The sequence below is a fragment of the Anas acuta genome, chromosome 8 (assembly GCF_963932015.1).
Source record: "Anas acuta chromosome 8, bAnaAcu1.1, whole genome shotgun sequence".
In the NCBI taxonomy this organism is placed as follows: Eukaryota; Metazoa; Chordata; class Aves; order Anseriformes; family Anatidae; genus Anas; species Anas acuta.
In genome coordinates, this window is record NC_088986.1 from 15,565,409 (window position 1) to 15,636,082 (window position 70,674).

Sequence of the window (70,674 nt, forward strand, 5' to 3'; positions counted from 1 at the left end):
CCAGGGCCCGAGTCCTCCAGGGCCCGAGTCCTCCAGGGCCCGAGTCCTCCAGGGCCCGAGTCCTCCAGGGCCCGAGTCCTCCAGGGCCCGAGTCCTCCAGGGCCCGAGTCCTCCAGGGCCCGAGTCCTCCAGGGCCCGAGTCCTCCAGGGCCCGAGTCCTCCAGGGCCCGAGTCCTCCAGGGCCCGAGTCCTCCAGGGCCCGAGTCCTCCAGGGCCCGAGTCCTCCAGGGCCCGAGTCCTCCAGGGCCCGAGTCCTCCAGGGCCCGAGTCCTCCAGGGCCCGAGTCCTCCAGGGCCCGAGTCCTCCAGGGCCCGAGTCCTCCAGGGCCCGAGTCCTCCAGGGCCCGAGTCCTCCAGGGCCCGAGTCCTCCAGGGCCCGAGTCCTCCAGGGCCCGAGTCCTCCAGGGCCCGAGTCCTCCAGGGCCCGAGTCCTCCAGGGCCCGAGTCCTCCAGGGCCCGAGTCCTCCAGGGCCCGAGTCCTCCAGGGCCCGAGTCCTCCAGGGCCCGAGTCCTCCAGGGCCCGAGTCCTCCAGGGCCCGAGTCCTCCAGGGCCCGAGTCCTCCAGGGCCCGAGTCCTCCAGGGCCCGAGTCCTCCAGGGCCCGAGTCCTCCAGGGCCCGAGTCCTCCAGGGCCCGAGTCCTCCAGGGCCCGAGTCCTCCAGGGCCCGAGTCCTCCAGGGCCCGAGTCCTCCAGGGCCCGAGTCCTGTTTTTTTTTAGAAGTAGTAGTTAATATGTTTATTAGCCGAGGAGCATAAAATTCAGCTGCTTGATGTAACTGGTGTGCGTCCTGGTGGAGCAGAGACTCCCGGCGCACCCATCACTGTTTGCTTACCTCTATGCCTTTAATAAATTGTAAACTTTGATTATAGTTCTATTTTGAAGACTGAGCCATTTATAAGAGTAGTGAGGACTTTGCCCAGCCCTTCTCTGTCACCTTTAGCTCCCCTCCCTTCCCCCATCAAACCTAGTTTAAAGCCCTGGTAATCAGCCCAGAGAGCTTGCTCCCCAGCACACTTGTGCCCACTTGCCCAGTCCTGGTCCCCAGATTTTTGCGCCAGGAACATGATTCCACAGAGCCTTCAAGCCTTTCTGTAGCTTTAAAGATGCTGAAATGGTCCCTGGCTTAAGAAGAACTAGTTCCCCGCCTGGCACTACAAATCATTGCTTAGGGCTAAAAGCTGAGTCCCTTGTCTGTTACGTGAACAGCCAGGGAGACTCGGACTCCCTTCTCTGTTGAGTTCGGTGCTGCCTACCCTTAACATTTTCAGTACTCAGTAGTGTCCCCCAGGCTCTTGTATTTTGAGAGGGATTGCACTCCCCTTACATCATATGGGAATCCCAGTTTTCTGTCTCAAGGGTGAATGGTGTAAGGCACTTCTGAATCACTGCAGGTTGTCGTTGTTGTCCGTTGCCATGTAAATTAAGGCCATGCAAGTACCTTCTACCGTTTCTTCTTCCCTTTCATTTGTTGTCTGGTTTCTACCAAATATTAACATATTTGGTGAAATGCCTTAAAACAACATTACTTTTTAATTAACAACCTTTTTTTTTTTTTCTCTCTAGGTCTGCCAGTAGCTGACAGAGTAGAAAGGTGTGCTTCTCTCTCTTTCTTGTATAGAGTTAGAGGCAATGCCTGACATCCAGCTAAGATGTACAAAAGAGAAGGAGAAGGACAAAGCCTGGGAGGAAGACTATGAGCCTTCAGCATGAGAGACCCCCAGAGGGACCACCGGGGACTGATATGCATGTGCCAGTGGGAGGGTTCGGAATCCGGGAACTAATTATAATAACACTGCCTTTTCTAGAAGTAGTAATGAACATGTATTAGCCTAGGAGCAGAAAAAGCTGCCGCCTGATGTAACGTGTGTGCGTGTTGGAGGAGCCTAGACTCCCCGTGCACCCAGCGCTCTTTACTGGCCTTTTTTATTAACCCCATAAATAAATCTCATAAAGCTAAGTTGACTCGGAATTTATAACAGTATGATGAAAAGTGTTGCACTCCAAGTTGGGAAGGGGAGAGGAAAATGCTCATGTATACGTGAGAATTGTACTCAAACACCTCATTACACCTTTGCATACACCTTTTAAGGGAAAACTTTAGACCCGAGAAGCAACAGGCAGTTTTCTACGTTTCCTGATAACATTATATATGATATAGATATGATATCAAAGGATGATATTATACCTGTAGTCTGCTGCAGGCTGAAAAGTAGCCTGTGCCTCAGGTACCGTTTTATGCCTTTGCTTTTGTTGTTGTATTCCTTTGTTTTTGCTGTAAGTCTTCAAAAGGGAAATGAAATTGTCCTACCCAGAAGAAACACCGTCCAGAAGACACTTGAGTTGTTAGGGCCTGAATTCTCACTGAAACCAAAGGCAGGGATCTTACTGACCTGAGGAAAGAGGCTTTAATCTCTCCTGGCTTGTTTACACGTGAAGGAGCGTGAAAGAGATGCGTGTCCTTGTATGTGAAGAGGAGGTGAAGGAAGAGCTAGTGCAAGGAACACACAAATCCGTTGCGCTAGACTAATAAGTGGCTGGCTCTGAGCTGGGAGACTGCAACAGAAACACAGAACTATCTAGGTTGGAAGAGACCTCCAAGATCACCAAGTCCAACCTCTGACCTAATACTAACAAGTCCTCCACTAAACCATATCACTAAGCTCTACATCTAAACATCTTTTAAAGACACCCAGGGATGGTGACTCCACCACTTCCCTGGGCAGCCCATTCCAATGTCTAACAACCCTTTCGGTAAAGAAGTTCTTTCTAATATCCAACCTAAACAACCTAAACCTGGCACAACTTTAGCCCATTTCTCCTCGTCCTGTCACCAGGAACATGGGAAAATAGACCCACCCCCACCTTACTACATCTTCGTTTAAGGTACCCGTAGAGTGCGATAAGGCCGCCCCTGAGCCTTGTCTTTTGCAAGCTGAACAATCCCAGCTCCTTCAGCAGCTCCTCGTAAGACTTGTTCTCCAAACCCCCTCACCAGTTTCATTGCCCTTCTCTGGACTCGCTTGAGCACCTCCATGTCCTTCTTGTAGCCAGGAGCCCAAAACCGAACACAGTACTTGAGGTGCGGCCTCACCAGAGCCAAGTACAGGGAGAAAATCACTTCCCTAGCCCTGCTGGCCACACTGCTTCTTAGACAAGCCAGGATGCCGTTGGCCTTCTTGGCCACCTGAGCACACTGCTGGCTCATATTCAGCTGACTATCCACCAATGCTCCCAGGTCTTTTCTGCCAGGCAGCTTTCTAACCACTCAGCAAATCTTCAGACTTCCAGATCTAGAGGAACACTTTGTCTGCAGCCTAAATCTACATGTACAGAAGCTCCCCCAAGCCAGCCAATCTTCTCCCCGCGACCTGCCAGAAAACAGCTGTCCTGGTTTCAGCTAGGATAGAGTTAATTTTCCTCCTAGGAGCTGGTAGGGTGCTATGTTGTGGATTAGGATGAACACAGAATCACAGAATTTCTGGACATCTTTCATACCCAAAGTGTGAAGCATCACCTCCAGACAGCAAACATTTTTCTGCTGCAATTGAGCATTCAAGCCCACAAATCTCAGCAGGAAGTACCACACAAATCTTTAAAATGTGGCAGTGCGTAGGAAGTACCTGCAGGATTTGATGCTCTTTTAACCTTTGCTGAGCTGCTGATCTTCAAACCGATCTTACAGCTGCTGAATTTCTCTCCCCAGAATTACAAGTGGCTGTTGTTTGTTGTTCTACTTTTATTTTACTTTATTTTACTTTATTTTACTTTATTTTATTTAACCGCTTCTTCTGCTCAGTGGGCACTGGTCCTGATGATTCCATGGCCATGTCACAGGGGACAGAATGTTGGCGGTGGCCATGTCACAGAGGGAGCCTGTGATGCAGCCAGCCCTGGCGGCTATAAAAGGGCTGCAGCAGGCCAGTCCAGCCAGTCCGGCCGAGGAGTAGCCAGATGAGTGTGGGCTGAGAAGGGAGAGGAGAGGCCCTCCATGGCAATGAAGGGCAGCCGCTCCCTTCCAGCTGTTTTTTTTTTTATTATTATTATTATAGATAGAATCCTGGAAAAGGACATAGCAAGACCATGGCTACAGCCTTCTTCCAGCACTCCGCTGGAGACGTGTCAACACTCTACAGGAGAGATCTCTGGACTCCATGGCCACATGATAAGGAAGGTCAACACCCAATCCCTTCCCATATTGTGCCGCTGGCACCAACCCCACTGATGTCAGGCCACATCACAGTGGGGCTGGTGACATGGTGGGCCCAGGAGACGCCTGGTATTAGACATGGCGGTTCTCTTGTTGCCCGTACTTGCTTGTCTGCTAGCCTCAGTGCTGGACACGGACGCAAGCCCATGACACGTCAACATTCTACAGGAGAGATCCCTGGACTCCATGGCCACTTGCTAAGGAAGGTCAACACCCAGTCCCTTCCCACATTGTGCTGCTGGCACCAGCCCCACTGATATCACGGCCACATCACAGTGGGGCTGGTGACAGGGTGGGCCCAGGAGGTGGGTGGCACAACACACAGAAAGAACGGCTGCGTGAACGGCTGTGTGGTGCTTAGCTGCTGGCTGGGGGAAACCACAACGACAGCAATTTAGTCATGTAACCAAATTAAAGCCAAAACTTTCAGCCCGGTCCTTGACGTGAATACGGAGTGAGGATCCGGATCCTGGCATTTATATGTGATAGTTTATATGTAGCCAAAGTAAATACTGCAGTCGGAGGTCATGGCGCTAGATTTTTAAAAGTCCAGCATAAAGAAGAGATCTCAGAAAAGCAAATTTAAGCAACATTAATGTCAAGCAAAGTCTTTCTGATTGCTATATTCTTTATCTGTCGTGACTAGACAGATGAAAACCTATGACGGCAATTTTGCCTTTTAGGTCATTTTTCTTTTATTTATTTATTTTATTTATGTTTATTTATCTTATTTTAACAGGCTCTGTACTAATTTTCCTCACAGAATGACTAGCAGAAATATGACCCTTACATGCCTTTTGTATTTAATTCATTAGGTCAACTCTTAACCACTAAGTCCCTTGTCAGGTTATTTCTATTAGCGATAAGGAGCAATGGAACCTTAAACATTGAAACCAGGTTGATGAGCCTATTCCACAAGGTCTCATGACTCCACACATATGAAGTGAAATCTGCCAGGTGGGGATCATTTGACCTTTGCTATATAGCAAGCATGAGGAGTTATGGGAAGAATTGCCACTCCAGGGGAGTTTGAGGTTCAGGTTACTTAGGGTACTTTTCTACTGTCCTTGTGAAATGGACTCAGTGTTCCCAAGTAGGCTGCTTTTTCTTTGTGTTTTCTACAATCTCTGTGAAATAGTTTTGGAGACTCTATGAGCTAGTAACATCAGTGGTGACTACTCAGAATGGGAAAACTCTGGTGGTGCTACTTCCCCGTGAAGCTGTTCGGCAGTAAGTCAACTTCAGAAGCTGGCAGGTAAGTGTTCCTGGGTTAAAAATTTGATTTGGGTTGGGGAGCTTGAGGACTTCTTTCACCTTGTCTGTTTCCAGTGAACTTAGATGGATTCTCAGCTGGTCTCCAGTCCTGGTCCCCGCTCCTGGTCCCCCCCAAGAATTTGCTCCAATACCTTCCCAGGGACAGAGGTGAGACTTACTTGCCTGTAGTTTCCCAGCTACTCCTTCTTGCCCTTCTTGAAGACCAGAGTGACATTGGCTATCCTCCAGTCTTCAGGCACATCTCCTGTTCTCCAGGACCTTTCAAAGATGATAGAGTGGTTTGGCGATCACCTCGGCCAGTTCCCTCAGCACACATGGATGCATCCCATTGGGGCCCATGGATTTGTGTGTGTTAAAATGTTCAAGTGTTCTTCAAGTATGTTAAAGTGTTCAAGTTCTTCAAGTCTTCAAGAGCAAAGACTGTTTAAATTAAAGTGGTTTGAGTTAAATGCTGCATACATGCTGTGCCATCTCAGGCATGGCCTGATGTTCCATTTCCCTGACTCTTGTGTGGGATTGTATTCTTTGGCAGGACAGACAGCTTACACTTTGGGGGCTAAGTCTTAAACTGCTGCAGTAAATTAACTAGACTTTGACCAGTATAATTATTATTTAATGAGTGTCCCCGACTCACTACGTCACGATTTTGTGTGTTGAATGCTGAGGTCTGAAGCCTGTAATGTCTGTTAAAATGAAAGCAGAATAGCAGGTGTTCCGCATCATATACAGTATCTGTATGAATCAGATGTTTGACAAACTACTCAATGCTGGTCATAAAGTTTGTAAGTCTGGCCCAACAGGTGCCTCACTGGTATAAGTAGATTTTCTGACTGAGATTACACCTGATAATTCATTATCTGATCAGTTTTCTTTCCTGAGTTACTTCACAATTTTGATAATTAAGAAATGGGAATTACCAGTTCTATGTGTCTGACGATATAACATTTGCTACAGATGTGTGTTTTCATCAAAACGTCTTGGAATCTGTCTTTGAATTGAGCACAGGGCATGGGCATGAATGCGTCTTTCCTGCTTTCAGCTGTAATTGCATATTATAGCTGTATCAGCATACATTTTTAAAATTGGACTTGAATAAGGACTTAGCTAATTTTTGAGGGATGGCTGCTGGTAAAGCAGACTTCTTCTAGCAATACTGTGAGATATGGTACACCACACTGCAGGTTTCAGATAATGAAGTTGCAGCCAATTATGTCTAAAATGGAAATTCTCATTTCCATAAAGTAATACCTATTTAAAAAGTAGCCTTCATTCCTGCTATTGGCCTTTTACTTGTCTTTTAACTACAGGGTGCAACTATATGAAAGTTGGCATGACTAAAACATTTTCCTATACTTGAATCAAAAGATAGCTGCTTCATATTTTTTATGTTTATGTATACTCAATGTGACCATAAATACCACGCATGAATGGTTCTTCCAAATTACATCATTTCAGAATATTTTTTGATGTGATATAATGTCCTAATATCAGTGGCAATCATCTGACATGACAGAACCTGGTAGTAGAATCAAGGCTTATCTAAAGTGAATCATAATTATGGTCACATTTGCTAGTTATATAACTAAACATATTATTTATTTTTAGAAAATATGCAAGACAATCATTAAAAATAAAATATGCAATTAAGGCTCCACTCAAAGTCATCATCCCAAGCCCATGCTGTTCACAAATTCACAACTATTTGGCCCCAGCTCTGCAAACTCACCAGCTCCACACCATACTTCAAGTAGGAGAACACCCTTGTTGGATGTAGAGCATGTTGCAGTCATGATTTTGCAAAGCAATCCTCAGGGCACAATGAGGAGGTTGTGTTCATCACTGGGATTTAAAAAGTATTTTTGTTTTTAGTACAAATAGCTTTGTCTCGAGAGAATTCTCAAAAAATAAATACTATATTTCCATATTAATGAGAATGTGCTTACATATTTAACACTTCACGTTTTATTCAATTTTTCATACTCTTATCCAGTGGTCTGTACGCATGTACTTAAGCAATGACAAATATAACAGAGCATGCACAAATTAAGAATGCTTTGTTATTAAGAGCAACAAACATCCCCATCTTTTCAGTAACTATCTTTTCTTAATCAATGTCCCATTCTTGAAAAGCGGATGCCTTGCACCATTCCCACAAGGAGCCAAGTACTGAATTACATGTGTTAACGGAAGAATAAGGCTGCCAAATAACAAAAGAAGCAAATGAATGTCATGAAAGGTCATTTAAAAAAAAAAGTTAGATATTCCAGCAATCAGACCTCTCATGAACATGAAAAAATTCTGGGATTCCTGAGGGTAAATTAGTTTTAGAAACTAGCAAAAAAATAAAGAGAAATACATATTCCAAAAAAAAAAAAAAAAAAGTAGGGAGCTTTGAATTTGCTACCTAAACTATAAATACTAGGATGTCAAACTATCTATTAAAGGGATTTTAATTAGAAATAAGCACCAAGTGGTACTTCTAAAAGTGTTTTTCTTTCAGTATTTTTTTTTAATTAAACTTCTATTTTTCTTTAGTTAACCATTTTGATTTCAGTGTTTATTTGGTACTTTGGAGCACTTTTAATTAGCTGGCTTTCTGCACCATTTCAGTAACATTTCCCAAATCTTTCAGGAAGTAATGCTTTCTTTCCCCATGCATGCTGTTTACCCATACTGTTGCTGTCTGGTGTGTAAGACTTCCCAGCATCATGTAACAAAGTGGAAATGAAGCACTGAGCTGCCCCTGAGTGTTTGGGACAGAACAAGGACCTTACAGTACAGGGGAGGACACAGTCTTCTTAACAACTACCCAGACACAAGAGAGTGATCCTTGTCCTGCAGCCTCAACCACCGTGTGTGACCGTGGGCACAATTCTAACAGGAGGAAAGGGGGAATGTGAATAAGGCATGTAAAATGACATGCTTTCCCAACGCATCACAGGGATATTGCATGCTAATATCTGCAGCTCTTGTAGACTGGTCTATGGATATTATGATCAAACAAATTTCAGCTGGAGCAATGCGCTAGCAGAGAGTACCATCACTATTCTTGGCTGTAACCGTGAGGCCAAAGTACACAAATGATCACCAGAATTACTCTGTTGTTATGTTTCTTCATTTTGTTTGAAGGAGGAAATCATGTGCTTTGCCAACATGACTCCCACCTCATTGCCACTGCCTCCACCTTACAAAATACTGCACCCCACCAGGTGTGCACACAGAGGGGCACACACACCAGAGCTGGCAGGCTGCACGTAGGCAGTGCTGCTGCAGAGCTCCTGCCCTGCTGGCTCCCGGCACGCTGCTCACTTCCAGATGTCCCTACAGAAACCATCTGGCTCTGCTGAATTAATGCCTTTCTGACCCTGATCTGCTGTGTCCTCTAAGAGTTTGTTTTCATTATCTCACATGAGCTGAAAATGAACTGTAAGCATTTTAAGACCTTACATAGCATTTTCCTATTTTTCACCCCTATACCTTTAATTACTTTTTACAGTCCAAACAAACTTGGGCCTATAATGAGCCAGACTCCCCTTTAGTGTCAATCAGTGGTGCTCTGCTACTTCAAACTTTCAGCGGCCAAAAAAACCCTCTAATCAACAGCACACAAAAGCACTCAAAATGGTATAATGTATTATGTAGTGCACGTCCTTGACGTATTTCAGGTAATGTTTCACCCACAGCTCCTACTGAAGTGACAGACATGCATGCTGCAGGTACAGGTTTTATTGGAAAGATGGATGTACCACACTGCCGCACATTTCACAGTGATGATGAAACATTTTGGAGCGATTCTCTTCCCCTTAGGGGAAGGTGTTTTTTTTTTTCGTTGTTGTTGTTGGTTGTTGTTTTTTTTGTTTGTTTTTGCTTGTTTCTTTTCTTTTTAATTTATTTTAATTTATTATTTTTTTTTACTTGTACTTTATTTGTACAGACAGGTATCCTGTAAATTTCTTTGACTCTTGTTCCCCAGCGGTCAGTATTGGGGCCTACCCTTTTTAGTATATGTATTGATGATTTGGATGAGGGAGTTGAGTGTACCCTCATGAAGTTTGCAGACAACACCAAGTTGGGGGGAAGTGGTGATCTGCCAGAGGGTAGGAAGGCCCTGCAGAGGGACCTGGACAGCTTGGATCGATGGGCAGAGGCCAATGCGATGAGGTTCAACATGGCGAAGGGCCGGGCCCTGCGCTTTGGCTGCAACAACCCCAGATAACGATACAGGCTTGGGGCAGAGTGACTGGAAGCTCTGCAGAGGAAAAGAATCTGCGGGTGTTGGTTGATGCTTGCCTGAACATGAGCCAGCAGGGTGCCTAGGTGGCCAAGATGGCCTACGGCATCCTGGCTTGTATCAGGAATAGTGTGGCCAGCAGGACCAGGGAGGTGATCATTCCCCTGTACTCTGCTGTGGTTAGGCCGCACTGTGGGCGGCTCGGGGGGGGGGGCTGGAGGGGAGCGGGGCGGCCCTGCCCCGCACACAGCCCCGGGAGCGGGGCAGCCCCCGCTGGGTCTCCCGGCCGCTGGGGTGCGGTGGTCGCGGCCTCCGCCGCGGGCCGTGGGCAGTGGCGCAGCGCTGAGGTGGTTCGGGGCCGTGTGGCCGGGCCCGGTCCGGCTGTGGCGGGGTGCTGGCCAAGTCCAGCTGCTGTTTGTGTGCCCCGCACGGCCTTGTGCCTGTATTGTGCAGCCCTAGGAGGGGGTTGGGTGCGTACCTGTGGTGGGGCTGTTTGTTTGGGTTTAACATTCGAGCGTATGAAAACAGCAAACTAGAAATTCGGGTTCCTCCATTTCACGTGGTAGAAAAAAACTGATTGTGTTTTATGTGTTATAGATGAAATGTTATTGATGCATTGATCTCCACTTTGCTGCGTGTTCAGAGCTTCATAAAATAGAAGTCGAGATGAAGAGCAGGGTGACGCAAATAAATGTAAGTATTCTTAAGCCTGAATTGTGGGGGTTGGTTATTCTGTTACTGGTGGTTAGAACCCCCCATGGGCTTCCTTGCTCTTAGGTTTGTCCTGACCTTTCTGATTGATGTGGCTTTTGATAGGGGTGCTTGAGGGATACGTTGATATCTTCTTGTATCTTTCCAGTCATGTGATTATAGTAGTGCTCCCTCATCTACCAAATAAGCCAGTTAGGAGAGGTGTGCTGTTTGGAAATTGATTAGGAAGGAGGCTGGTGGCTGTGGCTGTGGCAGGAAGCCTGGCCAAGAGCTGCAGGTGACTTCAACAAATATCGCTGGCTTTTGCATGGAGACATGGGAACTTGCAGTTTCAGCAGCATCCACAGTATTGTTTTACTCCTGCGAACGTTCGCTTATCTGTTAGGGTCTGCTTGTGCGAAGGCACATGCTGTGTGTGCCTAGAACTTGAGAATGGAGTCCTAAAAAGACCTGGCTCTACCCATGTGTTAAATACATATTGTATTTATGATATCTATATGATTTATGAAGTTGGAAATGATTTAGTAAGAAAGCAAATTATGATTAGGAAAAAAAAGAGGAAGGTGTAACAAAAAACATGTAATAAAGAGGATTCTTAGAAGAGGGAAAAGACACCAAAGTGGTAGAAATATGTTAATAGTATTGGATATGATGTGACAAAGTGTACAGTAACGTGTGGAGGAAGAAAGCAGTAAAGGATCAAAGGGAGACTGAAGATCAGCCTACCTTAGTCTCTGGTACTAATCAACAGTAGATGCCTCGGGAAGGTACTTTAATGGCTGCCCTGCTCTTCACAAGTGCGTTCCCAGTCTCCACCTACTTGCAGTTTCCTGAGCCAGATAGTTTCTTTGGTAACCTGTGTGATTTTTGGTTTTCTGTGTTCAGTCTGAGAGTCATGAACCCATGCCCAAACTTAAAATCTGGGTCATCCTGTAGCAGGGAATTCAGCTGCTTAAGCAGGCGTTATTTGGATCTAACTCTCCTTGTCATAAGTCTGACTGCTATAAGCTTTATTTGATGGCCTTTGCTTCTTGTAAGGGAGTAGGAGACTAAAGCCATGATATGCCTTGATGTCAAAATACGTATGTTCACACTGAGTATATTATAACATTGGGGCTTGATTTTTTTTTTCCCTGTTTTCTTTAAAGCATGGCTCCAGTCACGAAAGGAAAGAGGAATACAGTTCACGCCACAGAAGTTTGTCTCCAGAGGACAGGTAGAAATGACTGATTTATATAACCTATTATTTCATTTATGTACCTCCCATAGAGAGATGAGTCCAAAACAAAAAAAACTCTGTGCTTTTTATCTTTTTATTTATTACCATAACTGAGCAGTGAAAAATAACTGCAGGTTTAATAAAATACTTGCATGCCAAGAAAAGGGTAATTAAATAGACTTCTTGTTATAACTAATTATTTAAAAATTCCTTACTCATTTAGTTAAAATCTCAAGGGTCTCAAAAATGGAAATCAGATGCCAGCTTCTTTCTTTGACTCATTGCTGATACTACAACTGTTGCTTTAGAGCAAGCTTATGAAAGCCAGCAGAAATATCATTTGAAGGGCAGTCTACTGAGGCAGGAGATGAACTGCTAGCAATTTAATTTCATGTTTTAATTGGTATAAAACATCTTGTACCAAACAGAATGTCATTTTCAATAGTATGTTTTCTGTTTCACGCAACACCAGTAAAAGTAGGCGAAACGAATGCATACATCTTAAGAAATACCACATGCAGCATTTGCCTTTGGTATTTGATGCTATTACTGTTTGGCACATACTTCTAAGTTGTAGGAGGTGCTTCCTTTTACAGTGCTTTTCTTGATTAAGAAATATAAATATGTGAAACATATAAAATTATTCCCTGGCTGTCAACATGTTGTTATAAAGGGAGCATCTTCTATTTGAGTGAGGCATGTATTAAGACCCAGAGTGCACAGGTGGACTTGTTGGCATATATGTAAAAGATTGTTTTCAAGTAGATATTAATAGAATCACAGAATTTCTAGGTTGGAAGAGACCTCAAGATCATCAAGTCCAACCTCTAACCTAACACTAACAGTCCCCACTAAACCATATCCCTAAGCTCTACATCTAAACGTCTTTTGAAGACTTCCAGGGATGGTGATTCCACCACCTCCCTGGGCAGCCTGTTCCAGTACCTAACCACCCTTTCAGTAAAGAAGTTCTTCCTAACATCTAACCTAAAACTCCCCTGGTGCAACTTTAGCCCATTCCCCCTCGTCCTGTCACCAGGCACGTGGGAGAACAGGCCAACCCCCACCTCACTACAGCCTCCTTTAAGGTATCTGTAGAGAGCGATAAGGTCGCCCCTGAGCCTCCTCTTCTCCAGGCTGAACAAGCCCAGCTCCTTCAGCCACTCCTCGTAGGACTTGTTCTCCAGGCCCCTCACCAGCTTCGTCGCCCTTCTCTGGACAAAGAGAATAGCATAGCCTTTTACTGAGAACTTTGTTTTTTTGGGTTGTGAATAGGCATATAGAGCGGGACAGGTCTCCATCTCCCAGAAGAAGAAGATACTCTGATGACAGCAGGTATGATCAGGAATATTCAAGAAGGGACTACTACGATGACAGAACTTCAGAAGGAAGGTGAATACCAATCCATGTTTTTTAATCAGTATGGAAGTACTGATTTTTAAAGAATAAAAGACAAAAACTTCTCACAAACATTTTCATTGCCTTTTTTCTGTCTCCTTAGAAGGACGGAAAGAGGGAGAGACAGACATTATGAGAAGTGGGAGGAAAGAGAATCTGATCGAAGGAAGCAGAGAAGACTCTCTTCCCCTGATCGTAGAAGTCCAGAGAGATCAACAGTTCAGAGCTCGCTTGCTCATGATGAGGCCACATCAAAGAAAAAGAAAGAAGAAGTGGATCCAATCCTTACTCGCACAGGTGGCGCATATATTCCACCTGCCAAGCTCAGGATGATGCAAGAACAAATCACTGATAAAAATAGGTGAGTTGATGGTAAAGGATTTTAGGAAATGTTGGTGAAAATGGGATACCTTTTGTGGGCTGTAATGATTCTTCTGAAGGTACAGTTTTCTCAGAAAAACAGCTGTGAGCTGTCTCCTTGTAGTCTTCTTCCTTCTTGTCTCTTGGGAAAACAGTATAACACCAACCAGTCAAACAAGACAAAGAAAAAAAAAAAAAGCAAACAATAACAAAAAAAAAAAAACAACAACCAGATTATGACTATATGCACTTCTGCTGTTAATGGAGAAGTAGAATACAGAGCATAAACAGTTTTTTTTTTTTTTTTTTTTTTCGTAATACCGCAGAAAACCAAACATGCTGGGTTAATACCACATCTGTGGAGAACTACATTTTCATATATCATGTTGGTTTTGTAGGTTCCTGGTAGTTAAATGTATAACTGTGAACTGACCTTCACATTTATGCAGTGAATGTTTTCTTTGCTATGTTATTTAATACAGCTTGCCTTCATGCTTTTATATAACACTCTACAACAATACTGCCTTAAACTTACATATTAATCATTTGTGATACCTTTGTAATAGCTTGGCATATCAGAGAATGAGTTGGGAAGCCTTGAAGAAGTCGATCAATGGTCTTGTCAATAAAGTGAATGTTTCTAATATAGAAAATATCATTCATGAGCTCCTTCAGGAAAATATTGTTCGGGGAAGGTAAGCGATAAAATATTTTAAAGCATCTCTCTTGTCTTTGTGTTAATAGGTATATTGTTCACTTGTGCATCACTCTGTGTGCTTAGTATATGGATACTGGTCTGATTTTAAAATTCCTTAAATACCTTAGGCTGTATCGTCCAGTGTAGAGGAGCTCCCTACTTGGGAAAAGGGACTGGGAGTGGGGGAGGTAGAGGAAGTGCTGTATGCTTGGAAGAATAAGACAGTACAACAGATGATAGCTTTCCTTTTCACAGTAGTTTTACATGCTCATTTTTCTTGAATGTTTTGAAACTTACATGTCTGTGTCTATTTACTTCTGTATTACCAGATTTTATCTGGAGCTAAATATTGTCTGAAAATACACTTTTTACTACAGCTGTTCGACTAGATTGTTTTCCACCTTTATCTTTGCCATTGTAATGTGGAGAAATGATTACTGTGCTCCTGGAGATCACTACTAAGTCATGGCAACCGCATAAGTAAATGCGGTCTGAACTAGACTATTTTCACTTGTGTCTGAGAGCATCTAAGTTTCAAAACAAAATATTCTGTTCCTGTACACCAGTATAAAGTGATTATTTCCAACTGATGACTTCTGATTTAAGTACAAATAAGCTGATGCAGTTTGAATTTAGATCTGTGTAGGGTTTCTTTTGAAAGACAGTCGAATTTCAATTGACCATAGACAAGACAGTTGTTTTTCAAGTATGTACTTTAAAGATTTATGTTGCGAGGGTTTTTTTCTTGTCTCCCTTTTGTTATAGAATTTGCATGTTGTTGCATTAGCTTATCTACTACTGCACTAGAAAAAGTATATCTGAGAGGTCTCAGAAGATTCTTTTCAGACTTCATTATTGAAATATACATAGGATGATGTAATAACTTATAAGCCAAGCTCGCTGCTTTTATTTATTTCGGTTCTAAAAAGGTGATCTTGTGTTTCAAAACATAGTTACGATGCTGAAGAATGCAGGTTCATCTGAGAAAATCATTGAAAAGTATTATTTTGCCTATTCTGGTTTTGCTAAGCATTCAATTTTATTATTCCTAGGTAGATCTTTTAAGGATCTTTCATGAAAATATAATTTTGATTTCCCATCTAGTTTTGCTTGCTTACGTTATTCAGTATTTTGGATCATAATTCTTCATTGTAAATAGTTTCAGAGCAGATGTTTTTTCTGTCACAAAGCGATTTTTGCTATTTCCAATGAGGGGGCTGTGGAAGAAACAGCACAGTCATACAAATTTAAAAGCTTAAGAGCCTGCAGTGTGGTTAAAAATAGGATAATTGCAGGTTACAAGATAGAGACTTTTTAAGTGCTTACCACTTAAAAAGATACCTTTAATAGGCATAATATTTGAATGATATGGTGCTAGTTTAAGAGTTTCTGGGTTCAGTCATGTTTGGGAAACTTGATTTTTGCAGAACGCCATTTGTTGCACAATAAACAACTGATAGAAGGATACCAGACTGTCATTTTCAAACTGTTCTAACAATGCAATCCTATTTTATGATACGTACTGCATAAAAGTTTTTTCTTGTAATAAAACATTTATGTATTTTTACAGGGGGTTGCTGTCTAGATCCATTCTGCAAGCTCAAGGTGCCTCTCCAATTTTTACCCATGTTTATGCAGCTCTTGTGGCAATTATCAATTCCAAGTTTCCAAATATTGGTGAATTGATTCTCAAGAGGTTGATACTAAATTTTCGCAAAGGATATCGCAGAAATGATAAGGTATGTAAAATGTCAAGAAGCAGCATTCTGATATATAGTTCTTCTGTGCTGAACTTCTACCGTGTACATTCAAATGATGTACTTGGAAGGAACGCAGCTGAGACGTGTGGGTTGGGACCCATCATTATATTTGACTTAACATGTTGACTTAACATAAGTACATGAAGCACAGTAGTATTAGAGTATCACGAAAGCTTGACAACCTATTTCATGTTGGAACTGTGATGTTTTTTATTTGAAAATATGTAGTCCTAATTGTAGAACATACCAAAATATTTATTTTCATGACTTAATTTGACTGATACGCACAAATCTTTAGTAAGAGTGTCTGACTTGTAAGTTTTTCTTCTGTATAAGATGCATTGTAATTTCCTGATGCATTGTAATTTCCTGCTCTATTTTTTTGCAGCAACTCTGTCTAACATCTTCAAAGTTTGTTGCACATCTGATGAATCAGAATGTGGTATGTTACTATTTGATCCATACTTTGTATGGCTATTCTTGTATTTATTTTTTAGTTTCAAGACAATGGTAGCCCAAGTGAAGATGTTTTCTCTATTCTAAAGGTTACAGTATTTGCTGTAAGTGCTTAGGACCTTTTTTAGAAAAGACGTTCTATCTGGTAATTTGGCTATGATGTTTTCACTTGCCATTGCACTTATGCTTCAGAGTTTCCCAAAACTTCATGTATGTGTGTAGACTAGTATTCCAATAGTTTGCTTTTTTTCAAAGGCTGAGTCTGGGGCTCTGTCCCACAGATCTTAAACAGAGTTTTCTCACAATGCTGTAATCTCACGCAGTCTTAAGCATCTTTGTAGGCAGAATTAGATTCAGTTGTATTTAAATCAAATTTGAATCTATTTGTATGCCACTATCTTCTGTGTTATAAATACCAGGATTTCTACCTCAGTTAAATGGGATACCCCAGTTTAAAACATTAGTTTCTTCTTTAATAAAATTATGTATATTCCCAATGGTTTTCTAAAAGACTGAAAGAAACAATCTCATATATGCCATTTGCTTACATACATGAGCCTGGAAGATTGGCTTGATTATAGACACGATTCACTTCCAAAACTAGTATTTTACATCCAGGTAGTTTTAGTAATGTGTTATTTTATTTGCTTGTTGGAAATACATTCTGTTTTTCTTAGTGGCAAAATGTTTTTCATTGCTTGCTCACCAGAGTGTAGCCACATTTTGGTAGTATTGTCATTGACTATGGAGATGGTGTATGTACAGATAGCAAAATAGTATTTGAAATGTTGACTACATCTTAATTAGCTTTGTCCAGCGTGTTGTCTTGTGTATGCATGATTAAACAAGAGTCATGTGACATCCTCAAAGGCTAGACTTCTCAGTCAAGTAAATCACTACTAATTGTGGAACATTGTAATCTCATGTTATTTACTGATATTCTTTTTACAGGCTCATGAGGTTTTATGTTTGGAAATGCTCACCTTGCTTCTTGAAAGGCCTACTGATGACAGTATTGAAGTAGCAATTGGGTTTCTTAAGGAGAGTGGGCTCAAATTAACTGAAGTTTCTCCTAGAGGTATTAATGGTAAGTATAATTAGCAATAACATTAGGGTTTGTTTTTGTTTGTATTAGAAAGTCCTTTTTCATATTAACATTTCTGTCTATTTTGAAAGCAATCTTTGACCGTCTTCGACACATCCTGCATGAGTCTAAAATTGACATGCGTGTTCAGTACATGATAGAAGTCATGTTTGCTGTACGGAAAGATGGCTTCAAGGATCATCCAATCACTCCAGAGGGATTAGATCTAGTGGAAGAGGAGGATCAGTTTACTCATATGTTGCCATTAGAGGATGAATACAACCCAGAGGATATTCTTAGTAAGTTAGAAATGGGAGATACTTCTGTGATTGTATTCCCCAAGAATATAAACTGGAGATGTAATTTGCAGTATTTTTCTTCACTGATGTATTTTAAAGATTCTCTTTTTATTTTAAAGATGTTTTCAAGATGGATCCAAACTTTATAGAAAATGAAGAGAAATATAAAATGCTCAAGAAAGGTAGGTGTGTATACACATTTCATATATAACAGAGGTATTAAGTATTTTACATGTATAATGTGTGCATATTTATGTCTATAGATACTTATATACGTTTATAAATGTAAACTATTTATTTAATTATTCATTTAATAATTAATAATTAATAATTAATTTAATTATTCAACTGTTACCAATTTTATTATTTAACAGCAGGTGGTATCTGTATCCCAAATAACTGTCTTTTAGTTCATGGTACACCTTTACAGTGTATTCCTGCTGTCTTCTTCAGTGTTGTTTCTGCAACTATGTATCATTCAGTTATGACATACCTTGTCCACCTGAGACACTCCTTCGCTCTTAGGTGTTGGAACAGGTGTTCATTAATGGTGAAACTACTGTGATACTACATTTCTTTAATCTGGGATACTGCTCTTTCAGAAATCCTTGATGAAGGTGACAGTGAATCTGAACCAGATCAAGAAGCTGGAAGTAGTGAGGAAGATGAAGAGGAAGATGAAGAGGAGGATGAAGATGGTAAGTGTGTGACTGGCAGCTTGGAGACCTATTGTGCGTGTGTTTTTTTTGTAGGTGAAACAGGAAAGGAGACCTTAACTTCTGTTACACGCTTTCCAAAACTAAGAATGTTGCAATATTGAGGGAGGTTTTAATACAAACTTATTCCTAGATCTAAGTATTTAATACTAGCAAGTAGTATTCCATTCCATCCGGTATTCCTTCTGTTTAAAAGGAAGCATTCAGCATAGACAAAACGAGAGAGATCTTTGCTTGATTTTTCTTGACCTTATCAATTTAATTCAAGAAGATCCTTGCAGACCTAAAATGTTAAAAATAACTTACATGAAAATGCTAACTTAAACAAACAAACAAACAAAAACTTTATGGTCATGTCTAGTGTTATATCTTGTTATTAACTTGCTTTTGAAATCAGATTAGGTTTTCTTAAAAATGTATGTACATCTTTTGTTTATATCTCAGTTCTGTTCAGCCCCCTTGCTTGATCTGTGCCAGTCCTCTATTCATGTGTTTTCATATACTGTTGTATATACGTTGTTTCAGTTCGGTTGTATTATATACATTAGTGTAGAGTCTGTAACTGAAAAGCAAGCAAAGTGCTATTCTTGTAGAGTACTTAGAATGAAATTTCCTCACTACTTTAGCAGAGTATTTTACAGTAGAGCAGAACTTCCACAGAACCTCTGGCTGACTGGAGGGGTCAAGGAAGGGAAGAGCATGAGAATTCACAGGATGTTTATGCTATTGCTAAACTTTAAAGACTGAAGGAATAGTGAATAGAGGTGTTTCTGGAATGGTTGTGGTTTGGAATAATAGATTTTTCTGCTCTTGATTCAGGAGAAAAAAGGACTTTGCAGAATGTATTCTACATGTAGTGGAAATAAAAATTCTCTTGTAAAATACAGGAAGACCTATATAAAGCATTGTATAGTTACATTATTCAGAAAATACTTTGTTAATAACGTAAGCAAAGAATGTTAAACCCAGTGGTGCAATTGCTAAATCAGGTTTTAGGATTTCAAAGGAATCAAACTCTTAAAATTTTATCTAAATATTTACCTGTTGGTCAATAATAGGTAACAAACACTGCTTTTTTATTTTCCCCCCTGTAAAAGAAAAAAAAATATATATATATATCACACACAAAGTTGCTAATTACAAATATTTAAGACTATAAAAAGTATTGCATAGTGTGTTACAGACCTAATAAAAACAGATGTGTTATAAGAGATTACTTAGACCTGCCTTGATGTTTTGCTATTTCAAACTGCTTTTCTTTTCCCAGGCCAGAAAGTTACAGTCCATGACAAAACAGAAATTAACCTGGTCTCCTTCCGTCGTACAATTTATCTTGCTATTCAGTCAAGGTAAAGGTTTATATAATTTATATTCAAGTGCTTTTCTTTTGACGTGGTGGAAATTGAATGTTCTTTTTTCTTTAAATTGTATGCTAAATCAGGATTTAAGAAGTTCAATACAGAGCCCGATCTGATAGTGTAAAGCAGACTATTGTTTGACAAATGGGTAGATGAGTTATCATCCTAAGATAAATTCATTTTGTTTAAAGTGTTTATGAAATTAGCGTGCTGGGACTTTTCTATTAATATTGCTGTAATCAGAATTGTTTTAGTGAACAAAGGTCAGTGGTTTTTATTGTAGTTACATTGCACGGATAAGGAGAATTTTTTTTATCTTATTATAGCTTAGACTTTGAAGAATGTGCTCACAAATTGCTGAAGATGGACTTCCCCAAAAGTCAAACTGTAAGCCTTGCTTTTTATTCTTTTTTGTTATTAACATGATTATAAAGTAGTCCTTTGGTAGTATATAGAATACTTCCTTGTCCTGAGACCCAGTTGCTATAAAGAGCGGATGAACAGGCAGTCTCCTTACAGGTGTTTCTCATAATGTCTTTAAACTGTTAGAGCAAATAGGCTGATACCTGTTTCTTAAAATGCTTTTTTTTTTTTTTTTTCACACAGTTTCTACTTTCTATCAAGCAGCTTAAATGTTTAAGGCCTATTTGAAAATGCTGGTTGGTTGGACTGTTGGAAGAGTTAAGCTCTAACAAAAGTACTGTAGCATGGCAGACATTCTCAGCATTTTGTCCCTGAAAGAGGAGTTGGAGACAATACTTGAAGGCAGCTGTGAACATTGTCAGTGGAGCTAGGACTAAAAGAATGAATTGTGGTTTTGCTTCTACAGTGTTCTGAATAATAGTGTGTATTGATTTAAAACAACTTGGGTATGGATGATTTATTGCCATCTTCTCAGAAAGAAATTGTTTGCAGACACTGTTTAAGATCAATTGGTATGTTTTCAAGTAAAGGAAATTGTTCCTCAGTCAGTAAGTAATTTACATGAAAGCATATGAAGAATTCAGATGACTGCTGTGTATTTTCTTATTTAATTCTGTGCATGGAGTATTTCAAGTCTACCTAAATGAAATACTAAGCACACATAGGATTATGGCTTCCCATGAAACCATAACCTGAAGGATTCTAAGTAGAGGAAAGAAATCCTGTTTTGCAGCAAATCAGTTCAGCTATAGGGAGAACAATCTAGAATATATATGCTACATCATACAATGAAGGTATAAATTGAGTAATGCTGCTTATTGAGTAATTGCTTTGCAAAATACTTCTCAAATGTTGGTGTTTAATACCACTGCAGTCTATCAACTACCAGCTATTCTGTGATCAAGATCTACAAAGTAAATGTATTTAAAAAGAAAACAAAAACAAAACAAAAGCACCACAACATAAGTCAGAATCTTAGGTATGTAAATCAGACTCTTTTTTTACCACTTAATTTGGGAAGACTAGGTGTTTTTGAGATTTAATATTTGCTGCCAGGATACTTGCTTTTACTTTCTGTGAATGCCTTACTTGCTGAAAATAAAATATCCCAAGATGCACAAATGCAATGAAGGTGTTACTTTCCATGTAGGACTAATCTATAGGGTACTAATTTACTGAATGTGAATCTTTTTACGTTACATAATTGTATGAATTGTATGTGCTTTATAGAAATAAAAATGGAAGTTTGGGCTTTGAGAAACTTGGTATTTCCCCTACTAATCAAAATTTAAAATACAAGAACAACAGAATACTCCTTGGCACTGCAGTGTACTACAGGATAGTGATGAGAATGTCAACAACTTTTTTTTGTTTTTATTTAGTAAGCTGTTTTTCTCTGACTTGAGGTGGAGACACTTCTTATTTTTGCTATGAAATGCTGCTTTTTCAGAAATAAATGATGCTGTTAAACAGAAGCATCAGTCTTCTATTTCCTATCTGATTTGCATGCATTTAATTTGTAGTCTTCTTCAGCTGTATATTCTCCTTCCTGAGACTACTCACCTAAACCTCATCTTTTTTTTTTTTTTTTTAATGCTCCTTTCTTTTGGATGCAAAGTTTCTATGCCTCAGTGTCTATTATTCTTTATCTAACCCACCCTTTCTTTCTACAATTTTGTATTGCAAGTTTACAGGCAGTTTTTCCTTTTTTGATCTTTAACATAGGGTTTAAGTTTTTTTTTTTTTGTTGATTTGATGCATTTTGGTATGCTCTGCTCTGCACCGTTTAGCAGTAGCACTGAAGTACTTAGTATGTAAAATATTCAGATTTTTTTTTTTCTTTTTTGTTTGGCTTGTAAGGAAAAAAAAACATTACTGATATTCTTTACAGTAAATTTAATAAGAGACTTGCTTTTCTTAAGTGCTAAGGGACCAACTGCTGCCTGCAGATCAGAAGTTGAAGAGCTTTGTTGTAGTCTCTTCTAGAGCCTGTGACAAGCTGTTCTAAACAAGCCTTTCAGTTAGCTCTTAAGCATATGTTTGTTGGGCTATTTCTGTTTTTAAAAAGTACTGTTATTATCTGTGTTAAAACTGCATTAATGTAATGCATTGCCAAAGAAAAATAAATTAAAACTAGTAGAGGAATATGATATTACCAGTTTTCTGGCTTCTGAACTACAACGAAAGCAAAAAGGAAGCCTGTTTAAAATGTCAGAAATAGGCTTTTCAGTTTGCTTTCCCTTAACAGATTTTTGTTGCCTCTGCTCTTGGACGAGCATGTTTCAGTTTCTGGTGGTTTTAGTTAAAAGGATTTGAGAATCTTCATGGTAGTACAGATCTAGACAGAAAGAAAGAAGCGCTTAACTAGAGAATCATTCCTTCTTTAGTGCATGAGGAATGCAGAGCTTTTTCTGGAAGATCTTACTGCATACAGACTACTTAATTTCAAAAGGATTTAAGCATTGTTCAAGCTGAGAGCATAAAGTGTTCTTCCCTTGTTGCTCAGCCCACAGTGGTGGGGAAAAAATACACCTTGTTCTTGCTCTTTAGAAGTTTGGCTAAATTAGGTTTGGCTTCTATTTGTTCTTTTCAGTGGTTGTGATGTGATGTGAACATTGGTTTACAGCAAAGTTTGGAACTTCAGTAAATTAGCCTCATCTGTAAGAGTCCTGGTCCCCAGTCCTGGTCCCCGTGGCATCCCAAGCAAGCTGCTCCAATACCTTTCCAGGGACACAGGTGAGACTGAATGACCTGCAGTTTCCCAGATCCATCAGAAAATTGTCCTCAACGCATATTAGGAACAGTCCTGGTCCCCAGTCCTGGTCCCCAGTCCTTTTTACTCAAAAGCTCTCCACCTGTCCATCACCCTCCCCCAGCTGGAGCTGGGTACACTCTAATTGCTTCCTCGCATAAGGGCAACCCCACCCCCTCGCTTCCCCAGCCTGTCTCTCCTAAAGAGGATGTAGCTCTCCATGATTGTGTTCCAGTCATGTGAGCTGTCCCACCACATCTCAGTGATCGCAACGAGATCGTGGCCCTGTGTCCGAACGCAAGACCTAGAGCTCATCCTGTTTATTTCCCACGCTCCGTGCACAGGCCCTTTAGGGAAGCAGCAGGTACAGTTACCCCGGGGGGATGCAAGAAGAAGATACTGGACAGGGGATTGGGAACGCTACCTTCTCTGAGGAGCCCTCAGACAATCCTATGGGAGAGCTCAGAAGTTTTTCCCTGTCTTCAACAGTGACAGTGGTGTGAAATGTGTTCATCTGATCCGTGGCAGTATGGAACAATGCTAGGGCTGCATGGTATGAGGAATGTGACCTTCTGTCCTACAGATCCTTCTATAAGCACAAGTCTAAGAAAAACAGAGGGGTTAATGTACATGTATGTAGTTCTTGTACCTTGCAAAGGAATGTTTTAGCAATTCGTGTCAATAGAGAGCTTGAAGGGAAATGTATTTGTAGGCTTTTACTTGAAGTCTCTGATATCTGGAGGGGGTTCAGAATAGCTGCTAACTATTATGACTATTGCATGGGACACTATGCAAGTCTCTGGTATCTGGCCAGGAGACTAAGGAGACGGGGAAAGCTGAAGAACGACTAAATGACAAAGTTTGCAGGGGATGCTGCACAAGTCTCTTACAGCCAAGCTGGACAAAGGAGAAGGACCAGAGGAAGGAAGACTATGAGCCTTCCGCATGAGAGACCCCCAGAGGGACCACCGGAGACTGTTACGCGTGCTCCAGTAGGAGGGTTTGGATTCCGGAAACTAATTATAATAACCCTGTTTTTTTTAGAAGCAGTAATGAACATGTGTTAGCCTAGGAGCATAAAAATCAGCTGCTTGATGTAACTGGTGTGCGTCCTGGTGGAGCAGAGACTCCCAGTGCACCCAGCACTGTTTGCTTACCTCTATTCCTTTAATAAATTGTAAACTTTGATTATAGTCCTATTTTGAAGACTGAGCCATTTATAAGAGTAGTGAGGACTTTGCCCAGCCCTTCTCTGTCACCTTTAGCTCCCCTCCCTTCCCCCATCAAACCTAGTTTAAAGCCCTGGTAATCAGCCCAGAGAGCTTGCTCCCCAGCACACTTGTGCCCACTTGCCCAGTCCTGGTCCCCAGATTTTTGCGCCAGGAACATGATTCCACAGAGCCTTCAAGCCTTTCTGTAGCTTTAAAGATGCTGAAATGGTCCCTGGCTTAAGAAGAACTAGTTCCCCGCCTGGCACTACAAATCATTGCTTAGGGCTAAAAGCTGAGTCCCTTGTCTGTTACGTGAACAGCCAGGGAGACTCGGACTCCCTTCTCTGTTGAGTTTGGTGCTGCCTAGCCTTAACTTTTTCAGTACTTGGTAGTGTCCCCCAGGCTCTCGTATTTTGAGAGGGATTGCACTCCCCTTACATCATATGGGAATCCCAGTTTTCTGTCTCAAGGGTGAATGGTGTAAGGCACTTCTGAATCATTGCAGGTTGTTGTTGTTGTCCATTGCCGTGTAAATTAAGGTCATGCAAGTACCTTCTACCGTTTCTTCTTCCCTTTCATTTGTTGTCTGGTTTCTACCAAATATTAACATATTTGGTGAAATGCCTTAAAACAACATTACTTTCTAATTAACAACTTTTTTTTTTTCTCTCTAGGTCTGCCAGTAGCTGACAGAGTAGAAAGGTGTGCCTCTCTCTCTTTTTTGTATAGAGTTAGAGGCAAGCCTGATATCCAGCCAAGATGGACAAAGGAGAAGGACAAGGACAAAGCCTGGGAGGAAGACTATGAGCTTTCAGCATGAGAGACCCTCAGAGGGACCACCGGGGACTGATATGCATGTGCCAGTGGGAGGGTTCGGAATCCAGGAACTAATTATAATAACACTGCCTTTTCTAGAAGTAGTAATGAACATGTATTAGCCTAGGAGCAGAAAAAGCTGCCGCCTGATGTAACGTGTGTGCGTGTTGGAGGAGCCCAGACTCCCCGCGCACCCAGCGCTCTTTACTTGCCTTTTATTAACCCCATAAATAAATCTCATAAAGCTAAGTTGACTCGGAATTTATAACAGTATGATGAAAAGTGTTGCACTCCAAGTTGGGAAGGGGAGAGGAAAATGCTCATGTATACGTGAGAATTGTACTCAGCTGATTACACCTTTGCATACACCTTTTAAGGGAAAACTTTAGACCCGAGAAGCAACAGGCAGTTTTCTATGTTTCTTGATATGATAACATGATATATGATATAGGTATGATATCAAAGGATGATATCATACCTGTAGTCTGCTGCAGGCTGAAAACTAGCATGTGTCTTAGGTACCGTTTTATGCCTTTGCTTTTGCTACTACATCCCTGTAAGCCTTCAGAAGAGAAATGAAATCACCCTACCAGAAGAAACACCGTCCAGAAGACACTTGAGTTTTTAGGGCCTGAATTCTCACTGAAACCAAAGGCAGGGATCTTACTGACCTGAGGAAAGAGGCTTTAATCTCTCCTGGCTTATTTACTCCTGAAGGAGCGTGAAAGAGATGCGTGTCCTTGTATGTGAAGAGGAGGTGAAGGAACAGCTAGTGCAAGGAACACACAAATCCGTTGCGCCAGACTAATAGGTGGCTGGCTCTGAGCTGGGAGACTGCAACAGAAACACAGAACTATCTAGGTTGGAAGAGACCTCCAAGATCATCGAGTCCAGCCTCTGACCTAACACTAACCAGTCCTCCACTAAACCATATCACTGAGCTCTACATCTAAATGTCTTTTAAAGACACCCAGGGATGGTGACTCCACCACTTCCCTGAGCAGCCTGTTCCAATGTCTAACAACCCTTTCGGTAAAGAAGTTCTTCCTAAGATCCAACCTAAAACTCCCCTGGGGCAACTTTAGCCCATTCCCCCTCGTCCTGTCACCAGGCACGTGGGAGAACAGGCCAAACCCCACCTCGCTACAGCCTCCTTTAAGGTACCTGTAGAGAGCAATAAGGTTGCCCTGAGCCTCCTCTTCTCCAGGAGGAACAAGCGGCTCCCTCAGCCGCTCCTCGTGGGACTTGTTCTCCAGACCCCTCACCAGCTTCATTGCCCTTCTCTGGACTCGCTCAAGCACCTCGATGTCCTTCTTGTAGAGAGGGGCCCAAAACTGAACACAGTACTCGAGGTGCGGCCTCACCAGAGCTGAGTACAGGGGGACAATCACTTCCCTAGCCCTGCTGGCCACACTACTTCTTATACAAGCCAGGATGCCGTTGGCTTTCTCGGCCACCTGAGCACGCTGCTGGCTCATATTCAGCTGACTATCCACCAATACTGCCAGGTCCTTCTCTGCCAGGCAGATTTCCAACCCTTCCTCTCCCAGTCTGTAGCTCTGCTTGGGGTTATTGCACCCCAGGTGCAGGACCCGGCACTTGGCCTTGTTGAACTTCATGCAGTTGACCTCAGCCCATCGGTGCAGCCTATCCAGATCCTCCTGCAGAGCCTTCCTACCCTTGAGCAGATTGACACACGCACCTAACTTGGTGTCATCTGCGAACTTACTGAGGGTACACTCAATGCCTTCATCCAGATCATCAATGAAGATATTAAAGAGGACCGGCCCCAGCACCGAGCCCTGGGGAATGCCACTGGTGACCGGCCTCCAACTGGATTTGACTCCATTCACCACGACTCTTTGGGCCCGGCTATCCAGCCAGTTTCTAACTCAACGAAGCATACGCCAGTCCAAGCCATGAGCAGACAGTTTCTTGAAGAGAATGCTGTGGGAGACGGTGTCAAAAGCCTTGCTGAAGTCAAGGTAGACCACATCCACAGCCTTTCCCTCATCCACCAAGCGCATCACTTTGTCATAGAAGGAGATCAGGTTCGTCAAGCAGGACCTGCCTTTCATAAACCCATGCTGACTAGGCCTGATCGCCTGCTTGCCCTGCAAGTGCTGCATGATGACTCTCAAGATAATCTGCTCCATGAGCTTCCCTGGCACTGAGGTCAAACTGACAGGCCTATAGTTTCCCGGGTCTGCCCTCCAGCCCTTCATGTAGATGGGCGTCATGTTTGCTAGCCACCAGTCAACTGGGACATCCCCCGATAGCCAGGACTGCAGATAAATGATGGAAAGCGGCTTGGCCAGCTCCTCTGCCAGTTCTTTCAGTACCCTCGGGTGGATCCCATCCGGCCCCATCGACTTGCGCACATCCAAGTGCCATAGCAGGTCGCTAACCATTTATTCGTGGACAGTGAGGGCCACATCCTGCTCCCCATCCCCTTCCGCCAGCTCAGGGTACTGGGTATCCGGAGAACAACCAGTATTACCGCTAAAGACTGAGGCAAAGAAGGCATTAAGCACCTCTGCCTTTTCCTCATCTTTTGTAACAAGGTTTCCCCCCGCATCCAGTAAAGGATGGAGATTCTCCTTAATCCTCCGTTTTGCATTGATATATTTGTAAAAAGATTTTTTGTTGTCTTTAACGGCAGCAGCCAGGTTGAGCTCCAGATGAGCTTAGGCCTTTCTAATTTTGTCCCTGCACAGCCTCGTAACATCCTTATAGTCCTCCTCAGTGTCCTGCCCTTTTTTCCAAAGATTGTAAACCCTCTCTTTTCTCCTAAGCTCAGGCTGCAACTCTCTGTTGAGCCAGGCCGTTCTTCTTCCACACCGGCTCATCTTTGGGCACGTGGGGACAGACCGCTCCTGCGCCATTAAGATTTCCCTCTTGAAGAGCGCCCAGCCTTCCTGGACTCCTCTGCCCTTCAGAACCACCTCCCAAGGGACTCTACCAACCAGTGTCCTGAGCAGCTCAAAGTCAGCCCTCCAGAAGTCCAATACAGCGGTTTTACTGGTCCCCTTCCTGGCCTCGCCAAGAATAGAGAACTCCACCATTTCGTGGTCACTCTGCCCAAGACAGCTTCCGACCACCACATCTCCCACCAGTACTTCTCTGTTTGTGAAGAGAAGGTCTAGCGGGGCGCCACCCCTGGTAGGCTCACTAACCAGCTGTGTCAGGAAACTACCTTCCACAGAAACCTCCTAGACTGCTTTCTCTGGGCTGTGTTGTGCTTCCAGGTTATGTCAGGGAAGTTGAAGTCCCCCACGAGAACAAGCGCCGACGATTTTGCAACTTCTGTCAGTTGCCTGTAGAACTCCTCATCCGTCTCCTCATCCTGGTTCGGCGGTCTATAACAGACCCCGACCAGGACGCTAGCCTTGTTGGCCTTCCCGCTGATCCTAACCCAAAGGGACTCAACCTTGCCATTCCCAGCCTCGAGTTCCACAACATCGAAAGACTCTCTAATATAGAGAGCCACACCACCACCCCTTCTGTGCTGCCTCTCCCCTCTGAAGAGCCTATAGCCAGGCATTGCAGCACTCCAGTCATGAGACTGGTCCTACCACGTCTCCGTGACGGCAACCAAGTCGTAGCCTGCCTGCTGCACGATGGCTTCCAGCTCCTCCTGTTTGTTACCCATGCTGCGTGCATTGGTGTAGATGCACTTCAGCCAGGCCATTGCCTTCTCTCCCGGCCTTGCCATTGTTCCCCCTGGCACAGCTCCAACAAGCCTTGAGCGAATGAACGGCTGTGCGAACGGCTGTGTGGTGCTTAGCTGCCGGCTAGGGGAAACCGTGACAACAGCAATGTAGTCATGTAACCAAATTGAAGCCAAAACTTTCAGCCCGGTCCTTGACCTGAACAGGGAGTGAGGATCCGTATCCTGGCATTTATACGTGATAGTTTATGTGCAGCCAAAGTAAATACTGCAGTCGGAGGTCATGGCGCTAGATTTTGAAAAGTCCGGCATAAAGAAGAGATCTCAGAAAGGCAAATTTAAGCAACATTAATGTCAAGCAAAGTCTTTCTGATTGCTATATTCTTTATCAGTCGTGACTAGACAGATGAAAATCTATGAAAGCAATTTTGCCTTTTAGGTCATTTTCTTTTTTATTTTATTTAAGTTTATTAATCTTATTTTAACAGGCTCTGTACTAATTTTCCTCACAGAATGACTAGCAGAAATATGAGCCTTACGTGCCTTTTGTATTTAATTCATTAGGTCAACTCTAACCACTAAGCCAGGTTATTTCTATTATCGATAAGGAGCAATGGAACCTTAAACATTGAAACCTAGGTTGATGAGCCTATTCCACAAGGTCTCATGACTCCACACATGTGAAGTGAAATCTGCCAGGTGGGGATCATTTGACCTTTGCTATAAAGGAAGCATGAGGAGTATGGGAAGACTTTCCACTCTAGGGAAGTTTGAGATTCAGGTTGCTTAGGGTGCTTTTTCTATTTTCTACTGTCCTTGTGAAATGGAATCAGTGTTCCTAAGTAGGCTGCTTTTTCATAGTGTTTTCTACAATCTCTGTGAAATAGTTTGGGATGCTCTATGAGCTAGTAACATCGGTGGTGACTACTCAGAATGGGAAAACCCTGGTGGTGCTACTTCCCCATGAAGTTGTGTGGTAGTAAGTAAAATTCAGAAGCTGGCAGGTAAGTGCTCCTGGGTTAAAAATTTGATATGGGTTGGGGAGCTTGAGGATTTCTTTGACTGTGTCTGTAACATGGAACTTGGGGTTTTTTAAAGTTTCTGTCATGTGGTCCCGCTCCCCGAGTCCTCGCTCCCCGAGTCCTCGCTCCCCCTTCACAAATACTAGGAGGAGACATTAGAACGACAACAGCCCAGCTAGGAGATGTTCAGTTACGAAGGCATTATCACCAAAAGAGTCTCTATACCCCAGAATATTGAATGTATACCACAAACAACTATAATGGGGCAGTAGCTATGTAGTACAGATAGACAGGGTTTGTGTTTTGTTTGGAAAAGACTAACAATAAGTTTATTAAGTAATAATGACTATTATTACTTATATTCAGTCATCCTAAATTAAGAACTGTTACAATATTAGGATATTAAACTCTCCTGTAATTATTTTATAACAAGCAACAGTTACTGTAATTTCATATTAGCTTTCTTAGTAATTAACACTCTTGAAACTGTAAAGAAACAGATACTACACTAGAAATGACTGTACATAATTGAGGTTTATAGATTTTTCAGATTTAAAACAGTATAAATGAGGTGATGTTCAGGTCACCTGCAGAGTACAATAGTATGCAAGAAGTTAAGATTGATGAGCATTTTTTAATGCTGTAGGTAAACTCAAGATGAACCCATCAAGACCCCCAGCTATTAAAAGTGATATTCAAGTCAGAAGAGGAGGTTTCCATAGAACAGCTGTGGGAGAATCCTTCATAATATCTGCAGTTCCAATGGGACCTCATGCTGATGTGTTTCCACCATGTAAAATTATTGACCTTGTGGCCAGAATAGAAGATAAGGTCATTCTATCATGGACAGCACCAGGAAATGATTTTGACAAAGGCCGAGGTATGTTCGTAGCTTGCCAGCCTGCTTCCTAACCAAAGTGGAAGATCTGTAATGGAGTTTAGTCTCACTGACACTAGTGGGAATTTTCTTATAAAGTATGGTGGTTCTAGTTGCAAAGATTTTAAATGGAATTAGATGACAAGCTTTTTGAGAGTTTCAGAATCAGTGCTGGTGATTTTGATGGAAGGCTTACTTTTACTAAGTTGATGTTTTCTGCTGCTCATGGAAGGTAGACATATTACTCTGTACATGTAAAGAAAAAGTGTAAATAAACATCAGATTTGGTCAAGTAGGAATTTTACTTCACCGACTTTGACATAACAGTAAGTGAAGTCAGAATTACTGTCAGACTTCAGTGTGGGCTCATGATGACCACCATCACTTCTTCATTTCAATGCTGTGCTGTGAGAAATTGAATCGTTCAAGCACTTAGTTTAGGTAACAAGTTTTTGTAGATCTATCCGTCATGCTGCATTAATTTTTATGGTGCTCAACTGACTTATGAAGAAAATATTAAGTATTATTTTGGAAGTATTTTGAAAAGAGTATTTGGAGAGAGATCAGAAGTTTGAATGATAGCTAACACACAGATGACAATATCTTTTAATATTTGTATTTTCAGCTGCAAGTTATGAAATCAGAATAAGTGAGAGTCCTCTGGAACTAAGGGACAGCTTCTATAACACCGGTTTAGTGAATACTTCCACTCTCTCACCTCAGCATGCTGGCTGCAAAGAAATATTTGCATTTAAACCAGAAGCTTTTACAACAGGAAACATAACCATAATTTACGTTGCGATGCGTGCCATTGATGATGTTTTTCTTCACTCTGAGCTGTCTAATATTGCACAAGCTGTAAAGTTTGTTCCCCCAATGGTGTATCCCACTTCTAATACGGAGTTTAGTTTTTCAACAATATTGTTACTAGTCTTTGGATTACTAACAGTAGTGTGTATTACAGTAAGCACAACCCTTTGTTTAGTAAAGAAAACGAAGAAAAAGACACTTTCAGAAAATGCAGCTAAGTTTCTTTAACGTAAAGTGTCAGAGCTTGTTAGAACTCCAGATATTTAAAATTATTTAACTGCTTTGACTTGGAAAAGTAGATATCCTACAATAAACAGAATAAATAAGTAATCACATTCCAGATATTGAAGTGGTTTGTTAGCCATATCATGCTGTCTATGAATTTGAGAACAGAAGGCTTGGTTACAGTAAAACAAGTCGTATGCTGTACCATCTTGTACCACAGAGATGCAATATCTGTCTAGGAACTTACATGGGTGCTGTGCAATGTCATAGTCTATTCTTATTTTGTGGTGAAAAAGTTGTAATTAAATTGACAGAGATACTGAAGACAGTGTGCCTTATTTAAAAACAGAAAAGAAAAAAGGGAGGGGGCAAAACAAAGCAGTATGAGTTCCTGCAGTTCTCATTTACATTTATGTAAGCACATGTGCCATTCAGCTTCCAGGTTCGGTGGGGAATTCCACAGGAAGAAGATCAGAGGCTGAGGGCACTTAATTGAGAAACTTCTCTGTTGAGGCAGAAATAACCTTTGTCCTGACCCTACAGAAGGCAAAAGAGTGTTTACTGGAAACCAGAGCAGATGAAGGAAGGAGCAGAAGAGGTACACACAAAGCCAATCCTGCACACTCTCTGCTTTCACACCTAAAGTGTCACATTAAGGGTGTTTGGAGGGAAACTGTGCCAGTGTACAAGTGTTTCCAGTATGTTATTCTCTTCTAGTCATCACTTACATCCTTAAACCACAGAGCTGAATCTCTTGTTTGTTAGCTGCTTCTAAAGGAAACAGTTGCATTAGAATTGGATTAGCCCTATTGTTGTCGCTCTGCTGGGCTTTAGAAGGCTGAAAAGTGCTGATTATCAACACTTGGGATTGCTTTGAGTTCAGTATGTCCTTCAAGGATATCTTCTGATCCTATAAACACGTTAAAATTTTTCTTTTATTTTTAACTACATCTGTGCATATGAATATACATGAGTGTGTGTATTGTGCATGTGCGTGCATGCAATGTGTGGGGTTACATTTGTTTACCGTAATGTGAAATCGCAAACATAATGATTATCTTGCTGTAAAACCATGTATAAAGATAAGGAAGTGTGACATTTTATAGCTGGAGTCTGAGTCAATTTGTTCTTCACTACCTGGAAGAAAAAGAATTGAGGAAACTTGTAGAATGTCTCCTCTATGTAAAGTCAAATTTGCATTGTTTCCTTGAAATAAATTGGATACTGAATTAAATACAACAAAATCAGACGGATTCTGTATTGCTAAAAGGATCTTTTCCTCAGAGAATACAGAAGTGTACAGAGCATTTCAGAGCAGGTGCAAACTTTGGGAGATTGTCACATTGTTAAAATTTGACTTTTACATGTCATCACCACCATCTCCTTATTGCACCTCTGTGAGGTGACAGCTGCTGCTGCACCCCAGGAGCAGCCAATTTTGTAGCAGCTGCAGGTGGAAATAAATGGGCTCTGTTGAGAAGCAGCCTATGGCAGTAGTGAGATTGTTTGGTGCTTTAGCTCCTCAGCAGTAATGCAGATCGGAAAGAGCAAAGGAAAGGGCGGGGCAGGGAAAGGAGTTTGGGGACCTTTGTCACAATCTATCCAGAGTAAAAAACTGAGGGCTCTTCTGAGAACTCTGAGTTCTCTCTCAGTGACTTCTCCCAGTGAGGTCTCTCTCTTGGACCTCACTACAGGGAGTAGGCATGAAGCTAAAGGAGCTAGGTAGCCCTTTTGCCTGCTCCTGATCCTTATGGAGTGGCGAATTAGGGAAGTGGTGGATTTTTACTTTTAGCTGAGACCAGATACCCCATGTATCTGGAGGCTTAAAGAGTTCCTATACTAATGTAAGAGGTGAAAGAAATAAAATTCTGCATTATTCAATGAATTTAGGATCGGGAATAGGTGAGATGGAAAAAGGAGCAGGAAGAGAAGGGAAGACCCAGGCATTTCAGTGGGGACCTGGTCTGGAAGAAGTTGGTGCTGCAGCCAGGACAGGCCCTGCTCCCTTGCCTGTAACTGCTCAGCCACCACCCTCCTTCAGCTGCCACCAAGTAACTTTGGTAAACCAGATCACTTCCCTGAGTCAGCTGGAAACTCTTTCATGTTTCCAGCACAAGGCATGGCACACAGTCCAGTGTTACTTTGGCCTACATTCCTTTGTGAAACCCCACCCTCAGAAGAGGTTGAAATTTTACAGATCCAGGTGATTTTGTCTTCTGCCCTTCGAGACGATTTCACAATCTCACTGATTGAACCAGGGAAGAAGGTGAGAGGTGCATCACCAGGAAAAAAAAAAAAAAAAGGAAGAAAAGAAATTATCTTTTCCATTGCATCAAGTTAAGAGACAGGGATAAAATCAGCTTAAGGTTTGTAATGGTTAAAATCAAATGGGCAAACAGAAAGAAAGAAACAAACGAAAACATCACCACCACCAAAAATAAACAAAAAAAAACAACAAAAAAACACCCAAGCAGGAACAGAAAGCAAGGCATAAGGAAACAAGAATAACAGAAAGAAAGAATTCATAGAATATCCTGAGTTGGAAGGGACCCGCAAGGATCATCAAATCCAACTCCTGGCACCGCACAGGTCCCTTTGGCTTCATTTAGCCAGAAAATGGCTGGCTCCATTTACTATATTGCAATAGGACTGTTTTGACAACGGAACAATGGCGGTAAATGTTAACTGCTGACTCCATGATGAAAGAAAATTCTAAAGCTGAAATGCTTTTTTTTTTTTTTTTTTTTTTTTTTTCCCTCATGTCAGATATCAGTTCTATTCTTCTGCAGGTGATAGCAGAATAGAACTGCTAATGGAGTGGCAGGTCCAAGGTATGAAGGTAGTTGTAAGAAGCTACAGGACAGTATTTCTCCACCATGTCCTGCTTCTAAGCAAGTGCGTGGTTTCCTGTCAGAATCTTTCAGAAGATATTGCTTGATGATCAATAATCAAGACAATGCAAGACTATAGTCATGTCATCTTGCATTGATCGTTTTTGGTATTTGGCAGAATGTAGAGGAGTAAGCAAGTGAGAAAACATTTGAAGATTCTGTCTTCCTTTGAGGACTGTTCCTGCAGTGCAATGACGACTGCTGTTCTGAATAAATGAAAGGAAACAACAGCAAAACTGTATTTCCCTGTAAAGGCTTCAGGAAGCTATCTTTCTGCCCACTCATTTATGTCAGTGCTGCCAAATACTGTACAGGCTATAAGAAGGCACATGACTGAACATACTGATTCAAAGATCAAAACCAAAATTCCTTTAAGTGGTATATTCTTTATTGCAGCGCTGGATGCATGGGGGATCTCTCCACCTATTGTGCATACCCAAAGTGGAAAGCAGTCTTGAATTTATGCAATCTATCAATATTCTACAAGCGCCTGTACATATTCATTACCTATCCCCGCCTTTCCTCGCTTCTCATGCTAATTAGCCTTTTGGCACCTTGCGCCTGCGTAGAGCCTCCCAAGAATTGTGGACAGGGGTCTTCAGAACATCAGCAATGGTCTTTGGGAGGAAGACCCCTGGTCTTCCTCACAGTGTACTTTTCCCCTTTGGTCAGGAATCTGTTGAGTTGTCATGTTTCTTAATTGCAAGAGCTAGTTGTTGCTAATTCTTCCGTTTGTTGTATCTTTATCATGAATTCCAATGTCCAGTTTCGAGATTTATAGACCTTATATTTGTTTCTCTGTCCGTCTGCCACTTCCTTATCATGAGTTCCAGTGTCATGTTTCAAAATATACAGTCCTTGTCTGGGGATTGTCCTTGCCTCCCCAACGTCTCCTTAATCAATACCACGGCCATTTCCAACTGTGTGTTCAGTCTATACCTTTTCTACCATTTCTTTTTCTTACTTGCCTTGGACTCAATGAAAGAGCTGAAGGTGTTTACAACTGAATGTTACAGGAACCATTTTCTTCAGGAAGTAAACCAACTCAACTAGACAGTTAAGTTTAGGAAGCAATTTGGGGCAACCTGAAATTTCAAATCTCTAGAAATATCCTGAGTACAGTCAGTTAGACGGACCAGTAAAAAAAATATGGAAAGTTAGGAAGAGATGGGAAAATATGTTAGGGAGCAGGTAGAATAATTTGGCTGTTTTCCCAAGAGTCTGATCCAAGATTTCATAGGTACACCAAATCAGACTTCATCTTTGCAGTCTGGCAGTTAAAGGCTGGGGTGGGTGAAGGCCAGGGGGTAGCTGTGAGTCTGTTGGTGCATTTAGGATTTTGATAAAAGAAAGATGTAAAAAAGACAGCAATTAAGTAAATATATTTAAAAAAAATCATGAAAAATAATGAGAGTATAAAATGAAGTCTGCAAAAGAATGACTGCTGTATTATCCTACCTTACAAGGAAGTGTCATATCATTTCAGCCAAAAAAGAATTTACCTTTTGACTTCGCATTGTGTAATGATCCTGTTCCAAGGTGTGGCTTTTCATTTTTCTTCCTGTCCTCTAGCATGACAATACTCTTTCTATGTTTGTAGTAGGATGTTAAAGAAAAATTATACAATTTTTATCTCATCTGAACTAGAGAAATATAAATTTTCCATTGAAAAAATGACAGAAATCTTTCTTAAGAAAAGTTCAGATTAATACTGTTTGCTTCCTGCTGGACTAACTAAAATGGGCAACTGATCACAGGCCAATAGTGAAAGCTGGGTGGCTAATTAATTTATTCAGTAAAGTATGGCTCTCTTGAAGGTATAGAAAGTATTCTAGCTTGATTAGGCATAGCTGTAGACAACCACATCACTTCTCAAGTGGGAAATGAGACTTTCTGATTAAGTTTATTTTGTTTAGACCTGCATGGATGATCATAGTAGAAGGAGCTCTGCTGAAGGCCAAATGGGCAGGTGTACCAGGAGACCTGGGTCTTGCCAAATCTTCCTCATCTCACCAGCACTTTGCTTTCAAGCTTCTCTATGTTTTGCTATTGCTTTTAAACTTTTGCCATATCTACCAAAAGGAATTGTACCCATGTTTACAGATGTTGCAATAAACCAATATCCGTATTTCCACATAACTAACAATATTTCCTTCTCAACCTTTTCTCTTCAAAACTGCTGGAATTTTTCAGCTCCCTCCCAGTTTACCAGGAAAATGGAAAACCTTTCTTATACCTTTTCAGCCAAAATATTTTTAAACTGAAAAAAAAAAACAGCACAGGCAGGAGAAAGGGATGAGGAGACTGAAACTGTGGAGTCTACTCCTCGGGTGCTCCTCCTTATACAAACCTTCAACATCAGAGTAACTTTGTAATGCCATTGTACTGTCTTGTGTTTCATAGTAGACAATTCTATTGGCCTTTGGAGCTGCACATAGTCGAACTAAGCAGGTGTCCTGTAAAAGAGTTTTCATTTCCTCTGTTATTGCAGTAATATTAAAGGAAATGACTGGATTAAGAAAGAAAATATTGCAGCCCAGTATAGTAAATCCATGGATCAAACTGAACACAAAGATCACAGTAAATCTAAGACAAAAAGCTGTCAAAGACTGAGTCATGCACGATTTCCAGTTCTGACTGCATGACATGGCCAAACATACACACTTAAGCCCCTTGACATCTCAGCACATATTAACTGCTGACTTCCCTGTGTCATAACTCCTTAATACTGTAAAAGTCAGTAAGTTTTGCTTTTCTCCATTATTGTGGAGGGGGTGTGTAAAAAGGAGTTGGATGTTACTGTTCCTAAGGCTTCAGTGACCACTAAAAGCAAAGAGAATACAATTTTGGTTTTGCTTAAGTGCCTCCTCAGATCAGAGGTGAAGTGAAGGGTAGCAGTTAGAGAGTATGGCAGACTGAATAAGTGAATAGCAATCAATATAAGTTAGTAATTGGCAAAGTAGAAAGTTGATGAGCGATTAATTATCTAACATGGCTGGTGGCAAAAACAAAAATATCAGAAACAGCAACTAAAAGCTTATGCTAGAATAAGACAGTTAACATATACAATAAAAGCATTACTGGTTTAAAAACTATAAAGGAAATAAAATTTTAGCTAATTACTCTATCCAATGTTTGGGGAAAAAAGTGTTATGATGTCATTTCATACTGTGACGATCAGAAATTATTTGTTGATCCACTAGTAAAACAGATGGAAATAAATTTGCAGGCAGAAGTATTTTTAAATGCATGTGCCTAGATAATTTTTGCACAGTGATTTTAAAGAATTGTATAAAAACTTCAGCAGCAGTTGACTCTCCTGACTATTAAGGACTCTTACAATAACACCAAGAAGAAATAACATTCTTATAAAAGGCAGAGGGGAAGACCTGAAAAAATATTGGAAATCTTACCATCTGTTCCACAAAAATCATTGAAAGACTGATACAGAAATCATTCAGTAATGAATTAAAATATGAAAATATTATCAAACATGACCGCATTTATTCCATTTTTGTTATTTTTATACAGTTGAGACTGTAGGATAGATTAAAAATATAGCTGTATTGTGAAATGTCTGTGACACTGCCTGACAATGCAATTTAAAATATAGCAATGTGCTGGATTAACCAAGCAGCTCATTAACAATTAGGAACTACTTAGCAGATGACTCAAAAAGTACCTGGTAGAAAATCATCACCTCACAGACATTTCTCAAATCATTGCAAATCAGTTATACATGACAGTATTAAATATTTTACCAAGGAATTGGAGTATAATTTAAGGTCACTTCTGCAGAAGTTTCTTAGAATATGAAGTGGGAAATGTCAAGGAGTGTTAGAATAGCCCCATGGAGTAATCTGGCTTGCTTGATAAACTTTTCCTTCTCCAGAAAAACACATTTTAATCCAAATGTCATGATTATTCACCTAAAGAAAAAGAATGCCAGTCATTTAAAAGGGAAGATATTACATGATAAGTAGTATCTACAAAGTTTATCAGCACTTTTAATCTCTCAGTCATCTGATTTTGTTTCAATTCCATATTACATAATTATTGCACTACTATAAATATTTTTTTCATTAAATTCCAAAGAGCTTTGTTTGTACAATTATTTCTGCTTACTCAGAAAAGGACCCTGACTAATTTTGACATAAAGTAAATAAAATAACAGGCTATCTGAAAAGGCATAAGGAAGTAAAATTTATTTTTTAGGTGGCACTAAGATGGAAGCATTTCTTCCTGAAATTAACGTGTAACTGAAGCTTAACCAATCACTTCTCACTGTACTCATGTAGATCAAAGTCTTCCTGCAAATGTTACGCCTCTCTTGACATCAAAGGGGATTGTATAAATAAGGCTGACAACCTGTTCCTTTTCTAATACTAAGTGTGGAGACAGGAGAAATAATGGGGGTGTTTAGGAGTTTGATATTTTTGTTGTCTTTTCAGCTTCTGTATGTGGTAAATGGTTCCATGGTGTGGTTAAATCAGACTGGCTATGAGGATTTGGTTGTTGCAATTAATCCCAGTGTGCCAGAAGATGCCAACATCATCCTGAACACAAAGGTAAGAACATCTCAATTTCCATACATTGATGTAGTTGAGAAATCTTGACTTTTTCTGCTTGTAAAGTAACATGAGTCCCATTCATACAAACAGGACTTTTTCTTTGGCTTTGAATTAATCATGGATGAATCCCATAGTTAGTAAATCAGTCATTTCTAATTTGTCTTGCCATCTATTGCTGTTATAAAGAGCAGTAATTATCTAAAACAGTGCTGTAATAGCCCTGTTTGGAGCCAGCATGAAATTCCTTGAAATAGCTTTCCAAATTGTCTTTATCTAAAGAATGTTCTATGAATGAGTTGATTATACTGATTATACTTCCTTGATTATACTATTAGGTGTCATTAGCTGGCATGCCTCCTGATGTTCCTTCAAAAAAATGTAAAGGATAAAGGAAGGGAAAAAAAAAAAAAAAAAGAGAGAGAGAGAGAGAGAGAGAGAGAGAGAGAAAGCTTAGGTTTAGTAGCATTTCTGGGCTTAACTTTCATTACAATCCATTTAGATGCCTTAATAGGTCAATTCTGCTAGATTAAGATGTTGGCCAGGTTCATAGAACCACAGAATATCCTGAGTTGGAAGGAATTCTGAAGGATCATCAAGTCCGACACCTGGGTCTGCACACAACCACCTCAAAATCAGACCGTACATATGAGAGTGTTGTCCAAATGCATCTTGAATTCCATCAGGCTTGGTGACATGACCACTTCCCTGGGGAGCCTGTTCCAGTGCCTAACCATCCTCTCGGTGAAGAACCCTTCCCTAATATCTAACCTGGGCCTCCCCTGTCCCAGGTCCACACTGTTCTCTTGAGTTCTGTCGCTGTCCCCAGAGAGCAGAGCTCAGAGCCTGCCCCTCTGCTCCCCTCGTGAGGGAGTTTCAGGCCACCATGAGGACTCCCCTCAGCCTGCTCTGATCTGGGATGAACAATACAAGTGACTCTAGACCATTCACTGTCTTTGAAGTGATCCTTTGAACATTCTCTAATAGTTTTATGTCCTTTTTATATTATGGTGCCCCACACTGCACACAGTACTTGTCCTGAGGCCGCACCAGGCAGAGCAGAGCTGGACAGTCCCTTCCCTCAACCAGCTAGCAATGCCATGCTTGATGCACCCCAGGGCTCGGTGACCCTTCTGGCTGCCAGGGCACACTGGTGACTCATATCCAACTTGCTATTGACCAAAACCCCTAGATCCCTGTCTTCAGGGCTGCTCTCTGGTCTCTTTACCCCAGTCTGAACATACAGCTATGGTTTCCCCCTCCCAGGTGCAGAATCCAGTACCTGCTCTTGTTAAACTTCATGCAGCACTGAGCCCTGGGGAACGCCACTAGTGACTGGCCTCCAGCTGAACGACTTGACTCCATTAAGTCAATTTTATTGCTCCATTTTATTGCTATCTCTGATTAAGAGGAGGGTTACAGAACTGCTGAGAGATTCCAAGAACAACAACTTGGGTCTTGGCTTCTTCATTCCTTCTTTTCTTAGTGAAGACTGTAGTATTTTGTGATTTTTGTTATGTACTCAGTTCTGCTTTATTTTACTACTGTTTCTTGAGAAAGGTAAATTATTCATCACATGTACAAACTTTAAATACTAACGTTGATATTAATATTTTATTTTCTTTCACTCTCTAGAGAATGGTTAAAGATGCTTCTAATTATTTGTTTGAAGCTACAAAACATCGATTTTTTTTCAAGTCTGTAAAAATTATAATTCCTAAAACATGGAAGAAAAATAGCAACTATTCAAGATTAAAGACAGAATCATATAACAAGGTATGATTTAGAGAACTATGTATGATTAGAACCACAAAGAAAAGCAAGACTGATAAGTCTACATTATGAATTATGGCAAAATATAGAACAAATTCTTTAAGTGCTTACTCAAAATAAGAGGTAGTGGGAGTGCTGGTAGGATAAAAATATTTGCTGGACTAAATTAATTGAGGAAGAATCACCTAACCCTTCTCTACACCCACACTGTTGGTCTTACCATTTTAGGCAGATGTCATCATAGCAGATCCTTTTCTGAAATATGGAGATGATCCCTATACCTTGCAGTATGAAGGATGTAAGGAGAAAGGACGGTACATCCATTTCACGCCTAACTTCCTGTTAAATGACAGTTTGGTTAACGTTTATGGAGAAAGAGGTAATACTGCTATTTAATGCAACTACCTGCTTTATTGTTAATATGAAATGGACAAGATTTTTCAAAGTGACTAGTGAACTTAGGTATTCCAGTTTGCTTGTCAAAACTAAAAAAACTTGGCGAATTCACCCCTTCTACTCTGCTCTTGTGAGATCCCACCTGGGGTGCTGTCTTCAGCTCTGGGGCCTGCAGAATAAGAAGAATATGGACCTGTTAGTGTGGGTCTAGTGGAAGGCCATGAAGATGATCAGAGGGCTGAAGTGCCTCTCCTGTGAAGACAGGCTTAAGGGAGTTGGGGTTGTTCAGCCTTGAGAAGAAAAGGCCCCAGAGAGACCTTACAGTGGTCTTCCAGTACCTAAAGGGGGCCTACAAGAAAGATGGGGAGGGACTCTTTGTTAGGGAGTGTAGTGGTAGGACAAGAGGTAACAGTTTTAAACTAACAGAGAGTAGATTTAGATTAGATATTAGAGAGAAGTTCCGTACTATGAGTGTGATGAGGCACTGGAACAAGTTTCCCAGAGAATCTCTGGATCCCTGGAAGTACTCAAGGCCAGGCTGGATGGGGCTTTGAGCAACCTGGTCTAGTGGGAAGTGTCCCTGCCCATGGCAAGGGGGCAGAACTAGATGGTCTTTAAGGTCCCTTCTAACCTAAACCATTCTGTGATTCCATGATATTTACCTCTTGAAAAAATATTTTTCCTGTTGCTTAACTCTCACAGTTTTTATTTCTTTATTTATTTGTATTTCTTGAGATAAGAATTATTTGGGTTTGTTAAAAAGAGCAAGAAAAATACTGGGTAAGTTTTAAACAGTTGTATTTTGAATGTGCACATATTACTGCTTTTCAACAGGTAGAGTTTTTGTCCATGAGTGGGCTCACCTTCGCTGGGGGGTGTTCGACGAATATAATAATGATGCACCTTTTTATGTGTCCGCAAATTCTGAAAAAGCAAGTGTTGAAGCAACAAGGTATCATTTTTCATATTTCTGCTTTTACATTTCACTTATAAACATTTTGATAATGTTTGCAATATTCTTGTTGTCTGTGCTGAGCTTGTACTTTGTAGAGTCTCTGTGATCTGTTCATAAGATTAAAAGAAACTGACTCAGCATTGTCTGTTGACTACCTGACCCAGAAAGCAGCAGCTGCCTTCAGTGCTGTTTTGTAACAGGTTCTATGGGTCAGGCTGGATAATATTTTGCTTTGTGTGCAACTGTAAACTTAGTCACCAGTTGTCATAAACATATTTAAGATAATTTTGTTAAATAGCAGTTATTAACAACACTGAAATTCCCTGCTGAAATGTCTGTGATTTTAAATAGCTTCTACAAAGGAGAACAATAACTGAATGGACATAGAGAATTAGTTCAAGCTTTTCTTGGTCAGGCATACCAGTACAGTCTATTGCATTGCAGCTACTAGCAGAATGTCTTTCATTCATAGCCTATGAACATCACAAGAAATTTGTCAACTAATCAGCAAAAGACCACAAGTGTTTTCTGATTATAACCCTTTCTAGATTAGTTTGAGGACTCTTCCAGGCATTGAGACTATCTACCTTTGTTCTTGTGTGGTGTGTAGTACAGTGCTGTGTCAATGGCAATTTGTCTTACAGCAATCAAAATTCAAATAAATAACCTGTTGCAGACTATGTATGTGTTCTTAATCAGCCCTGCCTATCTTATCTTCCCATAGGTGTTCAGCTGGTGTCATAGGTAAGCCTGTGTTCCAAAGCTGCAGTGGAAGCAAGTGTGAGGAAAGAGACTGCAAATATGATGGTCAACTGTATGAAGCTGGATGTAAATTTGTAGCAGATAAAAATCAAAATCACAAATCTTCTATTATGTATATGCAAAGCTTACCTTCTGTAAGTATTACTAGCCTTTTCTGGACTGAGAGTTTAGTAACATTTGGGGTCTAGTCAATTAATGATCAGTTAGGTTACTTTGATTAACTTCTGTCTATTTTAAAGAACGTGGTTCATGCTATAAGTTCTAATAAAATCTATTCAAAAGAGAAGACAAAGCAGTTAGAGAAAGTGATCTGACAGATGTTTCATGTCAATAAGGGTGAGATGTACTGAAATCTCAGCAACCTTCTTGTTCCTTGTTTGGAAAATCTGGTCAACAGGCATAAAAAAGAATCATTCTTGCTAAATGCCTTGCCATAAGATAACTGTAAAGGAGCTAGTTAGCTCTATTGCACTCGTTTGAAGAACAATCTTATAGTTTTTATCTTCTTCTAAGATCCTGTCTGTCCAGGCACCATGACACACAGGACGTTTGTTGGAGAAGAAGACCAATTTGTGGTGTCGCCCACCACAAACTTCATATATTCTTTAATGAGATACTCTTTTATGCTCTAACTGTTGGGTTCAGAATTCTTATTAGTTTCAATCCATCCTTTTAGGTGATTGAATTTTGTGATAATAACTCTCACAATGGTGAGGCTCCAAATATGCAGAATAAGATGTGCAACTACAAAAGCACATGGGAAGTAATAATGGAATCTAAGGATTTTATCAACTCATCTGTTGTAAATGGTTCTGCACCCCCTTTCGAGACTACCTTCAGTCTATTGCAGACCCAAGACAGAGCAGTCGCATTAGTACTGGATGTTTCTGGGAGCATGACATTGGTAAGAAAACAGATTTTATAAACAAGTTTAATTAAAAATTGTAAGAAGCAGAAAAAGTTACCAAATTAAAAATATTTTCTATAGTCTAGCCTATTTTCTATCATCTAACCTACTCCTAAGGAATTGTAGGCATTTCCTTTTTTCATTACCACCATATCATCAAAGAAAAAAAAAAGGGGGGGAGGGACAAAAATCTTTTTTAGGAATGAAGTCATAACATTCGAAGATGGAGTTTGTCTAGTGACAAATTTCCTGGAAACTGTAGTTTGCTACACTTTCATTATATCAGAACATGTTACACATCTCCTGTTTCAGAACTGAGCGTACATATTTACCCTGTGGCAGATAGTTTTAAAATTCTTATTAAAAACAACATAAAAATATTCTATATTTTGTTCATAGTAAAAGCTTTTCAAAGGAGACTGCATTCTAAAAATGTTTCTCTTCACATACAGTATGACCGCATCAAACATCTCTATAAAGCTGCAGAGGTATTTCTGCTCCAAATTATTGAAGTTGGTTCCTGGGTTGGAATTGTCACATTTCATTCTTCTGCATCTATACAAAGTCCGTTGCAACAAATAACCAGTGATGCAGTACGTCAAAATCTTGTTAACAAATTGCCTACAACAGCTGGTGGAGGAACCAATATCTGTTCAGGTGTACGGACAGGACTGCAGGTAAAGTACAATGTGGAAATATCTCCAAGAAGGTATGGAAAATGATGAAAAAGCAAAAAACCATACTTAACAGCTTTCCCCTGAATCCACTGAATGTGGATTTCCTTGGTAATGGTAGAGCTAAAAAAGACATTATGATTATTGAATCTATCAGGAGAAAAATTGGTATATAAAGTATTTGGTTGTGATGCTCTTGTTTGAAAAAGGATATTGAAAAATAAGATCAGATTGCAAAGTGAAGTTCAAGAATAATCAAATTTCGGAAAACTGAATCTCTAGTTGGAAATGTACAAAGCTTATTCTATTTAGGTTATGCAAGAGTGAGTAAGTTAAGAGATTATTTCTACTTGAATGACTTGTAATGGAAGGAAATGACTGGGAGATGAGTGGTTAGAAAGCTGCCTGGCAGAGAAGGACCTGGGAGTAATTGGTGCATAGTCGGCTGGATATGAACCAGCAGAGTGCTCAGGTGGCCAAGAAGGCCAACGGCATCCTGGCTTGTATAAGAAACAGTGTGGCCAGCAGGTGTAGGGAAGTGATCATCCCCCTGTACTCAGCTCTGGTGAGGCCGCACCTCAAGTACTGTGTTCAGTTTTGGGCCCCTCGCTACAAGAAGGACATCGAGGTGCTCAAAAGAGTCCAGAGAAGGGCGATGAAGCTGGTGAGGGGTCTGGAGAACAAGTCTTATGAGGAGTGGCTGAGGGAGCTGGGCTTGTTCAGCCTAGAAAAGAGGAGGCTCAGAGTCGACCTTATCACACTCTACAGGTACCTGAAAGGAGGCTGTAGCGAGGTGCATTCTCCCACGTGCCTGGTGACAGGATGAGGGGGAGTGGGCTACAGTTGTGCCAGGGGAGACTTAGGTTGGATATTATGAAGAACTTCTTTACTGAGAGGGTTGTGAGGCATTGGAATGGGCTGCCCAGGGAAGTGATGGAGTCACCATCCCTGGAGGTCTTTAAAAGACTTTTAGGTGTAGAGCTTAGCGATATGGTTTAGTGGAGAACTGGTTAGTGTTAGGTCAGAGGTTGGACTAGGTGATCTTGGAAATCTCTTCCAATGTAGGTGATTCTGTGAAATATGGAGTACTGCAGTCAAAACTCTGAAACGCCTGGACAAACTCACAGGCAGGTCACATTGCTGGGTGTATACCCAGAGGAAAGTTTGCAGACCAGCATGACAGTGGACATCCGATATACCGGACATCTTCAAGATTTATTTTTTTTCTAGCAAAATGTGGACTGAGAAAACACAAGGGATCTGGCTAATGAATCATGATAAGCATATGGAGTAAAGAAGTGTTGACATGGGAAGATACGCAGTAGTGGTATTCTTAATTCCTAGGGCTCACTAGTCATGAATCAAGCCCCTAAATTGTGAAATCACATACAAATCATGAGAATGGGAAACAGTAATGAATAGACACTATTATTTGTTTGCCTGTTTTACTTTCTTAGGCTGGCAATGTTTGAAATCCCAGATGCCATTAATTCAGATGCAAAACTGAAAACAAGTAGCAATGTATAGGAAACAGGAAGGAAGACAAAAATTATTCAGAGAACAATGAGACTGCTGAGGTAGCTGAGAGCCCAGGGCAGAGAGGAGGGTTGGGACAGGGGTTCACAACACAGATGAGCAACCAAAGTGGGATGTAACAACCAAGACAGAGGCCTCCTGGTGGGCAATCCCTACCACTTTCAGCCCACCTTCACTTAACACAGACATCCTCATGGGTTTGTACTTTTCCTTCTTCACTCTGAAATGTTGCTTAGAGAATAAAGATGAATAATTTCAGGCAGCAGACACAAATTTTTAAAAATCCCTTCCATAAAACAGCAAAGCATATGCAGGCAGAATGTTTCTGACATATTCAGCCAGGGGCAAGTGTCTTCCCTGAATAGAATAGAATAGTTCAGTTTGAAGGGACTTCTCTTAAATATTTCTTATTTATAATTTAACACTTGCTAATCTAAGCAAGTAGAGGTTGCAAATTCAATTGCAATAATATTAGAAGTTAACGTGGTACTTCTAAATGCATAGGTTATTTGTGCTCTGGGATATGCTAGTGTTTAAAAGTTATTCTGCAGTTCGTATCTCAAATTCTTGTCTCAATGCAGATTATTAAAAATCAAGTCCATGTAACGTATGGTTCAGAAATTGTGCTACTGACAGATGGAGAGGATTCAGGTATGTCAGCTTGCCGGGATGAAGTGAAACAAAGTGGAGCAATAATTCATACCATTGCACTGGGTTCTTCAGCAGCCAAAGAATTAGAAGAATTTTCAAACATAACAGGTACATTTTCTAAATACACTGTTTCTTTGCCATTCATGTAGAAGTACGAAGATACCAAAGCATGGTGATTCTTTGGTCTGGAAAAAATAAATACATTTGACTTGTAATAAATTTAAAACAAGTCTAATTAAAAAAATCTGATTTTCATAATGGGCTTTTTTAATGCAAACAAGCAAAACTCTTTTATATTCACAGTTTAGTGTTAATATCTATCTTGATTTTAAAAATACAATAACGTGATAATACCATATTATTAAGGAGATGGAATTATGATATTCTCATATAGCGTGTAAGAAGTAGTGTTCTGCAATTACTATAATATTATTTCTGGCATAACATGCAATGACTAGTACACTCTGCATTCTTCAACTTTTAAGCTTTTGGTTTGTTGTTTGTTTGTTTTGCTATGTACATAACAAAAATTTTATCCATTTGCTGCAGCTGAAGTGAACTAGTGTAAATGCTGTGACTGTGCTTGTCATTAGCCAGCAGAGCTGTCAGCTGAGCTGGAGCTACATAGTTAATTCTAAAACAACCATTTAAAACTATACATAGGGGTGTTGCTTCATGTTACAGTAGCTGAAAATGCTATGGAAGAGTCCTAGTGTAGATCTAAAAAGCAATCTGACTTCAAACAAGTCTGGTGAATAAACACTCTTATTTGAGAGATGCACATACTCTGCATTTTCAGGGCTCAGTACTGCAGTCACTTCCTGACACTGGGGGGAGGAGAGAGTTAAGATATGGCTCCAAATCCAGAAGTACTAGGAAAATTCTAAAAATGCTGTATGTGATGTTTTGCTGCAGGGAGTGATATTTAGGCAAACTATGTTAATGAGAGATAAAAATGACTCAATCACTCAAACCAAAATAGATTTTTACATGAATTTACTATAATAGGTGTTTTATCGCATTAATAAAAAGATGCATTTCATTTTTTCATTTATTAATAAATTGGCTATTTCACTAAAACATTTGGTACTAGTAGTCACATAAAAACTATCATTTTTAGAGCATAAATTAGTATTACTAAATCTTTCACTCTTATCTTTCAGGAGGTTTACAACTTTATGCTATAGATGAAGTCCTCCCCAGTAAACTAATTGAGGCGTTCAGTGCGATTACATCAGGAAGTGGAGATATTTCTCAACAGTCTATTCAGGTCTGAATTTCAAAAACTTCTTTTTCCTTCTATGTTTCTAGTTGATCAACAAATGAATGAATTTAGATGATAATGTTTCTAATTGATAATGGCTCAATTTGGGAATACGATCAAATACAATATTTAGTGGTCCACTACAGTTACAGTGAAATAAATTATGTATTATTCCATCAAATCAAGATTTTTTTTTTTCTCGTGTTTGTCCAGATCTGAGGGACTTCAATAGAAAAAAGCAAGCAGAGCTCAAGCAGAACTCTCCCAGGATGTTTAGTTCACTCTTATATGAAATGTTAACTTTTAGAGCATTTTAGCAGTCTAGTCCAAATGATTAAGGTACAGCTAAAATAGGGCTTCTCTACTAAATCATATGTAACATTTTAATGTATACTCTTTTAGACTTTTCAACTGGGCCAAATGTTAATCAGAATTTAACAACTCATTCATCACCTTGTTAATATTCTAACATAATATTAAAACATTTTATCTGAAATATGCCACTGCAAAGATAGCTAGATTATAAGCATCCATCAATGTTGATTTAAAAAGCAGGTGTTTTTTAATTGTTTTATTGCCTTGAATTGACTCTTCTGCCCCACCTAAGCAGCAGAAAACAAAATTAAGTTCATGACAAGCTATTTTCTTAATGTAGACTTTATCATTCTTAATATAAAAGTGAGGAAATTATGCAAAATTATTATAATACAGAAAATCTTGTGTACTTCTCTTTTCTATATGTTTTACTCTGTTCTACTTTAATTTCTGTCTTTCCTATTACCTGTAAGCTGTATAGTCATATGTGGAGGCACTTTTTTTCTCTCTTCTAAAAATGTGAAGGACTGACAAAGTACAGTGGAAATACAACTTAATGGCACAATGCTTTGGATAGCTAGATAAAATTAAATACAGATATGAAGGACTTACTGCAACTTATTCTGTTTACCATAATTTTATACTTAAAATCAATGTTACTATGCAAGCAGTCATTTCAGAAAACTTCAGAAAGCATTCTTATTCATTCAATAGTTATGCCAAATTACTCTTAATTTTCCAGTTGCTTCCAATGCTTCTTTACTGAATAGCAATGACATGTATTTTATTTCTCTAACAGCTTGAAAGCAAACAGATAGACGTTAAATCTTCTGAATGGATTAATAGTACTGTGACCATTGACAAAACTGTGGGAAATGACACTTTCTTCGTCATTGCATGGAGTGCCACGAAGCCATTTTTCTTTCTGAGGGACCCTAATGGAAAAGAGTATGGAAGCTCAGACTTTACATTAGATAATTTAAACTCAAAAGCAGCTAGACTTGGTATAAACGGCACTGCAGAGGTAAAGGCTGAATGTTTTCTTTTATTTTCTGAATTAATATTTCCTATACACTAGCATACTACTTTTCTTTAATGGTCATTGTTTTGTTTGTTGTTTACTATTATTTTGTAAGGGAAACAATGACCCTGTTAGAGCATGAAGATTTTTTGCATTTTTTAAAACATATTTTTGTATTTTATTTGCAGGTCGGAGATTGGCATTACTATATTAAAAATGAGGGTACAACAGCTCAGTATGTATCAGTAACAGTTACCTCTCGAGCAGCATCTTCTGTTGTTCCTCCTGTGAACGTAGTAGCTTACATGAAGAAGGCAAACATCGCACCGAATCCAGTTGTTGTTTATGCAGAGGTTAGCCAAGGGTTCTTGCCTGTTCTTGGTGCAAATGTGATAGCTACCATAGAGAAGGATGGTGCTGCACCAGTAAGCCTTGAACTTCTTGATAATGGTGCAGGTAAGGTTCCATATACACAGTAAAAACCTTTGCATTTATGCATTTTGGAATACAAATCTGTGTGTTCTCTTCAGACTTACCATTAAGGACTGAGTAATGTCTATGCCCTAAACCAGGGTGCATAAATAAGATTTCAATGGGTTATCCTGTGTTAAACACCATCTGTCTTCTGAACCTGTGAGGTTAATCTTGTACTGCTGCTAGGATTTAGAATAGCTTGGATGCCACCAGCAGACCATCTACTGCAGTCAGTCAGGTACAGCTGTACAAGTTCGCTTAGAGAAAGAACCTTGTCTTGATGAACTCCTGGCCAAAGGTTATATTATGCTGGTTTTTGTTTTGTTTTTCAATTTAAAGGTGTTTTATCTATTAGATGGTCAGTAAGAATTAAGTTGGTGGTTACAGATAGTAGCAAGAGATTTACCTAATTAGGTAAAATTACCTAAAGGTGTCAATACCAAATGGTTCTTTTAAGCAAAATACATTATAAATTCAGTTTATTATAATGGGACAATGCCTGTTTTTAAAGATGTCCACATTATCAAAACATTGCCAGGTTTTCTGCATAATAATGTTCAGGTTTTATATTCGTGTATGAATAGCAAAAATAACCTGTTTAACAGCAGGTATTTTGTTCTAGATATTAATTCTCAATAATTTTATACCAAGGTGCTGACACAGTCAAGAATGATGGAGTCTACTCAAGGTACTTTACTTCTTTAAAAGGCATTGGAAGGTACAGTCTGAGAGTCAGTGCCCAAGGAAGAAATACAACTGTCAGACTTGGCCTTAGGCAAAATCGAGCCTTGTATGTACCAGGTTATATAGAAAATGGTAAGAACTCTTATGAAATAGACAATTATTCGCATGATTCCAGGCAGGGAGGTGGGTTGTCTAAAAGTGAAGCAAATGTGATCGTTTAGTTTCACAAAATGATATTTGATCTTAATTCTTCTTGAGATTTTTAAATGGGGCTTTGGGGTAAATATGTTCAACATGCAACATTTGTAAGCAAGTTAATGTTAGTAGGAAACATAGCTCTTGTATTCTCTGGATTTTTTTTAAGTGCTTTTCATCTTAATGCTGAAGATACGTTAGCTGTTGCAATTTAATATTCACATACACACACAGTGAAATTTAGAAGAATTGATATAAAAAAGTCTAAAAACCTCACTGTATGGCCTATAAAACAGGAATACCCCTAAAGCCTGAAATATGTAGAAAGAGATAGGAAAAAATGACCTTGTTACAGTGATTATTCACCAACATCTGCAACTTGTTTTTCTGATAGTCATTTTTTTGTCTTTAGCTCACCCACTTTCTACTAAATTTGAATAGGCTAAAGAAAAATTATAGGATGAGAAGAGATAATAAGATACAGTAAAAATAAAAAGAAATGTAGTTTGTAGTTTTGTCACGGTGGAAGCTGAAAATTCTTTCAAACAGGTAAAATTCAGATGAATGTTCCAAGACCTGAAGTTGCTGATGAAGACATCCAAGCCAAGCTGGGAAGTTTCAGCAGAACTTCAACAACTTCTCTTGTACTGGATAGCATTCCAACAGTAAAGTTACCACCCTGTAAAGTTACAGACCTTGATGCTCATATAGAAAATGAAACAGTAATCTTGTCTTGGACAGCTCCAGGAGATGACTTGGACATCGGAAAAGGTGAGTTAGACACTTTGTGTGATGTGATGGATCCTTCTGTCTGATAAGGCATGCCTTGAAGACCACCAAACAAACATATGTCCCACTTGAAAATGGAACAAACAGAAAGTTACCCTATTGCATGATACTTTAGTTGTACTTAATTTTTCACATAAAAAAAAAGAAAGAAATAATGTTATAAAAATATTATATGAGAATTCTATAAAAGTAAGAATGTTTTGTATATATATATATAAAAGCAAATTAAAATACAGCAAGATCCTGTATTGGTATGGAGCTGATAACACATTTCTCTAATATCTAAACAGGGAAAGAGATATTCATAAGAAGAAGAGATAGGGAGGAGGGGCAAGTCTTGAAAAGCTACAACCTTGACACAGAAACAGCAGAACCTCCAAAATTAGACAAACGCATGTATAGCAATGTAACTACGGGTTCTCTCATTACACAAATGGGAGATTCTTTCTGTGTCTTTCCCAGTTTTTGGTATCAAAGCCTCATGCTGTGAGAGAGAATATAGACTATGTGCAAGGCCCACCTCTTCTGTATACACATATTTTAATTGCTGTTTCACCTTGTGTTTGGACAGCAGAGCTTCTCATTCAACTGCATTTTGCATAGTCCACACAGAGCTAAGAGTGTTGATGAAACTATTTTTAAGGCTATTGAAAAGAAAGAGTTCCCAGATTTGGGAACAACAGATACCAAATGCTGCAAAGTAAGGGTTAACAGCAATCCTAAATCAGCACCTCCTCCCACCACCCCACCCCCCAGTGCTGCTGAGCAATACAGTCAGTAGTAAAACAGGAATTAGCAGCAGTTTTTAAAAACAAACAAACAACAACAACAACAACAAAAAAACAACAGCTCTAGAAGTCCTATACCATCACCACAAGCAGATATATTAAAGCATGTATATTAATTTGTTGTTATGCATGTTCTTTTCTTCCCTAGCTGTCCAATACATAATAAAAAGCAGTGAAAATCTTCTGGTCCTAAAAGATGAATTTGATAATGCTACTTCTGTCAATTCCTCTGATCTCACACCTCAGGAAGCTGGAAGCACAGAAACATTTAAATTTAAACCAGAAAATTTGAGAATAGAAAATGGTACCATAATCTACATCGCCATGCGTGCTGTTGATAATGACAGCTTGACTTCAGACATATCTAACATAGCAAAAGCCACATGGTACATCCCTCCAAAAGCATCTGAGCCTTCAGATGGTGGAGGCAGCAGCGGCGGCGTTAACATTACACTAATAGTGGCAATTGTAGCTGGATGTGTTGTAGTTGTCTGTATTATTGTAAGTTCATCTGTCTGTATTGTACAAAAACAAAGGAGAACAAGGAATCCTGCAATCAGAATATGACAGTATCTGTAAAATAAAACAATAATAAAGGAATTTACTGTAATTTTTGCCATACATAAATTTTAAAGCAGGAAAAGGTATTTTTATATTCAAAAGTGCACTTATGTACCTCTCTTTTTGGTTGCATTATAGATGCAGATTTTCAAAAGCATGTCTTAAATTCAAGTACATGTACTTTGTTTCTATGTGATATAAATTCTTAACTCTTCTCTTGCAAGATCTTTACAATATAGTGTGTGGTGTTTTGTTTTGTGTCTTAAATAAAGAAAGTAAAGGAAAATAATGTGTTCCTTATTTTTATGTTCCACATAAGTCAAGGAAAGTTGGGAAAAGAGGCCAGAAAGATCTTCAAGTAGTGCAGTAAGATTTCCTATGTATCGTCCACAAGTTTTTACTTAGATTTAGTGAGCCAAGAACAAAAATATATATTTCCAGGCAGTTTATTTAAAAAATAAAGTTAAGTGTATATTTACAGGCCTCCCAGGAGAGTTAAGTATATAAATACTTCCAGAATGAGAGTAAATTCAAAGAAGCACATGGAAAATGTTCCTCTGAGACTAAACAGAGCTACAACTTAGGAGCAGCTAGGACATACCATTGTATAACAAGAGGTAACTTAGAAGCTGTTAATGGAGAAGGTGTGGGAGGGAGGCAGGAGATCTCTACAACTCTCTCTCAGGTTGCTGAGTAGCAAATTAGTAATAACCGTCTCAAACGAGAATGCTTCAGGCTTCTTAATTGCCAGGTGCTTTTTCACCTCTGCCTACTGGGAGAAATGTACTGATAATAACGAAAAACAAACAGTAAATCAACACTCACATTATAATTCACAGTCCAGCATTACCCAGTCAACACACCATGTCTTGCAAACATGAGTATTTTCATCTACAAGCATGATTCTATTATCTATCTAAATTGTATCTATTAACACAATTTACATTTTGAAAGCACAAACTTTGTAATATTTTAATAGATTTCTCTACCTTTCCTTTGCTACTTCTGTACTTTCCACAAGTTCTGCTTTTTCTTTACCTAGATGCCCTTTTTTTTTTTGTGTGTGTGTGGGTTTCTGTAACTCTATGTAGTATTGTCTCTTAATGAGTCTTATTACTGGACATATTTTCAGATTTAAATTCTATTTCCTCAAGAAATAACAAATGTTGCAATTTCTTTTAATATCAAGACAGTAATAGCTGTCATATTTTAGAGAAGGGAGACTCCTTTGGAGAAGAGAGTCAGAAACCAAAGGCCTATTTGAGGATATCTGTTCTCCTGATTCAAAGATCAAAACCAAAATTCCTTTAAGTGGTATATTCTTTATTGCAGCGCTGGATGCATGGGGGATCTCTCCACCTATCGTGCATACCCAAAGCAGAAAGCAGTCTTGAATTTATACAATCTATCAATATTCTACAAGCGCCTATACATATGCATTACCTATCCCCGCCTTCCCTCGCTTCTCATGCTAATTAGCCTTTTGGCACCTTGCGCCTGCGTAGAGCCTCCCAAGAATTGTGGGCAGGGGTCTTTGGGACGTGGGCAGGGGTCTTTGGGAGGAAGACCCCGAGTCTTCCTCACAGTGTACTTTTCACCTTTGGTCAGGAATCTGCTGAATTGGCACGTTTCTTAATTGCGAGAGCTGGTTGTTGCCAATTCTTCCGTTTGTTGTATCTTTATAATGAATTCCAATGTCCAGTTTTGAGATTTATAGTCCTTACGTTTGTTTCTCTGTCCGTCTGCCGCTTCCTTATCATGAGTTCCAGTGTCTTGTTTCGAGATATACAGTCCATGTCTGGGGATTGTCCTTGCCTCCCCAATGCCTCCCCAATACCTCCTTAATCACTCCCTAGTAGCTTTTAGGTCACCGAATGTCCACTTTTTCAGATGTTTCTCCTTCTGGTTTCTTCTCAAGTGTCTTCTCATTCTCTGAAGTATTTCTGTGACAACTGCGTATAAGTTTTTTGGTAGGAACTACATCGTACAATCAGAATAAATGGTTTGCAGCACTGTTCCTGGAACTGTTTTCTACCATTATGTAAAAATGCGACAGACCTAAGATAAACACTCTCGGTGATCCAGGTCAACCCACGCGTTACTCCGAAGACACCCAACCCTACCTGCTTAGTGAGCAGAGCTGCATTACGTGTGGTGACACTGACATCTAGTGGGCTCCACCAACACTTCCAGTTTTCCCAAATGTTCCAAAAATGTTTAGATAAAGCATCTCTCTCCGGGATACTATGACCTTAATATAAAAGCGTATTTGAAAGTACAATCAAATATGATTAACCCAAGGTTGAATTTAGTACTTAAGCCTGGCTCCTGCTAGAAGAGCATGAAAAGCATTCATTTGAATTAGGGTCTTCCTTTTATAGGGAAATATCTGAAGATCTTTGTTTATGTATTTGAGGATTCCGCACACCCCAGAACATCTCCGCAAAGGGCAGACAAATTTTTCTCTTTCATGTTTCCTGCCGAGCAAGTGCAAAATGACAGGGTAGGATTGTTTTTACTAATTTCAGTTATTAATTTACACCAACTGTGTGTATACACTAAAGCTACATGAGTTGGGGTACCAGTCCCTGATGCAACTGCCACACAAGTTTAGACTAGCTAGAAAAGATGTTCTTGTTAAAGTCAAAACCATATCAGCTTTGTTCCTAAGTATGGTCTTCCCAATGCTTTTAAAATAATTTTGGCTTCCTATACAGAGCTTTTCTAGCAGTAGACTTCCAGAGAAGATTTGTTGAATTATTCCTGTACCACATGTGGAAAAACTGTAGTACCAAGTGTTAAAGTGACTTTCCCACAGGCATCAGCAGGGAAAGGGTAGAGCTGCAAATATATATCCTGCCATAAGACTAATATTACACAGTAAAATGAAGAAACCCTAACATTTTCACTTTAATTTCTATTTCCATACGGGTCAGTTCTGGCCTATATAATTCTCCGTACAATCTTCTTCCAAGTATTTTTTTTTTTTTTTCTAAAATAGACAACCGGGCAATGGGACCAAATTACTATCTTGCCTGAGTATCAAACTAACCCACTATGGCTCCAGGAAGTATGAAACTGCGAGGACAAAGATCACAAAAACAACACGTGATTGACACAGTCCAGAAACTTTAGGACCTTGGCCTACTGAATGTTTTGCCAGTTGCTGTATGCAGTTCTAGTACAATCCAGTCAACGTGCTCAGGAGAAGCACAGCAACAGCTGTCATGAGGATCAGTGGAAGAGGGCACTAATATGAAAAGGAGCATTAATTCTCATTCAGATAGCTGTAGTTTCTGGATGGAAGCATGGTGTTGAGAACAGCCGCTTACTGGTTCTGTCAAATCCAGTCCCTGGATTTTTCATGAAAGACTGATTGTACAGGGGCCAGGCAGCTGGCACTACTGATTTTATAATCTTTGCCCAGTTATTATCAAACTAATCTCACAGTTGTTAATATTGACACAGAAGCTGTAGACTCGTACACAAAAGCATGCTTTTACCTATCTTAGTAAAATAAGCTTTGACTTTTAAACAGAGGGAAAACATCATCATGTTTCTTTAAAATGGCACAATCTACTCCTTTTATTTATTTATTTATTTTCATATTTTAACTACATTACATCAATTAATGTTAAATTAAATTTACCTTCAGATTTTCATGCATGTATATTTTGCAAGTCTGGTGCAAGGATTGCTGCTATTCTTCAGAATATTAGTTGATGATTTGCAGAGGTGTGACTCGTAGCACACTGCCAGTACTCACTCTTAATTTCCAGCTGTTTAACTGTATTCAAAAAAGACAAAAATATGAATAAATATTCATAAAATTGCTCTTTTATGCAAATTTATGCTGCAGTTGAATAGTCACGAGTAGGAAGGGAAATAGCATATACACACACATGACCCATGTAACTCAACATATTGTACAACTAAGAATATGTGAATTCTAGCATGAGTTCTACATTATTGGGATTATAAATACTACCAAAATGTGTTTATTTTAAGGCATTTTCACTGTGATATAAACTGACTATGGATGCATTTGGGGGCCATTTTTGTTAAATGTTTGACTCCACAGCCTTAAGTTTAAACACTACCCTCCCATAAAGTCAGAACATAGGGTTTTTAAAAGTGACAATCCCTGCCGTTTACCCTACACTTCTGAAGGGGGATACTGTTCCTCCAGCACAGGTGGAAGAAGTAAACATGCTGACTCCTCAGCTGTTTGCAGCTGATTTTAGCAGAACTAGCTAGTGTATCTCTACATGCCATACATTCTTTCAATATCCCTTTAGAGCTCTCTAGGTCAGTATCTAGTTCACAACAAAGTCTGCACACAAGGTATGGCTCTCCTCGCCTGAACTAGATATGTTAGTTTAAGCAGTTTTTGTCCTGAACACTAGATCACAGGCTTATGGGGTATGGAGAAGGAGAATTTCAAGAAAGGGAATAACTCAGTAGTGTCTTTCAGGAGTACGAAAAACCTATGGAATTCAGGCAACATGGAGTTCCACGTTGTGATCCAATAACTGAATTTAGTCTTATACTATTGTAAGATAAAATGGGGAAAAATATCCAGATTAGGACTGACTTATATGAAATATATAAATATTCACTAAAACAGATCTTCCTCTTTGATAAGTGTAGTAACCATTAGCCAAAGAGTTATTTTCTCCCTCTCATTCACACTCCAACTGCTTAAACATCCATGAAAAGAGGAAGGATGTTGAAAGGGGGAACTGAAAATAACATTCAATGCCCCACATAAGCGAAACAGCCCATCTGCTAAAGGTGGAAGTACTGTCTATATAAGTCACAGCCCTAAGAAGTGGGGCTGTTGTGTTTAGCACTCCCTAGGAAAGAAACAATTAAAAGTAGGTATTCCAAAGCCTACACGAGTGCTCTAACCCTTGGGGGCTTAATAGATCAGAGTCTTCCTCCCCTTCCAAGGAAAAGAGAGGTATCTCCCCATTTTCTGAAGAAAAGAGGTGAGTGTCAAGGCTGTCAATATGCCATAGAGGGCAGCACTTTCCTCTCTGGTTGGTGAGGCCTGTACGCCATGGGCAGCAACAGGGTGCAAGTTTCAGGGAAGAATCAGCAGTATTTTGTTCTGGCCAGAGCTAGACCACGTCGGCTTTTGTGAACTCCTGCCTGAACACACCACTTGTCACAGGCATTCCTGGGATACCTCTTTCATGAGGTGATGCTTCTGCCTCAGGGTCAGGCACCCCTGCACTCAGTTGTTTGGCATCTCTGTCTTGTTGTGGGACACCACTGGGAGCTATTGGCAACACCAATGAAGGCTATGAAAATAAATAATTACATTGGTGTCTCCAAATGTAAAATCTTTGATGGTACTGTCTTTTCACACATTGCACGCTGATACCACAAGACATACTAACCAGTTCTTACGCGACCACCTAGAGCACAGCACTGTCTCCAACACTAGAGACTCCTGAGACCTTATTATGCTTGTAGAACTTCTTTAAGCAATGGAAACAAACATGCCACATACTTTTTGTATATAAACAGTTACACACATAAGTGTCTATTATATAAGTGACACCATAAAAGCTGAAACTGGTAGAACATGCTCAGGTAAACGCATGCTTACAGTAACTTCCAGGTCCTCTCCTTAGCAGCAGTGCTATGGGTACAATGGGAACTTGACACGGCTTGGCTTTTGTTTTGGCTTTAATTCCTGGAATCTGACCAGCCCTTCAGAAAGATTGTGTTGGTTCTTCCAGTTACTTCCTTGTTCTGGAATTCACTTCCTGCCTTCGTGCCCTAGGATTTCCTCCAACTTTATCAAACCTAGCCTGGGGTTATTTTACGCTGGGATTAGCCGGTGAATTACCTCACCAAATGACCAGGTTCACTTTCAAGCAGGGAATATTAATTCACGGCTAATGATAACACCTTGTAAACATTTCAAACTAGCTAGCCCATGCCAAAGGTCCTTTTCTTTTTCCTTCTTGAGCATTCAAAACTAACAACGAGGGATGTTAAAGCAGTGGAAAAAAATATTAAAACCACAGGCTATTTTCTTCTAACTTGCTTTATTGGTGGCGTTAGGTTACACTATGATACTCGAGGCCTTTTCAAATCCTCCTGTGCCGTTCTGCCGCTACTTTCCAGCTGTGTCTGCACAAAACCAACAGTTTCTGGACGACCGCTCCCACGCCGTGCCCGGCTCACGCTCTCACAGAACGCCCTGAGGCGGGCGGTAACGGCAGGCGGCCCCCTCAGGCGGCGCGCAAGGCACGGCCCCGCACAGCCCCTCAGGGCCGCCCCCAGCGGCGGGAAGCACCGCCCGACCGGTCCCGCCCTGCCCCGCCCCGCCCCGGCGCCGCGCTCGCCGTCGTCCCTTGCGCGGCCGATCCGGGCCCTGCGCCTGACGCCACGGCCGCGCCCAATCGGCGGCAGCGCCGGGCCCGGGCCCTCCCCCCGGCGGCTCCCCACAGGGCCGGGCCGGGCCGGGAGCGGCGGCGGCCGCCGGAGCTGAGTCAGCGCCGCGCCGCCGCCGCAAGATGAACATCATGGACTTCAACGTGAAGAAGCTGGCGGCCGACGCGGGCACCTTCCTGAGCCGCGCCGTGCAGGTAGGGCCGCCCCGCGGGGTGGGGCGGAGGGGGCACCGCCGGGACTGGGCTCCGTGAGGCCGCCGCGAGGCGTTGGCCCGGGGGCAGCCCGGTGCTCCTGCGGCTCCGTCGGCGGAACCGGGGCTCCGACGGGACGCGCCGGGGCTGCTGGCTGCCGAGCTGGGCTGGTTCGGGGCTCGTTGGCAGCCTATTGTTTCTGAGTCGGTTTTCCCCTTTCCTCACGCTGAGGGTACTGTAATTGGCTTTTGTTCCTTCGCCGCTGCCTTGAGCCGTAAGCCTCTTTCTTTACGTAATCAAACCTGAGCAGATTTCCTGTGGGGAGGTGGAGGTCCGAGCAGAGCACAGTCATTAGCTGTGGTTTCTCATGTTTTTTTCCGTGGGTCATGGTCAGGTTTGGCACGGGATTAAAGCGGTTATCTGGTGTGATCAGGCTGGTGTATTGGCTTAAATCTCCGTGTTCGAGCAGAACCGGCAATCAGCAGCACAGCAGAGCGCTGAAAATACAAACTCATCAGGAAACACTGCTGCTTAGATTGAAATTAACTTCAAGTAGTAGTTGTGGCTTTCCTTTGTGATGGAGCTCTTTCCATGCCCCCCCCCTCCCCGGCTTCTGTCACGGCTTCCCAGCCTGTCTTCCTTTCCAGCCTCTGCCCCTTTAGCTTTTTTTGCTGGCCAAGGGAAAAAGGGACGTGAAGTTCACCCCTTGTTGCAAGAGCCTGTGATGGGACCTTGCGATTTTTGTCGCTTTCTCCTAAAATGAGATGCGTAATGAAGCCCCTGAGGGGGAGGAGCGAATCCTTCACACGTTATTGCAGTCTGAGTCGCTAATGCTGGGTGCGCTACTGCTGCTCCTCCCGGTGTGTGTGTGTGTGTTTGTGGGACTGGCTATGGGAGGCCTACAGATGAGATTGAGAGGCAGCCTGTTTGTGGATTCGTTTTTTTATGTTCAGGTATCATTGGATAACATGGTGTAATCTGACAGTAGTTGCTTTGATATTAGAAACAAACAAACGAATGAAACAGTTCAGCAGCAGAAAAGGATATGTAAAAAAACCACTTCCATTTCAACTTACTTCAGCCATCTTAAAAGACAGTGAACACCTTGTTAGTGTTTCACAGGCTTTTCTGTTCAAAGGGGATCGGGACTAACGAGCACCTGATGCTTATGTTCCAGAAAACCTTTTTCTCTGTGAATACTCCATATTCAGGCTGCTATATTCATTTCTACATTCCTTATCTATGGCGAAGTTCCTTTCTTCCATTGAGTAGCAAATGCTTTGAATGACTTGTTCTCAGTGAATCTTGCAGCAGTTCCAATTTGTGGAGCAAAGCAGAAAATGAGTGTAGTATTTGAGGTAAAATAAATAATGATACAGAGTGTAGTAGGAGGAATGTGTTGTTCCTCTTGCCAGGCTCTGTAATTGACAAGCTGCATGTATAGCAGGTGGTAATGAGTTGGGCTTTTACTCTTTAGAAGTAGGAATGCTTTTATTGTCCGTGACTTCTACCTGAAGTTAGAGGCTCTCTTGATGTAACTTCTTCTAGGAATTTTGCAGTGCAACCCCAAAATGCCAGTGGGGCCACAGTAACCCAGTTGTTTGCAGAACAGTACACTTTCCTTCTCTGTAAGCTGGTCACATTCAGGCAACCTGTGTGTATATTTGGAATTCAATAGCGATAGCTTGATAGGTATCTTGCTGATGTGACTTGCTACAGAAGGCCGTTCTGGAATCCATACTGTCACACTTCTATTTTCCATATGGTCTGTATTGCTTTTTTTTTTTCTTTAAATGGGTACAGGAAGTCTAACATGGAGTAAGCAGCCCTCACACTGCAAAGCAGAGTTCTGGAAATACTAAGTGTAAAAGGCCATTTTGTAAACAAATACAATTCTTTGTAGTTAATCAAATTCAAAGCCATTTATATTGTATTCTAATGAATCTGTAAAAACTTTGAGAACTGCTTACAGTGCCTGATGTTGCTTTAAGGAGCCTTTTAAACAGTAGTAGTAGCAGGTCCATACCTAAATTCTATTCCCTCCCTATACTGCAGGTGAACTTTCTTACTAAGGCAGCTTACTTTTATGTACAACCTGAAATGTTGCAGCATGCCTCTAGACTTCAGATGTGCGTACTATCAAAGCTGGTTTTGTTCTAAGTGAAATGGAAATTAAAACGGACTCGGACAATGCGGTTTTATTTGTATTATGTTCTTGTGTTTTACTGGGAGTTTATTCCACCTAAGAGCTTGCTAAGAATCAGGTTTGACAGTTGGAGTGCTTCTAGTATTGCTTTCTTAACTGGAAAGACTGTTAAGGATTTAATTCTAAACCAGGTTCTTCTGAAAATGCCTGCCTTTGAACAGAGTGTCAAGTGATGAGATCATCATCATGCGGAACCACCGATCGGAGGAAAGTCAGGCCAAGCCCTTAGTTCCGGTTTTGTTTTGTTCCCTGACATGAAACATGTCTTCCTTCTCTCCCAGAGAACTGGGATTGAGGTACAAACTGGTTGTGAAGTAATAAGACTCTACATGAATTTAATCTCAACTGAAATGAATCGTCTGCTGTATTTATTTAGCTAAATGAAGTTGCGTTGGATTTCATTGAAAATGCAGCTTGGAAGAGAGCTCAGGAGGTCAATGTACTGTTTCTGTAAAGCTTAACAGGATGAGTTTTATCTAAACAGTTCCTAAAGCATTTGTCTGACCTATTCTAAAATGTGTCGTGTGTTTCCCACCTCTCCCCCCCAGTGTATATTCCGCAACTTCCCAGGACAGTCTTATTTTAAAGTTCAGTCCTTGCCTTGAAAGCTTTCTCTGATGGCTGATTTAAATCATCATACTGAATTTTGAACCCACTGCTTCTTGCCCTGTTTGCTGTAGATAGGATAGCACTCCTTAAATACAGTGAAGGTATCTGCAGTGAGAATCTGTCACGTCTTCAGCTTTCCCCATGGGAGAAGGGACAGCCTTAATTACAAAGCTCACAAGGCTGAAGTAATCTCGTAGTTGCCTCAGTTACCTCTGGACTCTCTTGGCTCGTATTTTCATGAGCACTGTGCAAAGTTGGACAAAATGCTTCAAGTGAGAACTCTTGGTAGCAAGAAGAAGAGGTTGAGCAGATCTCTTCATAATGTTGTAAATTACCCTCCTCATCTCAGTGTGAGTAAAAAGCCCCTTTTTTTTTCTGATAGTAATGGTGGATTGTTGAACTTAACTTTCAAATCTATCCTTAGATTTTCAGTGATGTCTGAATAACGTGATGTGCAAGTTATGAGAATGAATAGTTACTGTCTTAAACTTGCACTGGGAAACTATTTCTATGAATTAACTGTTTTCAACCTGTTTAACTAACCATAGTTCACAGAAGAAAAGCTTGGTCAAGCAGAGAAGACTGAACTGGATGCTCACCTGGAGAACCTCCTCAGCAAAGCAGAATGCACTAAGCTGTGGACAGAGAAAATAATGAAACAAACAGAAGTGTTATTGCAGCCAAATCCAAGTAAGGAGTCCTTTTTTTTTTTTTTTTGCAACTTTTGAATTCATAGCCTTGCCAGTGTAAATGTTTACTGGCATAGGTATTGCCTAAATTATGACTAACTTCAGCAGTTTTAAAGGCTGCAGTTACAGAGGGGCACATCTTGAAGAGCCACTGGGAATTGGAGGTGCTGTACCAATTGCTTTCTTCCTGTTCTTCTCTAAGAACTGTAAGAACTCTAAAGTCTGTAAGAACTCTAAAGTTTTTCATGCAGATGCAGCGGCTCAAGGAATTTCATTGCTCTATTTCATTATATTAAACTTCCTGCATAATACAAATCATCTTGAAGCAGGCAAGATGAACTGAAATGTCTGTCTCTAACAATTCCTTTACTAAATACCTATGTTCTCTAGATGCTGGGTCTTTAACACTTCCCCAGCTTTGTGGTTTTCTGTGTGTGGTACTTCTTTTGGTTTGTATTTAAGGAGAAGTGTTTAAGGTAGAGTGAAGATTTCTGGCCAAATTTTTAAAACCCCATTACAGGAGGAAAACAAAAAGTATAACTTTTCACTTTCATGGAAGACAAAGAAACCCTTGGAGCAAGCGTGATAAATGTGGAATATAGATAGTCTCCAAGAACACTATATTCAACTTCACATTGTTTGCTTAATGTTGAGTTTGAATGTCTGGGTTTAGAAATTCTGCATTCTTTTTCCTTTTCATTTGTTTTCTTTTCTACTTGTAAGTTGTGTTTTGAGTGACAGTATTTTAAGAACACTTTCTTTTTTTAGATGCCAGGATAGAAGAATTTGTGTATGAGAAACTGGACCGGAAAGCACCAAGTCGTATGAATAATCCAGAGTTACTAGGCCAGTATATGATCGATGCTGGTAATGAATTTGGCCCAGGAACAGCCTATGGTAAGTGAAAGCAGCAAATGAAGGGGAGAGGGGGGAAAATGCACAGATCTCTTCTTTTCTAAACAATGTAAAATTATATTTCTCATCTTCCTCTAGGAAGTTACCTTTTTGTTACAAAAGTGTTGTCTGAGAACTCAGTCTTGAGGCTCTGTTGAAACATACTAATGAGAACTGTATTCCTAATGTACTAACTTGAGCTTCCTTACTTAACTTACAGCAAAACTTCCAAGTATTGTTCAGTTAATGTACAAAAGCTACATGCATGAAGTTGGAGTTAATCATGGGAGTGAGAAGAGAAGCATTTTCTAGTAGCTAAGAAGGTGTTTTCCTTGATATCAAGTACTCTTGTCTAATTACTGTGGTACAAGGGAAGGAAGTTGTTAGATTAATATAGAGATTACAATATCCAATCCTAACATAGGTGTGCACAATGGCATTTCCATATCTAATGCAGCTTCTACAATGCTGTATCTATTTGTATTGAAATCTGGCCTTCTCCTGTGATTGATATTAATATAAACCAAGAAGAATTAGCATTATTAGGTGGTTCTAATGTATTTTGAAAGTATGTACTATGGTGTTGGATTGTCTTTCAAACTGTTGGCTTTGATTCTTGTTCCCATAGTAACTTGTTTTGATAACCACCTGCCTGAATTGCTATGAAACTATCACATTTTCTCATTTACAGGAAATGCACTCATTAAATGTGGAGAGACACAAAAGCGAATTGGAACAGCAGACAGAGAACTAATTCAGACTTCTGCTATAAACTTTCTTACTCCCCTAAAAAACTTCATTGAAGGAGACTACAAAACTATTACTGTAAGTTGAAGCGTGTGTTCTTCAGCGTTTCAAAATGACTGGAAGTGTAAATCTCTGAAGTGGTAGATAACTGTGCACTATTGGTTTCCTCAAGCTAATTCAGAAAAGGTCAGATAAAATTGTGGCCTTGTATTTTCCTTCCTTTTGACCCATCAAAATTCTGAAGTCTTGCTTTTTATAACTATTGTATTTTAAAGGTACATACCTTGAGTATAAACTGTGTGAGAATAGTTAGGAGCTAATTCTGCTTCTTTGTTCAGCTGGAGAATGCTTTTTGTATGTGATACTGGGGTGGGGAGAAGGGATTCAAATAGACAGGATTTTGCTTTTGGATACGTACTTTATCTCATGAACTAACCTAACTTGCTTTCAGAAAGAACGTAAACTATTACAAAATAAAAGACTGGATTTGGATGCAGCAAAAACCAGATTGAAGAAGGCAAAAGTTGCAGAAGCTCGAGCCGCAGTAAGTAGTATTTTAAACGTGTCCATAACTTTCACACTCGTTATAAATAAGTCTGACTTCTTGGTTAGGTTTCCAGTACTAGCTTCTTGCCATCCCTTTTTTTTTTCTAGATGAGATAATTTACTAGAAATGTGTCACAAGGAAATGGAAGTGAATTGCTGATCAAGATATTAGCCTTTTATTTTTAGGTTTCCATTCAGTTGAATTTAGCTGATCCAAGTAAATATTCTACCTTTGTTCACTACTAGATGAGCCTGTAGTGCCAAAAATAACTTGCTACAATCTGCCAGACATTTGAAAGTATAAATCACATAGCGTCTTTAGGAAATCTTTGATGAAACACCTTTGTCATGTAATAAAACTAAAATAAATACCAGGATTTAGATTCTATTTATTTGAATCTTTGCAAGTGTTGAAGCATACATACCATCCCAATTTACATACTCATCTAGACTTAACGTCACTGTATCAAAATTTTGTAGTTTCTTGCTTCACATAACAGGACTCTTAAACTTGCATCTCTTAACCATTCTCACTGCCTTAACTAAAAAGCTGAGATATCTATAAATTCAGTATTTTAAGTAATGCGGACTAGATAATCAAATGTATGCAATTTCAGCAGCATGTGCTTGAAGTATTTTCACAACTATCTATTGACTGAAATTGCAACTGTTAGTTAAAGAAACGATGGATACTGACGTGATTTCCACCACCCCACAACCCTCTGCCTTAGGGGTTAGGGCATTTAGTGTGGTAGGTTTTACGCACTTAGATTCTGAAGAAATAACGATAGTTTAAATGCCCAGGAAGAATGTGTGTGGTGTGTAGCATGAAGAGGCAGAAGTGGGACTCTCAGACTTTGCTGGTGAATAGATCACTGTCCTAAAGACCTCAGCATCATTGGTGTGACTGAGCTGCACAGATAAAGCACCTCACATCTTTGGGGTGGTGATCACTTCTTTTAAAAAAAAAAAAAAAAAAAAAAAAGAACAAATACATCTGCCTTACAGTTCTGCCTCTGTCAATCCTCCATGTCATGCATGCTATCCCTATGTATTTAAACTGTTGATAGGTTTTTAGATCCATGTACACATTTTCCCCTGTGTTATGTTAATTTTATGCAAAAAGTTAATTTTCTGCTTGTCAAGCTTTCTGTAATTAGTAAGATTACCAATGGAGTGCAGAGCAGGTTATTAGTCATCTTGCAGTGAATAGAGAAGCAATGGATAATAAACTATTCCTTTACTTGGATTTTTTCAAAGTTCCCTGTTCCCCAAAACCTCCCTCAAGAAAAAAAAGTTTTGTGTATTATCATGGTAGCAGGTATATTCTGTACTTCTTAAATAGAAATATTGTGAGGAAATTGTTCCTGCTTTGTTTACTATTAAAAGGAAGGTTCTATATTGAGTTTATTAGTTCCATCACCAGTGTAATCATCCAGATCTGCATGCTTGGACAAAACTATTGACGGTTGCTGCTGCTGCTACTTAGCCAGTCTTAAATATTCTTATAGCAAGTAATTCGGTTTTACTCACAAGTAATTTTGTGGTGGTAGAGCATGAAACTTGAGGCTTCTTACATCACTACCTTGCCTATACTTCAACTTTAATTACATTTTAACAGCAGTATGCCTGTCTGAGAAGTATTGGATTTCAGAGTTCCCAGAGAAGTGAAAAAATTGCATCTATATTTTTATCCGCTGCAATATAGAAAGGGAGGCTAACATGGGTATACGTGCGATGAAATGATTTGCCTTTTGCTGGTTCGCTTCTTTTTGAAGGAAGATGTCTGACAAACACTGCTGAACCTGATAGGCTAGCAATATGTATTGAATGAAATGTTTGTTTCACTACTTTGTCAGGATGGAATCAAGTGTTAAATTAGGATCTACTTTTAAACATTTTTTCCTGTTGTAGATGTATTTGAAGTTACTTTACCATGCTTATTGTACAGCTGAAGTAGCTTAGATCAGTATTTAGAAGAGCTAAATAAAACTGTTTGGATTTCAGTATTCAGTTCATAATCTTGCTTAGCTTATATTTGCAGTGTTTGGTGCCAATAATCTGTTCACCTGCTATATTCACTGTTGTAACTTGCTTTTGTCTTTTATCTATGTACTTAAGCAACTAAACACCTCTCAGCCTGAAGAGAATAACATTATGGTAAATGTCTCTTACGTGCTCAACTTGCTGCATGTAAAATGGCTGAAGGTTTGTTGGCCTCCTGTGTTCATTCATTTTCTGTCAAATGGTTCCTCTTGCTATCCTGCTAATTTGGCTTTGTTTCAGATGTTTTCCATTCCAAACAGGGTCTGTAGTTAACTTTATATGTAAGGATACTAAATACGCTTCTGGTGTATAGCATTAGATGTTTTCATCAGAAATACTTCTGATGATCTGAAAGTATGCAATACTGTGTTCGCATTCATATGCGTTTATTAGTGTAAATTTAAGCTGCAAAGGAATTGATTTTTTTTTTATCCCTTGTGAAATTAGTTTTACCCATTGAAGGGAAAGGAATTATTTTCATGTTGTTTTCATAGGGGTAGGAATAAGTGATGTGAAACAGCCAGGAATACACAGAAATTATTCATCAAGCTGTATTTTATGAATAGCTGGAACTGAGTAATGTCACGTATGTGGAGGACTTAGATTCACAATTACGGTGCGAAAACTGTACTTAAAGTGGGGGAGGAGGGCATTAGTAATGTACGACAGTTTGTCCTGACATAGTTCGGATCAGGGATCTGCACAGCATAGTGGGTCTCATTGCAGTAAGTGTTACAGATTTCTCAGTTGTGATCAGGTAAAGGAGCACAGAAGTTTGTTTGTTTCAACTTGCTTCTGCAGCTTTTATGGACATTTCTTCCTACCAAAGTCCTGATTGTGTCATCTTCTTAGAACTGCAGAAATAGTGAGGTTAAAGGACAGCTGCACTGCAAGAGGGGTTTGGGATAGCAAGCTGAAGTAATTAAGTTCTAGAGTAAATTCCTTGCAGTTCTATGACTACTGTGCTATATGCTCCTATTGAATTCTCTGTGAATTCTCAATTTGAGAGTATTTTAATAATCTTAGTTTCAATGAAATTCTTGTGAAATAAGAAACTGGTAATGGTATTAGCAAGAGAAATCATTAATTTGTCTGTTTCGGTCTTTATCTAATGTGGTGTTAAACAGAGAATAGCTTTCCATAATTTGCAGTATTCTAACATACCAAGATAACCTAACTTCATCCATATAGTATCTTAGTTTTATTCATATCACTTCCTAATCCTAAATCTTAAACTGTAATAATGTTACAAGTATATATTTAAAGCAATCAAGTTCTACGTCATGTATTTTTCAGTGTATAAACTTATTTATGAATTTAATGCAGAGACTAAGTGATATCTGTACTTAATTTAGCTTCATTGTATATGAAGGGCTTTAGGCACTTAACTTATTCATAGAGCCTCTCAAATCCCTGTGAAGTTCTGAGGACAGGAAAATAATTAAGACGGCATAGAGTTGCATCCTCTAATAAAGTGCCACCAATCTCTAAGTTTGTTTTTTTATTTTTTCCCCACACTTTTAATGCTGACTAGATATGGGCTGAGGAAGTGACAAAAGTAAGTAAACAATTTAGAAATGGCAGAATTCTGAAACAGTAACTTGTGCTAGTATAATGTAATAAAGGATATTGCATGTTGTTGATTTTGGTCTAATGCTGTTGCATTGCATCAGAATACTCTGGTTCCCTCTAGGGACTTCCAAATTCCAATGGCAATACAAAGTCTGTAGCGTGTCTTATACTAAGCAATAGTTAGCCAGAAACAGCTTACTACCATATGACTGTCATGTGACAAGACAGACTAGAAAAAGAACTACAAGACCTGTCTCTTAAAAGTTACTGACAAGGTGTCCTGTTAACAATGAACCCTTAAGCTTTTTTTGAAAATTTTCAGAAAGGTAAGGGTATAGTAATCTAACCTGTCCTGAAAAATGCTGACCATCAGCTTTTACTCAGAACATAAAGCAGTACACAAAATGCTGGAACATGTGCCAGAAATGTCAATAAACCCGTGTGATGTTGTTTTTTGTTACAGCCCTTCTCCATGTTGTCACAAGAGAATGCAGTGCTTAGCTTAAGCAATTGAAATTAGGAAGTAGGCACATCGGAAAAATAACTGGGCTGAAGGGTGGTTCTTCAGCTTCTCTATAACATAAGGGAGACTGAAAGCTTTAAATCATGTCATGAATTATGTACATTTTTTTTAACCATATAGAAAGCAGATACTATTCAGAACAAACTATACCCCACACATTACACTGAAGAAACCTGGACAGGTTCCTAAAGGCAGCTGGTCAGTTACTCTCATGGATGTTTCGTCCTCTTACAGCTTCCTGTTCTCGTGTGTTTACTTACCTGGCAGGAAGAAATAAAATGTTAGTAACTTTTTTAGGAGAACTGGAAGGCTAGCCTTTTTATCTCCAAATAGTTTACGTATTACTTTGTTGTTTTTGTAGAGGAAATTAAGATACTGGTTATACAAAAGGGAATGCTTTTCTTCCCTCTTGGCAATCAGAATTGCTGTTCTCCACTGCTTGTTCTTTCATTTCTCTCGGGGACTTCCAGATGGATTTCACTGATATCAATACAAAGATTTAATAGGAAAATTCCAAGCAAAGTTTCTTGCCTCAAAAACCTTGGAAAATGTAATTAGTTTGTAACTTGATACACATGATCTCTCAGTTTTAAGTAGGAAACACACAGTACCCTATAGCTGCTTTCTCACTGTGCTTGATTAATGTGTAAGCCTTCACAGCTGCGGTGACTTAGATGAAAAATGTTTTCTTGAGTAACTGTTATTCTTCTGTGCTTATTTCTGAGATTAAGATCCTTCCACATGGCTTTCCATTTTGATTAGCATTAATGCCATGCAAGAGCAAAATGTTTGCAACCACATAAAAACTTCAGGAAACTGGAAAAAAATAGCTTCATGAAAATATATTTCCCTACTTCATTGTGTTAAGAAGAATAACTGCTCTATCTTGGATTTAATGCAGATTTCCCCCTTGGGTTTCTTTCTGGAGAATAACAGAAGGAACTAAATGCATATAAGCATTGAGGCAGGGTAATAAAGGTTCCAGGACTGAGGACATTCTGTCTTGGAATAGTAAGTCTTAAATATTACAACATAGATTTCTCTGTATTTGTCTTTTGAGTACTGTCCTTTTTTTTCCAAAATACTGTGAAGTAATTTGGTTCATGCTAGATTAAGTCCTTTAAAACTGCTATCATAGAATCATAGAATATCCTGAGTTGGAAGGGACCCTTAAGGATCATCAAGTCCAACTCTTGACACCGCACAGGTCTACCCAAAAGTTCAGACCATGTGACTAAGTGCACAGTCCAATCTCTTCTTAAATTCAGACAGGCTCAGTGCAGTGACCACTTCCCTGGGGAGCCTGTTCCAGTGTGCAACCACCCTCTCTGTGAAGAACCCCCTCCTGATGTCAAGCCTAAACTTCCCCTGCCTCAGCTTAACCCCGTTCCCGCGGGTCCTGTCGCTGGTGTTAATGGAGAAAAGGTCTCCTGCCTCTCGACACCCCCTTACGAGGAAGT

General features: G+C 40.1%; 3 protein-coding genes and 2 long non-coding RNA genes across 14 annotated transcripts in view; all 5 read left to right on the top strand.

Moving 5' to 3' along the window:
• The first annotated feature begins 4,877 nt into the window (after positions 1–4,877).
• LOC137860358 (uncharacterized) lies at positions 4,878–8,063 on the top strand. Its single transcript, XR_011098858.1, has 3 exons — positions 4,878–5,461; positions 5,536–5,628; positions 5,710–8,063. It is a non-coding gene; the product is annotated as an uncharacterized lncRNA (long non-coding RNA).
• Positions 8,064–9,905: 1,842 nt separating this feature from the next.
• LOC137860353 (pre-mRNA-splicing factor CWC22 homolog) lies at positions 9,906–25,221 on the top strand. Of its 7 annotated transcripts, XM_068690517.1 has the most exons (16): positions 9,906–10,182; positions 10,310–10,405; positions 11,572–11,639; positions 12,918–13,034; positions 13,144–13,401; positions 13,967–14,095; positions 15,668–15,836; positions 16,246–16,299; positions 17,265–17,400; positions 17,490–17,696; positions 17,816–17,878; positions 18,299–18,394; positions 19,680–19,761; positions 20,097–20,157; positions 23,760–23,937; positions 24,831–25,221. In XM_068690517.1, exons 2-15 carry the CDS (start codon positions 10,379–10,381, stop codon positions 23,892–23,894), a joined length of 1,602 nt encoding a protein of 533 aa, XP_068546618.1. In that variant the 5' UTR covers positions 9,906–10,182; positions 10,310–10,378; the 3' UTR covers positions 23,895–23,937; positions 24,831–25,221. The 7 variants fall into 7 exon arrangements, with proteins under 7 accessions (XP_068546618.1, XP_068546617.1, XP_068546619.1 ...); XM_068690516.1 differs by lacking the exon at positions 9,906–10,182 and having other exon boundaries at positions 10,189–10,405; XM_068690518.1 differs by lacking the exon at positions 9,906–10,182 and having other exon boundaries at positions 10,189–10,405; positions 13,147–13,401.
• A 5,093-nt stretch (positions 25,222–30,314) lies between these two features.
• Positions 30,315–31,900, top strand: LOC137860359 (uncharacterized). The gene is made up of 2 exons (XR_011098859.1): positions 30,315–30,544; positions 31,167–31,900. It is a non-coding gene; the product is annotated as an uncharacterized lncRNA (long non-coding RNA).
• A 6,937-nt stretch (positions 31,901–38,837) lies between these two features.
• On the top strand, positions 38,838–53,069 carry CLCA4 (chloride channel accessory 4). Its single transcript, XM_068690515.1, has 14 exons — positions 38,838–39,035; positions 40,671–40,811; positions 41,037–41,187; positions 42,039–42,156; positions 42,884–43,055; positions 43,598–43,825; positions 44,281–44,505; positions 46,620–46,797; positions 47,853–47,959; positions 49,068–49,292; positions 49,478–49,745; positions 50,415–50,579; positions 51,192–51,413; positions 52,368–53,069. Exons 1-14 carry the CDS (start codon positions 38,877–38,879, stop codon positions 52,784–52,786), a joined length of 2,778 nt encoding a protein of 925 aa, XP_068546616.1. The 5' UTR covers positions 38,838–38,876; the 3' UTR covers positions 52,787–53,069.
• A 6,075-nt stretch (positions 53,070–59,144) lies between these two features.
• SH3GLB1 (SH3 domain containing GRB2 like, endophilin B1) overlaps positions 59,145–70,674 on the top strand; it is an 18,169-nt gene continuing 6,639 nt past the window's right edge. Inside the window, exons 1-7 of one of the 4 annotated variants that reach the window (XM_068689825.1) lie at positions 59,145–59,385; positions 62,746–62,887; positions 63,655–63,783; positions 64,472–64,605; positions 64,979–65,071; positions 67,195–67,281; positions 68,654–68,677. In XM_068689825.1, the coding sequence (XP_068545926.1) occupies positions 59,314–59,385; positions 62,746–62,887; positions 63,655–63,783; positions 64,472–64,605; positions 64,979–65,071; positions 67,195–67,281; positions 68,654–68,677 (681 nt within the window). In that variant the 5' untranslated portion in view covers positions 59,145–59,313. Of the gene's footprint in view, positions 59,386–59,523; positions 59,657–62,745; positions 62,888–63,654; positions 63,784–64,471; positions 64,606–64,978; positions 65,072–67,194; positions 67,282–68,653; positions 68,678–70,674 lie in introns of those variants that run through there. The other 3 variants (XM_068689826.1, XM_068689828.1, XM_068689827.1) reach the window with 3 other exon arrangements.

What these genes read in the sequence shown, in the direction of transcription:
- LOC137860353 (XM_068690517.1), top strand. Translation starts at nt 10,379, where the DNA reads ATGAAGAGCAGGGTGACGCAAATAAAT. An exon ending in CAAATCACTGATAAAAATAG is followed by an intron (nt 13,402 to 13,966) that starts GTGAGTTGATGG and finishes CCTTTGTAATAG; the next exon opens with CTTGGCATATCAGAGAATGA. An exon ending in TTCTCCTAGAGGTATTAATG is followed by an intron (nt 17,401 to 17,489) that starts GTAAGTATAATT and finishes CTATTTTGAAAG; the next exon opens with CAATCTTTGACCGTCTTCGA.
- CLCA4 (XM_068690515.1), top strand. Translation starts at nt 38,877, where the DNA reads ATGGGGGTGTTTAGGAGTTTGATATTTTTGTTGTCTTTTCAGCTTCTG. An exon ending in TAACGTTTATGGAGAAAGAG is followed by an intron (nt 41,188 to 42,038) that starts GTAATACTGCTA and finishes GCTTTTCAACAG; the next exon opens with GTAGAGTTTTTGTCCATGAG. An exon ending in TGACTTGGACATCGGAAAAG is followed by an intron (nt 51,414 to 52,367) that starts GTGAGTTAGACA and finishes TTTCTTCCCTAG; the next exon opens with CTGTCCAATACATAATAAAA.